Raw genomic sequence first — 67,661 nt, forward strand, 5'->3', positions numbered from 1 at the left:
AGACCAAAGTGGATTGCTGCCAACCTTAAACAAATCCAGTCTTAATGATTTCATGGTGGTTCACGCAAACATGAGTTTATAAAAACCTTTACACTCCCATCAGTTTTACATGGTTATTTACATAGATGTCTAAAGTTATTTACAAGCACTTATAGCAGCCAGCTGTGCGACACCTTTTGCAGGTTGAGACTCTTTGAGAAGGAATTTCATAAATCTTTGGCCACAATAACTGTGTAATGTAAAACTGACAGCAAAGTAAACTTTTTTTTATATAAAAAAACATTTGCATGAGCCACTGAAATTTTTAAGAAAATAGTTGATTTATGACACAATAATCCGCTTTAGTCTTGGCCCTATTTGAACCACCTGTTAGCTTTTTAATCCAGTCTATTTATCTTTTTCTTTCAACTGAGGCAATTCAAAGAGCTATCTACTGCAGGTAAGATAATAACTGTTCATAAACTTTCCACTTCAAAAGATCTGAACTATCCCCTAAATCATTTTGTTCTAAGATAAAGTTGGAATTTGTTTTAGTTAAAAACTAAGTAAAATAAATTCTATAGTTAGTAATTGTTAACTGTAAAGGATTGCAATAATACTCCAGCATGCTCAACTGTCTAATACCTTTGTTTTATCAAATGTTATTTACAATTAGGAGTGTATTCTGTTTTTTTGCTTTATGAATGAGGACTGTAAAATGTTTTTGTCCATATTTCAGAAGACTGTTTCCTCCATCTCTGCAACATCCCACACTGGCCATCATGGGTCTTTTTCAAGCAAAAGGACCAATTATGCCCACAGTGGAGATGCAGGCACGCTGGGCTGTTAGGGTTTTTACAGGTACATCTTCCACACACACACACACACATTTACACACATGCTGGTGAGTAAAACAGTAGTTTCAGCCAGAGTGTTGTACCTTTCAGGTTTGAGCCATCTTCCATCCAAGGAGAAAATGCTGGAAGTCGTTGAGTCTGAGAGGAGGTCAAACATCCAGAGGTAGATATTGTCCCCAAACTGAAGGCTGAGTTTCAAATCAGAACAATTACAGATCATATCTTTTTCACCATTTTTCAGATACCCCTGCCCGCGACAGGCTGCTCTTCAGGTGGATTACATCTCATATCTGGATTACATGGCAAAGGAGGTTAGTGCTCTGTCATGTAAAATTTTATAATTTGTTTGTATCCCAAAAATTAGATTTTTATGAGAAACTTTTAATCACAGGTGGGTGCTAAACCCAGTCTCCTGCGACTGCTCCTGAGAGATCCCGTGCTCTGGGTGAAGGTCTTCTTTGGTCCCTGCACGCCGTACCAGTATCGCCTCTCTGGACCCGGACAGTGGGCAGGAGCCAGGCATGCCATCCTCACCCAGTGGGACCGGGTTACTAAGCCTTTCAGAACCAGAGTAGTCCCAGAGCCAAAGGCCACGAAGTTTGTCCTGTGCTCACCTTGGTTAATTACATTTGGAGGGGCTATATTAATAGCCATGTTTTTGTCAAAAGATAAGTTCACACCAACCCTCCAACATTCATATCAGATTCTGGAGCACAGCAATGTTTTTCTGAGGGATCTGTGGTTCACTATAACCTCAAAGATTTAACGTATAGCTGCAATTTATTACAGAACAAGATGAAGAGTTACTGCCATCCAAAAATATTTAACTCAATAATTATGCTCACTGATGGCTTGAATGTTACAACTGGAAAGCTTTCTGGTCACCTCACTTTCATGAAGTCCTTATTAAGTTCACAAAACGTCCTTCCATTGTTCTGTTCCCACAAAAAACCCTGTAATTATTTCACTGGGGGCTCAATTCCAGGCTTAATTCCAGTCTATTTTCTCCTAGAAGTCAAAACCTTGTGCTGTCTTTATCAAGTCTGATTTTACCTTTTCAGTCATAAAAAAAAATGTTGCCAGAAAAATATTTGCTAGATTCTCCCCCTCCTCACCTTTTAGTTGGTTCAGTCTAGCTCAGTCCATACGCCACAGTCTGCTCTGGGTGTAAATTTGTTAGTTCACATAAATACCAGCTGTTTAAAAGAGGTAAACAGTGTCACTTAATTATACTATACTATACAGTATACTATATACTCACTGAATGAACACACATGCTGCAAATAACCTGACAAGTTTAAAAAAGAGCCAACCCTTCTGCTGTTTTTATTTCAACTTCACATGAAAAAAATTATTTACTTTTCTACGGTTCTTCACAGATTGCACTGAGAAATTTCAAATGTAATGTATCTATCACACTTTAAAACCAACTGAGGTTGTTTAAAGGAGAAATAAAATAAAATAAAATGAGTTTTTATGTTTTTCCTTTAGTTAAACACTACCATAAAAACACTACAGTGATTGTGTGGGCGGTATTACTTCCTTGGTTGGTGAGGCAGACCGCTGTAGGACACTGAGGAGGTTACTGTCAGTGTTAATCTGGGAACATGGAGGCAGAAGAAGAAGCAAGTTTTGTTAACAAGAGTACTGGTTTGAAAACCTTTTTTTTATTTTGGTCTGGAGGGATGCTATCAGGAACTCAAGCCCTACATTTCACAGGGGGAACCTGTGAGCTTTACAATGATGTCACACAGTCTTTGAGGAGTTTCCCATCCGGACAAAGAGAGGCTGTGGTTTGTATTTCAAGCGGTCCTCTTCAAAACTTTAACTGCACAGTCAGTCTCCAGACTTTGGGTTGTCATTTTCACCATCAAACTTTCTTGTCCTTTGGGAAGAATGACACAGCCGTTGTAGTTTTGGGTCAGTTTACACAATTAAATTCAGCACACTGAACCATTTCACCCCCACAATGTCTGTATTTGTTATTTACTGCCTTGTTTGAGTTCCTGTGTTTGGCTCTCGATATAATCTTGTCGCACTTCCAAGTGATCACGGAAAATGCAGAAGAGACTCTAATATTTTTTTACGTCATATATTATTAATGTGAAATTGGTATAAATTTTGTAAAATGCGAGACTCTGAAAACAAGCACCTTTTATGACTTTCTTTTGATTTATGTTAGCCTCAAAACATTTTTCATTTTACCTTTAAACATGCTGGAGATGTTGAAATGTTTGGCCAAGTGGTGGTGCTAGAGGACAAAGAATCATAATCCAAGGAGTCTAACTGTTGTTATTATTAGCAGAGATCATGAAACATAAAAGAACAAATAAACTCATATGCCACTTCCATTAGGCCTATGTGTTAAATTAATTAATTAACTTCAACCAAACCCACACTGACCCACAGTTGTAGACTTTATCCATAATTGCCAATAAACTGCAGCAGAGATACAGGCCAGCTGGACTAAAAGATGATTTGAAGATAAATACAACACAAAAAGCTATTTTAAACTCTATGGAGGCCTAGAGAAATAATCAGAAGATGTCAGGAAAGGCATATTTTTCATATTTAAAAGAAAGCTTTTTGTTATTTGCATTAATGGGTAGAGAACTGCAGCTTTTATAGCAATTCTCACATGAACATTTATGCTGTCGACAAGGCCAATTTACCAGAAACCTTTATTTTGCTGCCTCCTCCAGTCATAGAGAAAAATCCTAAAGTATCATCCGATATGATGGGCTGGATCCTGACAAGATGTTCTCACAAAGTCATTTAAGCTTTCAGGACAATACTGGTGTCAGAACAAGAGACTAGAACCTCTTGTAGGCAGAGGAGGTGTTTTCCTCCGGTCCTCTCGTGTTCCTCAGCTCTTTCTCGTGTGGTTTGAAAACAGCTTTAGCCACTGACTGTTTGCAGAATCTGCTAATGGCACGGTTTTGTGGCGTTTATAAGATGCATGATGTGTATAACGCTGCTGACCTTCATGACTGAAGATCTAACAAAGTAAGGTTGAGTTTTAGTTTTAGCAGGGTAACTTCAGGAAAATCTCAGCTGACGAGCTTTCCATCCAGCTGCCAGGTTCTTGAACTGTTTATGGCCAGCTTAAAGTTTATTGTTCTCCCTCACATTTAACAATTAAAAGGCACAAAGTCTCAAGAGATAAACTGGGTCTAGAGAAACAGTCAGTAAAGTCATCTTTGACACCTTTGCTGGCAAACGCACAGCGAGGAACTTGGATGTGTGGAGCAATGAGCTAAATAATGATTAATACCTCGTTAAAAGTCTTCAGATGGACTTCCTGTTTGACTGCAGCCCAAAGACAACAAACCTCGGGAATGTGCAAAGTGTGTGAGAGCTAATTATCAGACAAAACAAAAAGGTCCAACAAGCTCAAAGTTAAAGGACTGGCTCCTTTAAAGCAGTCAGCTGAAAATGAAATATTTTATGACCTATTCAACTGGGGTAATAAAGCTGATTAATTGCTAAACACAGCTTCATTTAAGAAGTGAACCAAAACACTACGAGCCACACAATATCTCACAAATAAAATATATTAAATCTAATGTCTCCTAAAAAATGTTCTATTTAGAAATGGGAAACTTGAGTAACTTTGAACAAGACGTGAGCAGCATTATGATTTATTTACTTAGATAAGTATTTTCTAAACTAGCTGTCTTTTTCAGGTCAAAGGTAAACTCCATCCATCCATCCATTTTCTTTACCCGCTTCTCCTTTCGGGTCGCGGGGAGCTGGTGCCTATCTCTAGCAGTCACTGTGTGAGAGACGGGGGACACCCTGGACAGGTCACAAGTCCATCACAGGACCATTACGTACCAATATGGAGAAATTATTTCAACAGTTAAGCTGCAGTGAACTTCTGCCTCAGCTGCAAAACAACCTCACATAAAACTCAAAACTTGGACTTAGCCACGTATGAGACCGGAATTAAACCTGCGTTTCTTACATGATCTCATATCCTGTTGAGCTAAACAGCCAAAGTACCCCAGCGGGCTCAGCAGCAGGTTTTCCTACTATTGTCTGTTAGTGTCCAAGTCAGGTCTGATCACATGATGTGAGTGAGCAAACTCTTTGCTTTGTCTGATTGCATAACCCCATTTCTGAAAATGTTGGGATGTTGTGTAAATCGTAAATAAAACCACAATGCAGTTATACGCGAATCTCATAAACTCACATTTTATTCACACTGAACACAGTAAACATATCAAATGCTTAAACTAAGAAATTCAGGTAATTTTTAATTTTTTGTCAGTAACACATCTTAAAAAAAAAAACTCAGGACAGAGCCACCAAAAGACTATAATAGTACACAGTACAAATGAGAAACAGCTGGAGAAGAGTTTTGAAACTAATTAGGTTAAAGAATTTGTAGAAATCTCTGAGCTCAAGAAACAAGGCTGAAAGTCAGTATTGGATGCTCGTGATCTTCAGGCCCTCAGGCAGAACTGTATTAAAAACAGCTCTGGTTCTGTTCTGGACATCCCTGCATGAACTCAGGAACACTTCCACAAATCATTGTCTGTAAACACAGCTCACTGTGCCATCCACAAATGCTGCTTAAAGCTCTGTCATGCAAAGAAGCCAGATGAGAACACCATCCAGAAATGTTGCTGTCTTCTCTGGACTAAAGCTCATTTAAAATGGACTGAGGCAGAGTGGAGAACTGTTCTGTGGTCAGGCAAATAGAAATTTGAAAACTTTTTGGGAAACCATGAACACCACATCCTCCGTACTAAAGAGTAGAGGAACCATCCAGCCTGTTATCAGCACACAGTTCAAAAGCCTGCCTCTCTGATGGTATAGGGTTGTATTAGTGCCTATGGCATGGCCAGCTTACACATCTGGAAAGGCACCATCAATGCAGAAAAGTGTATACAATTTTACTGAAATTTGCAAGGCCTCAGGGAAAGCCTTGCTAAATTCAGCAAGCCAATGCTAAACAGCATCCATTACAGCAGCGTGACTTCGAAGTATAGATATTTGCATAAATATTTGTGCACCAGGCATTCGTTTCCTACAAATTTTACAATTTGTTTTATATTTTCTGTGGGAAAAAAGCAACATATTGTTTAACATTTATTTTGGTAATAGTTATTTATTTTTTTTTAATTCTACAATGATAAAAGCTCTTGAATAATTGTAAAAAGCATAAAAGTGAAGAACTAGTGCTTGCATATATATATATATATATATATATATATATATATATATATATATATATATATATATATATATAGTCACCACTTCTACTTTAAAGTCGTACCCATTACACCTAGAAGCCCAATAATTAGTTAAATAAGATCCTCCTGTGCATAATTTAAGTGTAGACAGACAGAAAAGAGGCCTACCATGTTGGAGAAAATGTCCTGTCTGTCTGCTCCAAGCTACTGACTGATAATTTATGTTTTAAATTTAGTCTCACAAATGGATCTTTAAACAGAAAATCTCCACCTTTGGGCGCAGCAGGTTCGATGCTGAGGGTGGTCCTATAAATGAGCTAAAACCAGCAGAATGTGACAGTATGGGGGTTATTTTTGCCCCAGTGAGACCCTGTTGGAGCTGCCTGCAGTTCCGGTCTCCGCCGACAGGGCGACACATTACATCTACTGATTGATGCAGCTGTCCTGCCCCATCACTGCAATTAAGTAAAAAGCTGAGCGTGAATCACCCAAAACCCTTTTTATCTCCATTTAAAACTGTCCAAATAGTTGCAAAACACACCGAACAAAACAGGACACAACATTTTTTTATAAGGAACTACTTTTTGGGGCGAATGATTTTTTTTTTATTTGAGTGGGAGGGCTGTGCTCGACCTCAAGTAAACAGGATATTAAAGATATTGTAAACAAATCCCCTAAAATATACCACAAATATATCTTACCAATAACTGCCTCGGCTCGGAGATAAAATGTTTGACTTTTTTATGTATTGCTTGATAAGACAGGGTGACTAAAGGTCGGTGATATCGCCAGCTGGTAGTTAAATTATTGTTAAATGTAGCGAGCATTGTGACGTTTCTCAGCAGTCGGACTTTTGTTTACTCTCTCTTCTCTGCAGGAAAAAAAAGAGCGAGAGTCAGAGTTCAGCCGCTCTCCACCCACTGCCGAGCTCCAAACAACACCACAGAAAGCCCTTCTTCCAACCCCAAAAAGGTGAGGCATTTAAATGCGCTTTAGTGTGCGTTTAAAGTCGAAGAATGTTTATTTTTCCAGACTTTTAAAAAGTGTACTTAAACGCAACAGCAGCTTTGGGTGGCGCACGCGCCCCGCGTAGCGCTGTTTTCCTTCAGTTTGACAAATAATTTGACCTTTTTTGGAGGAGGAGGGGGGGGGGGGTAATATAAGTTTGTGGGGTTCGTATCAAAGTTAGTAAAGTCGTGGAGTGTCTATAAAAGAGGAAAACATCTGGGTTTAAAACTCATGAAATGAGAGCAAAGTCCTTTTTTCCCCGTGGCTAGCTTCCCGTTTCTCAGAGCCGAGCCGAAGGATGACTCGTCGTGTGGCCGTGATCGGAGGAGGGAGCTCGGGGCTGGCCTGCATTAAGTGCTGCCTGGATGAAGGGCTGGAGCCCGTCTGCTTCGAGAGCAGCGATGACATCGGGGGTCTCTGGAGGTTTAAGGTTTGTTGTCGCTTCTCGTCTCTGTGTCCCATGTTTCCGCTTGTTTCTGAGCCCCCCCTGGCGGTCACTTGCAGGAGAACCCAGAACCGGACCGGGCCAGCATCTACCACTCTGTCATCATCAACACGTCCAAGGAGATGATGTGCTTCAGTGACTACCCCATCCCCGCGCACTTCCCAAACTTCATGCACAACTCCTTCATCATGAACTACTTCAGGATGTACGCCGACCACTTCCAGCTCACCAAACACATCCGCCTCAATGTGAGGAGCTCCCGTCCCTTTATTTACTTCCCTCAGGCCATTCATGGTCAGATGAGGGGGGACGATGGTCAACGCTGCGCTGTTTCTGTCCTCAGACCAAAGTGTTGCAGATCAAGCAGAGGGCAGACTTTTCCCGCTCGGGCCAGTGGGATGTCGAGACGGAGAACAAGGATGGCAAAAGGGAGAAACACATTTTTGACGCGGTGATGATCTGCATCGGCCATCACTGCCAACCAAACCTGCCTCTCCACGACTTCCCAGGTAACGGGGCTATAAATACCCTTCTCTCTCCAAGGTCCAGGATGAGTGGGGGTTGTGTTAATGAGCAAACTAAGCTCACTTATAATTTACTATTTTAGCAAAACAATTAATTAGTTTGTCTTTTTAATTAAAAAAAATATGTCCGCCACTGCAGAGTTTCAGCACTGGTGCAATGAGTTCAGATGTACACAAAACCATAGTGTCGTCTTTTTTCCGTCAGGCATTGAGACGTTCAAGGGAAAGTATTTCCACAGCAGGGACTACAAGGTCCCTGAGGAGTGGAGGGACAAGAAGGCTGTGGTGGTCGGAATCGGCAACTCTGGAATCGACATCGCGGTGGAACTGAGCAGAGTCACCAAGCAGGTCCGTTTGGCCGGTCATCGTAAAATATAATCAAACATCCATGTCTTATTAGTTCGTTTTCTATCAGTCACTGCGTTCAAATATCAAAACTAACATTCCTTTTAGGAGAAGTTGTATTTATGGTCTTCACAACGGAGACTGCTGAAGAAAACATTTAGGATGCATAAAAATATGTTTTTGATGTTTCAAAAGGATTCGGAGATGTCTGAAATGGCTATAGTTTTTATTTTTATTAATCAAGAAATCTAAAAAAGGATTTTTAACATTGGAGAAAACAGACATTGAATGGGGACTGAATAAATGGCCGCCTTTATAGCTGAAATCTTTTTGACTTTTCCCAATTGAATTGTGGTTTTCAGCTTTGAAGTTTTCTATTATATGACTAGTTGGCCTGCCATAGTCTGAGGTAATTTCCTGTGTTTTTTCTCTTTTTTTTCTTTCTAAAATATTGTATAAACAATTACAGTGAGTGTAAAACCATTTTTAAAGATAGGCTTAATATGCAGACACAATATATCTTTTAAAAAGTCCTGAAAGACGTGACAGCTTTTGTCTTTCTTCTCTTTCTGAAGCTTTTCCTGAGCACTCGACGGGGAGCCTGGATCTTAAACAGAGTTGGGGAAAACGGGATGCCCCTCGACATGCTTTTCAACCGAGTGGTCAATTTGTTACGCAAAGTCCTCCCCTTTGGTTATTTCTGCTCAGTGGGAGAGAACCGGCTCAACCAAAGATTTGACCACGCTTTGTACAACCTGAAGCCAAAACACAGGTGCTTTGTTTTTATGGATGTTAATAAAATCAGCACTTTATGGTGGAATATAATCTGAAAGACTGCCCAAAGTAGACATTATATTATTTACCAGTATGGCTGCATGCAGCTGTTATCAGACATTTATATCAATTTTAATAATTTAATTGAACCATTCTTTTCCCATGGTGGAATGATTATACAGCACCCAATTGTATTGATTTTTAAAAATAAGGGTTTTGGGTGCACAAGTTTTAAATTTATCACTAATGAGAAGTTAATAGGCCTTAGCCTTGTCGAAGTATAAAGCTTTTTAGAATCCTCAGCACTACTTATGAAGAGATTTAGGTCAATGTTCGTATAATTTTAGAGAAAAATCACAACAAATTAGATCATTGAAGTGTTATGTTGTGTACTTGTTCCACCCTGGTAAACGAAGTGATTCAAATAAATCAATAAAAAATCCCAAAATGGTTATGACGTTCATGCCCGTGGTGAGTGTCTGCACTCGTCCGACCAGAACGGTAGCCTGTGTGCTCACTCGGTGCGTTGTGCTGCTGCATCTCAGGCTGTTCAGCCAGCATCCCACCGTGAACGATGACATTCCCAACCGCATCCTGTCCGGAACCGTCCAGGTGAAACCCAACATCCGCAGGTTTCACGGCTCCAGCGTTGAGTTTGAGGATGGAAGCGTAGTGGACGACATCGACCTGGTGGTGGGTTTAACATGTTTACCCTCAGCTTTGTTACGCTTTTTAAATTTTTTTTTATTTTACATGTTGATACAGTAACAGCAGAACTGGCTGATAGCTTAATGACTGAGATGAGACACTCTCTTTCTCTCTCTCTCTCCTTTTTTTTTTTTTCAAGGTGTTTGCCACGGGCTACAAGTTCTCTTACCCATTCCTGTCCTCCAGTGTGATCTCTGTGTCTGACAACAAAGCCTCTCTGTACAAGTATATGTTCCCCCCTGAGCTGGATCGCCCCACGCTGGCTGTCATTGGTCTGGTGCAGCCACTGGGGGCCATCATGCCCATCTCTGAGATGCAGGCCAGATGGGCCACACGAGTCTTCAAAGGTAATAATTTTAACGCCTCTTTTTTTTTTTCCTCATCACTTCTGTTGGAAAATTGAGCAATCATGAATCTCCTTTTCACCAGGCTGCCTGAAGCTTCCTTCAGGAGCGGCCATGCTTAAAGATATCAAGTGCAAGGAGGAGAGCATGGCTAAAAGGTACAAACTGACTCAATTTTGTAAAAAGCTGTTGTATTATTTTACATTTGACAATCTGCACATGTTTATCAGGTACGTCAGCAGTCAGAGGCACACCATCCAGGTGGACTACATCGACTACATGGATGAGATCTCAGAGATGGTGGGAGTTCGACCCAGGCTCTCACGCATACTGCTGACTGACCCCCAGCTGGGACTGAAGCTGCTGTTCGGCCCCTGCACCCCGTACCAGTACCGCCTCAGAGGGCCAGGGAAGTGGGCCGGGGCGCGCCAGGCCATCTTCACCCAGTGGGAGAGAGTCGCTCAGCCCATGCAGACCAGGCAGTGCGACGCGCCCAAACCCGCGAGGTCTCCCATGTGGCCTCTGGTTCTGTCCGCCGCCGCGGTGGGCGTGCTCACCTACCAGTACAGAAACAGCGTTTCGGCTTTTCTGCAGGATCCCAGCCCCTTCATGAGCAAGATTACCATCCACCTGTGATGCAGATTTCACAATTCATTTAGCCTGCTTTAACTAACACAAATGAAGGCTAATGTTACACTAAAGTACAGAAATGTTCAGAATGGGCTATAAACAAGGAAACATCAGTAACAGAAGTTTTATAAGTCTCATACAAAACTACAGTTATTCACTGTAGTAATTTAGCCATCATTTGTCCAGTTTACAGGTTTGCACTTATGGTTTTATAATTCTCTCCATATAACCTTGGATTGCATGATTTTTAAGGATTTGAAATAAAGTATCATGATCTCTGCATAAATGTGTTTCTCCTGCTTTGTATGTTTTCTAGAATAATAGATTGTCAGTAAGATTGAAAATCATGTATTTATCCATTTATGGCTGAAAGCAGATCTTGTGGGATTAAAAAAAACAACTTTTCAATTATTGCTCTTTTTAAGGGTCTTTTTCTTGAACAGAGATTAAGACTTGTCTGAGATTTAAATGGCAGCTTAATAATTAATTGAAATATACTGTCTTTGTCTAACTTTACAGGAAGTGGCTGTTAAGCATGAAACCTTTTTAGTTTTGTCTCCTTGACTTTCTCCTTGAAACAACAACAGTTCATATACATAATCAAAAACATGCACGTCGTAGGAGAAATGCAGACCTCAGGGACTAAAAACCTGCTTGTTAGGTTAATTGGAGACTTTAGACTGACCTCAGTGTCAGAACAATGCGGGTTCAGGACTTTGCACTTACTCTCACAGGTCTTAAACATCTCTGTTTGGATTTCTGCGACATTTCTCAGGTTTATTACATTCTTCAACGCACCCTGTGTTGAATAAAAACTATAATGTCGACCTCTCGACGTAAAACCAGCAGCACAGATAATAAACGTCACAAGGTGGCAGCTGAATTCTTACCTAAAGTTGTTGCTTTTTCTACTTTAAGATGTGTTTGTCCACTTGGACTGAATTTATTAGCTGTATTTCCATACAGCCGTCTTCTGATTCTTCTGCAGATGTGTGCTGCTTTTTTTTAAAGAGTCAGATGTCTTGACGTTGTTAATTTCTCTTCGTTGCTGCCACTGTTCTCCTTAGATTTCCGCCTCCAGCTTCGTGCATTTTACACTTTTCTAGATCTGTTTTATTGGCGCCCTCAGTGCAGCTGCTTCAGGTTGCTAGAGGTAGTTTAGATCAGGTCAAGACTCTCTTAGTCCAGGAGGTGGTCATCTCAAATGAATCTGTGTTTCGGAAAGGATTAATTATTCTTTTGTCCTGAATTAAACCCTCACTGGGAAACTGTCCTATTCTTTGTTCTCTGTTTTATGAAAAGGTTCATGTTTACTGACACTAACCAACATGTGCCTACTTCCATTGATTTTTTTTTTGTTAATAAATCAACATGGCACAGGAAACTTGTCTGAATTCAAGTTGAAGGACAAATATCAGTCAAACATTTTGTGCAGCTATAATCTCTGCACTCAGCAACAATAAAACTGTTTATTTCTCATCAGTAATAACTGTGCAGTTGTTGGGGCTGAATAAAACCTGTCCTGTGGTTAATTATAAGAATATGTTCAGTTTATACACAACATAAGCTAAAGTTCCTCCTCAGAGCCTAACATAAAGCTTCTGTTTCCAACTAAAGCCAGATATGCCTTCGCTGCAACGACAGCTTTTTCCTTTTAAAGGATCAAACTTCAGCCGTCTTTTTGGCACTTTTCCTCAAATCCTTTGAATTTCAGATTAAATAATAATTTTCAAACTATATATGTTTATATTTTACAACAGCTTTCTCTGCATCCTTCATAGAAGCAGCCGTGAATATGGTCTCCCTTGCATAATAGAGTACAAAACCCAGTTTTTCTGAAGCTTGTCTTTAGTAACGTTAACAAATTATTCTCTGGCTGATATGTAACGCCATGGAGCAATTGTTTACTTATTAAAAGAGAGGGACTTCTCCTCACGAGTGCAGACACTGTTATCTGTAACAACTCCCTCATATTAACATAGGGACACATCTTTGCATGTCACGTCGTTGCAATCATGAGATGCATTGAAAAGAAAAAAGCAACTAATTAAAAAGCTTCAAAAGCCCTGGCGTTCACATGAAGCAGCAGTGCGTGGGGGAGGTTATCAGTGAGTGCTGTTGACGCTGGGCTAAAGGTTGAGTCTTTTGTTCATTTACTCAGCAACGGTCTTTGCCGTGGAGGGCCAAAGAGCTGCTTCATTCGGCCGTTCACGCCCACAATAACAGTTTGACTCCCCAAAAAAGCTAAAGCCACTCTGAGCTTAAAGCATAAATCTTTACACCTTTGCATTTAGTCTCAGATGGTCAACAAAGTGGACCAAACGTCCAAACTGAGCTGAGACGGTGCAGCTGGACTCGTGTTTGATTAAAGCCAAAGACATCTCTGAGCTGAGCTCTGTTGCCAACAAAAAGATCCCAGCTTTACCGTGTCGTTAAAAGGAACAAATACAACACATTAATGGTACTTTGGACGTAACTCTGACTGCTTTGTTCATGGCGAACTTTGGTTACAGCATATGCAACATTATGATGCTTTCATGTAATGATAACAGTGGAAACAAGAGCAGAGCAATAGCTCCTTTATTCATGAGTGAAAAAGTATTCAAATTGACATATCTGAATTATATTGCTCACAAGTCAGAACTGGGCTGTTTTGTACACGTTCCTGTATTATATAATGTATATTCAGGCCTTGCACGAACTATTGTAATGAACGCAGGTCAATGGTGCCATCTGTTGGCAGCTTCAGAGTCCTCCTGATGTTTTGTTTCATACGAACATCATGGCTCAGCGTGTCATACTGGAAGCATGTGATTAAAAGTTTTCTTCTGGGAGCTGAGACTGTTAACGCCATCGTAAATGTCATTAATTATTCAAGGCAATTAAAACACAAAACAAAGGTGGAAAAATACAGATAAAAATGCAAACCTCGCAGGTGTTTCGGCATCATTTTCCTCTACCTCGGCTGGTTTCTCACCCCTTTAGAGCACAAAACCTCACCACAGAATGGTTAAAACTTTGTTTCTAGTGTTCAAGAAGCTGTGCTCTCAAATTTTAGCGAAGAGTAAAATAAATACATCTGTAAGTTGAGTTCATAAAATAAACAATACATATTTATTTAAAAGAGTGCAGAAGTAGAAAAGCACAAGCAAGTATTGCAAAACCGAAGTTTTAAAAATTACATTTATTCATACATAAGAGCACAATTATTCTCGATTTGTAGGTTTAAATGTTACCAAAATGAAAGTATTTGAAAGAAAGTTCTTAAGCTTTAAATTATTTTTGCTCACCCAAGAAATCAGACAAATACAACATTGCATTATAGCTATTTAAACATTGTGTTATACTGCACTTAACATAATTTCACAAAAAAATTAATGTTCTTACTGTGAGATAAATGCAAAGCTTCTTATTTGTTTGTTCTAAATTATATGCAATGCATTATATATAATTAAATGATAGATAGATAGATAGATAGATAGATAGATAGATAGATAGATAGATAGATAGATAGATAGATAGATAGATAGATAGATAGATAGATAGATAGATAGATAGATAGATAGATAGATAGATAGATAGATAGATAGACCATTTAAATTAATTTCAAACTTGGCGCGGCTCGTGACCCCCCCCGGTAGACCCCGGAACAAGATTTCGTCCACGCGTGATTTCTTAGCGTTTGGGTTGCCAGGTTTACAAAAAGTCTGCAAAAATGTCATTCTGGCGCTCTCGAAGTATTTGCACGTTTGTGGGCGTGTTTTGTTAATTTGGTATTGTTTGTTTCATCACCTGTATTATCGGATTGTTGGCCTCAGCTTTAAATGTAGGCCATCGATGTCATTTTTAGTCCTGAAATGAGCTCTAAAAAAAACAGAATTAATTGAGCACAAATGTTTTCACCAGTGGCCTCCTGACCCTTCAGGAATGACTATAGCTGCACTGACTCCAAAAATGAATAAAAAAGCAAGTCATAAACAATAATATTTAGGAAATTGGCTGTCAAATACGGTTTCTGACAGTACTAGTGTTTTTATAGATTCTTATATTTATGGAAAACAAAACAGACTGATCTATATTCTGATGCCTTGCACATGAATAGAAACACTCAAGAAAAACAAGAAGAATGATGAATTAATAATTCATACCAAGGTCTTCTTTACTATGACTTATTATCACATTCAAAAGTATTATTATGGTGATGATGACATTCCAGAAAGGAAAAGCAAGTAAAAAAAAAAAGCAAACAAACAAAATGGATGAGTGGATGTTTATTTTATCAAGTTGTAATAAACCACTTTTACAGATTAAAGGATGGAGACATAATAGGCTTACTTCTGAATAACTCAAAAGAAAAGTGGTGCAGTTTTAAATGTTCAACTTTAGTGTGAAAACACAAAGAGCTAAGCTCACTCCTGAAGATTATTTAAATATAATAGTTTTTTTTTTTTTTTTTTTTTTTTTTTACAAGCGTAGATCCATGTCATTTAAATATAAGGTTTAGGGCTGAACGCTGGTGTGGCGGTCAGTATAGTTCTCTCACAGAAAGAAAACCTCACGTTCAGAACTTGGTTGAAGTTAAAACTAAACTAAATTAATAATTGATCAATAACAATAAAATTTACGTTTAAAAACACCCAGCTGTCCTCAGGACTTCACGAAGGGCTTCAGTGCAGTTTAATCTTAATCAGTGGTATTTAGTCAAGGTTTTTCTTTCTTTTCTTTTCTTTTTTTGTTTATTTATATGCATGTTAATGTCTGATTTAATCATACAGGTTCATTTGTGCTCACTTAATAAACTACTTTAGCACATATATGAATTAAAACAAAAACATACAGACAGAAAGAAAGAAGCAAACAGCCAATAAAAGAATATGCAGATAAATAGATGAAGATAGGTTTGGTGCTCTTTCAAGATGAGCCTGATAAACCATCCTACTTCTAATATTTATAACTTTATATTTATCCAGCCCTCTGTTTCCTACCTCCTTCTGAGTCACAATAACATGTCTTTACTGTATCTTTTCCATCTAACATCATTTTTAGAGGGAGAATTTGCATTTTGTCAAACATCCTTCGTCTTGGGGTCACGTTAGAAAAGACGGAGGACGTTCAGAGCGCCCATTGGAAGCTGAGACGGGGGATGCGAGTAGATAAATCTGGCAACCAGAGCGTCTGCCATCTTTGATTGTGCGACAGGCCGCGGCGCGAGCGGGGGCCTCACTCAAGCAAAAAAACGGTCTGGCACGAGATAACGGAGCCACGGGACGACTGGCTCCCGCAGCGAGGGCCGAACAGACGAGGACCGACTGCCGGCGTGGGACAGCGGCGCGGACACGCGGCCTGACGGAAGCGGGCCCCGCGGACAGCGGTTTGTTGGCGGCCAGCGAGCACAGCTATCCATCGTTAGCCGAAGCGGGTTAGCGGGCTAGCCAGCTTTTGTAATCCGCCGGCCAGACGAGCACTCCTCCGCCTTCGTCCGGCCGAAACCGGACTTCTATTGAGGCCACGCGACCCCTCAAAGGACAAGGAAGGCACCGGCGCTGGCAGGTGGGTCTGCGCTCCTGTGCTGGCCCCCGTGGGGGGGTTTTGTTCGGAGGAGGTGGCACATTTATTGCTCGCACTGCGCTAGCTGGGTAGCACCAGTGTGTCCAGAGTGGATGCGATGGCGACTCGTGTGAAACGAAACTACGGCGAAACTACTGCAAAACCCGACGGCCTGCCGCCAGTGCAGCTGAGCACGACGCAGATGAAGCCGTGTTCGTGGGGTGGGGTGGGGGACACGACGGCCGCGGCTTCGCTTTGTGTCGTCTTTTGTTCAAACTGGGGTGTTACTTGAGCCCGCTCCGGTGGAGTTCCGGGCGCAGAGAGGAGGGCCTCTGCTGCCCCGCCGGGTGAGCCACCAGCCCCCCATCAGTGGTGCGGGCTCACGGAGGCTGGCCTGTAGGCTCGTCGGTGGCACTGATTTGTGACCAATTATCTCAGAAATTTCTGTCGGCTCGTTTCCTCTGAACGCAGCCGGATTAAAGGGGTCGCAGTTTGCTGCCGTGCGAGTGGCATGCTGGAGCTCAGTGGCTCCACGTGTGATCCGTACACATCTGCTTAATGTGGGGAGTTATTGTCTCCCCTTTTTTTCCGCTCACGCGTCGGGGTCCGTCTTCTGGGTGGGGGCGAGGCGGGGGCTGGTCGGTAATTGGTTGGAGCAGTTCTCATTGATCGGGCTGTCAGCGCTGATCCGGGGCGCGTCTTTTTGTGGAGCATTGATTTACAGAGCAAAGAGGCGCCAGTGATTTATAATTTCCCTCTTCCCTTGCAGAACCCGGACTAGCAGAGATGTGGTGTCTAGACTGAGCACATGCTGAATTGGTCTGTCCTCTTCAGTGCTTGTGTGTCTGTAATCAACCTCAACGCAGTCATATCCCACTTCTACTCCAGGTTATTAAAGCTGCATCCAACTCCCAGGACATACAGATTTATTGGCATTAATAGTCCGGGTTGAACCCACTGTAAAGAAAGAAATAAAACCAGAGGTTTGCCAAAATCTACTGCAGTTATTCTGACCTACTATCATAAACATGTTGGCTATTCTAAAGCTGGGAGGTGCCATCAAATAATTAACCCTGTACTCTGTTCAACATTATTATGGCAATGTTGAACCCAGTTTGGTGTATGTGCCGGTGCTCGAAATCCTTGAAACGGTGCTTGTAATTTATCGTCACTTGCAAGGTTTGAAGAGTGTTTGTTCGATTTATTAATCAAGTGTGTTAAATTGCTCAAGACCGTAATTGAATCACGGCTCTTTGGACTTCAAGTGGTTTAGCACAAAATCGTCTCAAATCGAAGTCTGATTTTTTTATTTTTTTAAGTGGGTGGGCGAGTAACCTAAAGCTCATCCTGCTGATTGGAGCCCCTAATCTTAGGAGGGTAAGAAGCACAAAGGCAAATTGGAAGCGTAAAAAGTCGCTCTGATTTGACTTTGAAAAGCGTGCAACTACATTCCACGATGTGTAGCAAATTTATCGTCAGTAAACGCCATATAAATATTGCTTCAACCGCAATAAAACACGGGCCTTGCAATTATCTTGTGCATGTGAGTAATGTATTTGGTTTTGATGTCCACACTAGATGATGGTGATGACAGGAGAGAAGAAAATGTGGGCTTATCACCCTTGATATCATCATCGTTGCAATATTAAACTATATCACACGTTCTGCAACCCTCCTAGGTATAACATCCACGTGGCTTGTTACTTTTGGGCCTACGAGCATAGGGAAATAACACTCAAACCTGTACGTCTCTTTGGCTAATTCGGACTTTGCACTAAAGGTAATAATTAGCAGCAGTAATGCAGGATGTTTGATTTCATGCTGCCTCAGTAAAATACAAAATGTGTTTTAATGACCGCAGTGTTCATTAAATGCTTGATGTAACCAGGCCTTTTGTCTTGTCTGTCAAACTCTCTTTTCTTAACAATGATGTAGTTCCTAGCTCGCAAACGTCCCAGAATTGATGTTTTGTTTTTTTTTTCCTTGGGATTTAAAAGCTTACTTTAGTTGATGGTGTAAGGAAGTCGTGGTTGCAGGGTCTTTGTCAGACGACCTGTTAAAGGTTAAAGATGATGCCATCGTGGACTCCTCAGGCACCAAAAGCACCACAGAGGGGTCCACATAAATAAGTAACCGGACGTTGTAGACGTTATGCATTTTTGTTATTTTCAAACACCAGCATTCTGTATCAATCTAGGACAGTTAGCATCCATATGGCTGACAGATGTAATACAAACACACGGTGTTTGGAAATATAGCAGCTTACTGATTATTGCAGCAAAAGTTGTCCTTTGATGCATATTGTGCATCATATTGGTATTGCAACAATGTTTTTATAAATTGTGCAGCCCTACAGAGCACAATGAACTTAATGAGCCCTTTGAAAATTGTTTAAATTTTCTAAATCTGATTAATTAGCAAATATCACTTAGTACAGTTTTCCAGCCTTAATCAGTAGTTTTGTTTTGTCCTGCATGCTGTAAATAAAGTGGACAAATTAAACGGCCCCTGGGTTTATGAAACCTATACAAGTTGTGTGTCCATTTTCAGTGTTTAGCACTGATTTAAAAACTGAAGAATAGGAACATTTTTTCTGTTTTGCAGTGATTTTTAAATGAACTGTGATCACTTGGAAATACTGAAGTGGTGAAATGTTTCTCGTCTTTTCTTTCCCATGGCTCAAAAAGCCTCTTGGGTAACACGGAGTGTGTGCACGCACCTCACAGGTGTTGCTGTGGCTCTGTTTTCACGCCAGCTAAAGAAAGCTATAGCCAAAGCTTTTTATTTAGCAGAAATGAGCCATAGTGAGGCTTTATTGGTTTGTTCCAATGGTAAATGGCAATAAACTGCAGCATAAAACTGCTTTTTATTTTACTGTCTGAAAAAATTCAATGCGGTGGTTTTGCATTTCTTTCATTTTACAATATTTGATTTAATGTAAAACCACCTTTTTAAGTCTGTTGGATTCAGACTGTGTTCATCAGAGCTGTCAGCGCCCTTCAACACACACACACTCACACTCACAGGACTGTCACACTGATCTACTGTTAATAATAAATGACCCCTGTGTGACTTGGACAAGACACTGCAGATCTATATGTGCTGTATCTCTGCCTTTGATGCTGCTCAGTTTATTTCACTTTCTGACCTTAACCTCCAGATACCATGCTCACCTCAGTGTCGTGTCACCACTTCTGTATTGTGACATAATACTGCAAATAAAATAGAAATTCACATTTTCTCTTGTACAGGTTCTCTTGGTTTGTAAGAAATGACAAATTAATGTCCACTCAATGTTTGTTTTAGGACATACTGGTCCTGAAAAGCCTCTGCACCATTTTAAATCTTGTTTTCCTTTTTTTTTTCTCTGCTCTCCCTCTTTGTCTTCGTCCAGGAGGCTGGTTCTTGGGGCGAGGCCAAAGGACCAGACTCAATGAGTTTCCAGCGAAATGTCAGAGAAGTCAGGGCAGAGCACCAAGGCAAAGGATGGCAAAACAAAGTATGCAACCCTTAGCCTTTTCAACACTTACAAAGGCAAATCTCTGGAAACCCAGAAAACTGCTGGTAAGAGTTTGATGTTATTACTTTGTCGTTTTGTCTACTGTCCAACAAGTTAAAATGTTTACTTTTTGTACCCTTTGTCACACTGGCAAAAATGTATTATTTAATGTTTGTATACAATGAGAAAGTAGTACAAATGAGATTTTAGTCCTTGGTCAAATGACTTTGCAGTTGTTGGAAGTATTTTTCTTGATCCTGAAGGGGCGTACGAGGAAATAAATGTTAATACTATTAAGGTCATGAAAAAAATTGCGTACACACTCTAAATATGTGCCTTTTTAAAAACAGTTTGTAGTGCTTCCACAAAAGCCCAGAGAGGGACTGTAAGCAGAAAGACACAACTTATCAAACAATTTTTTCTAAGAATAAAAGTTGGAATTTTATGGCAGTTTTTTGGTCCACTTAAATGGTGGCATTTCATCAGAAATGCAACAATATAATAAGTTATATCAACTTCTTGTATTAAACTTGCTTTATTTTGTACAAAAAAAACATTAAAAAGCTTTATTTCTTGAGCACTACTGTTAAAAACCATGTGAAACAAGACCCATGTTAAAAAGACCCATTTGTGTGTTTAATACTGTTCACAAGAAAACTCTGCCTGCTGCTGAGGAAAGATGTGAACTCTCATGGACATTTAATGTGCTGCCAGTCGCTTAGTAGTTTAAATAATAATTTAGTTGATGTAGAAATTTAAAAAGAGAACTTAGATATTTAAGAGTATCTCAGAACGCACTGTCAAATCAGAACAGTCGGTCAGTGACTTTCAGTCCACACCGTATTGAAGCCACAGGCTCTCAGGTTTTCCTTCAGGAATTTTAGTTGATTCACATGATCAGAGCAAAGGTAACCGTGCTGAGCTGTAACTGTGTCACTGGCAGTGCTAAACACTATTTCAGTGTTTGTTGTTGTTTATGCTGGCGCTACTGCAGCTCTCCTGAATTTTAGGCATTTCTGGTGTGAAATTAAAACTGCTACTCAGCAGAAGAAGAGTGATACAGAAAGTCTGTTCTCCTTACACAAATGTAATTTCACATTTTTAGCACTTTTACTTTTTAAAAAGATGTCAGTAGAAACGAGCTTACTTGCCAGTTTCAATAGAACAAGTTTTATCACAGCAGAAATGTAAAAACAAATGCATCTTCATTTCATTTGCATTGTGCTTGCCTATGTATCAGAACAAATTACAAATTATCTCAAGTTTACCAGCATTGTGTTGCTGCATTGCTGATTGTATTCTTGTTTCAGCTGCGAGCTGTGTCATTAATGGGTCAACCAAGCTGTAGAGTTGATGTGATGCATGTCTCTGCTTTATGAGAGGTAAATTAAAAGCACTAATATTACTGTTTTATCGTGCGACTGTTCATTCCAGTGGCTGCCAGACATGGACTCCAGAGTTTGGGCAAAGTTGCAGCCAGCCGGCGGATGCCCCCTCCGGCCAACCTGCCCAGCCTGAAGGCAGAGAACAAGGGAAACGACCCAAATGTCAACATTGTCCCCAAAGATGGTAGTGGCTGGGCATCTCGAGCTGAAGCAGGGGATGAGAGGTAAATAATAACTTAAACGCATGACTTGTCTTGCTGCCATGCTTCTTTATCCTTCAGCCTTTTTTATTTTTGTTGTTTACCACTAAACTTGTAATTGAGTTGAATGTTAGTTGCATTGTTTAAAACTATCCTGTTACGTGTCGCAGGCAACAGGAAACTCCCCCGCCCCAAAACAAACCAGCTGTGCAGTCGCAAGAGCTTTCTACTGGGGGCAGCCGCTCCTGGGCAAACAGCAAGCAGACACAACTAGATGGTAAGTACGTTCCCAGAGTCCTGCGTCTACTAATCAAACATGGATTACCGATGGCAAAATATCCAGACGTTACTCTTGGAGGTTTTTAGGAATATCTGGTGCATTTCCCACTTGGAGTAAAATGTTCGAAATCATCATGTAGTTCGACGGACCTTTGTGACATCTCCCATTGGTGTGTGGTTGCTGCCATCTTGGTTTTTATGGTATATGTTGACTAGAATGTGTCTCTAAAACCAAACTGAACTGGACAAAAAAGCCTTTATTTGAGATCTATAGTTTTCATTCTAGTTTTATTACTTAAGCACTATCAAGAAGTTGTTAAAAAAGATTGAATTGGGCTATTAACAGCATGACTTGTGAACAAAACTTATAGAAGGTATGCATCATGATTCAATAACTTGTCTATATTCATTTTGTGGTTCCTTGGTCCTCCACTCGTGCACAGAATGCAGACATTTTGAACTCTTCTAACGTCGGGGCATATCCATTCAGGATCAGCCTCTTTATTACCTCTTTCTTAGTCACTGTATGATAGTTAACCTCTAATTATTTATAACGATGCACTTGTTTGTCCAGGTGCTCCTCGTGTGAGCAGCCATTTTCACCAGGAGTTTCCCAGCTTGCAAGCAGCCGGTGAGGCGGAGAAAGGAGATGGTCAAGATGAAGAGCCTTATGGACCAGGGCCGAGCCTCAGACCTCAAAGTAAGGCCACACTCGTGCACAAACACAAGGTGTTATTGGACTAAACAGTCTAAGGGGGTAGCCGAGGAAATTCATACTAGGTGGCTTCCTAGAGCTGCTCACTTTTTTCAAGGTTTTTTGTATTTGCGCTGCAGATGGAGACTGTGAACGAATGTTTGAGCCAGCTGACAGAATGAAGAATGAGTCAAATCTACATTGTTATTCTTCTGTTGCATACAGAAAATCCTGGCATGTACTGCAAATAAACAATACCCCATTACCACAGTTGTCTCACTGCAGCATGACTGTAGTAGTGTCCTCAACACTTCACCTCAGGGGCAGACCAGTGATTTGTTTTTGCTCTTTTTTTTTTTTTTAAAGCATTTTGTAGAATGCTATTTTTCAGTGTCTTAGTATTCATAAGGTTTGGGCAGCTTAATGGGTTGTATTTAATGTTGCTCAGTTCTCATGTGTCAGTGTCAGGTTTGAAGTTAAAATTGCTGGGCTAATGGTTGTAATGAATCAGTTTCATCATTCAGTCTGTGTCAGACATAACTTGTGCAGTGATGTCTGGTCATCTTAGACTAGCAAGAGAGAACTTTTGCAAAGAAAATATGTATTTATTTACTGTTTTGTATTAATAACTTGAGGACCACTACCTGAGGTTGGTAATCCAGCTAACCTGTAACTGACTCACCATCGCAGTAATGACCACACTGTAAGATGACGTAACACACAAACTAGTCACCTGATATAGGTAGATTATGGAAACTGTTTCATGGTCAGTCTTATTTTGATTAAACTAAGTTTTATGAAAGTAAACTGCTCCTTTAAATGACTGTCTTATTGCATTTAAAGTTTCACAGATTGCCTAATTATTGCCTGTTTGTGAGAACTAGTAGGTTCTCTGGTCGAGCACTCGGTCATTCTATCAATACCTTCTTTCTGTCGGCCTTTTTAGATGTTGGCAGTTGGCGTGAGGGTGGAGGCAGGAATTTGAACACTGCGTCCAGCACCCCTGAGATGGATGCCAAGGCTCAGGAGGAGGGCAGTGCAGTCCTCGGAACTTCCACACCGCCAGGGGAAGCTGATGAACCTGGCCGAAACGCAACAACTGAGGGTCAAAGAGAGAAGAAGGAGAACAGGGAGAGGCCTCCCCCCTCCGCCCATCCTCAGCCTAAACTTAATGGTGGGCAGCAGCCCCCTTCAGGGGTTCCAACTCACTTTGACCCTGCTTTCAGGAGCATGATGCCACCTTATGTAAGTTACATTTTGACACTCCAGCCTGAAGACAAAGATGTCATACGTAGCTAAATCTATTGGTTGTGCTTTGTCTTTGCTGCACCCTGCATAATGATCCTTGCTTTTGTTCTAGATGTTCCATGCCTATCCCCAAATGCCATTTGGCCAAGGACAGGGGAACTTCAGATACCCAGTACCACAAGATGGGGCGAAGTAAGTTTTAATATTAAGGCTTTCAAACTTGAATTTAGAAATTAAAATTAAAAAATACAGGGGTGTCATTTTTCTCACCACACAAGGATACATACTATACACCAATCAGCTAGGGCTGCAACGATTAGTCGACGTAATCGACGACACTGACAACAACAAAAAATTGCAAAATTATTATTACCAAATCTAAGTCCATCAGTAGGCTGGCTTGAGTCATAAAGATTTGCATAATTCTTTTTGTAACTGCAACATAACTCTATCTGGGGGAGGCAAACTTGATTCAAAGAGACCTCGTCCCAACATCTCAAGAACCCAGGATCAGACACCCCAGAACGCCTTCCACATGTGTTATGTGCATAGTCATAACGTCATAATGAAAGATCTTTATTTGTTGTAGATGTAAAGATTCACATTAAAAGCCTATATATGCGAGCTCCTGTTTATTTGCCGTAATTTCTCATGTATTTGTTTGACATTAAGCTCGAGATTTTGACTCATACAGATGGACATTGTTGGCAACGCTTAGTGTGTTTTTTTGTTTTTTTTTAATATTTGGCACAAATCTGTAATGCATCATACTGCCTCTAAATGTTAAAGCAATCTGTTCTTAAGGCCTGAACTTGTTTGTTCTGTTGTCTGCTGGGTACTCAGGGGTCCTCGTTCTACACGACCCCAGCAGCCCCCTCCTCAGTCCTGGCTCCAGGACCCTGACAGACCCTCCATCATCAGTGCAACAGAGCTGAAGGAGCTGGACAACTTGGACACTGATGCTGATGAGGGCTGGGCAGGTCGGTACTTTCGCATTTAGAAATATACATTTGCCAACTTCAGGGGGGTTAAAGTTCATTTCAAAGTTCAGATTTTGTTTATTAATCACGCCTCATGTGCAATTCAGGAGCTCAGATGGAGGTGGATTACACTGAAAAACTAAACTTCAGTGATGATGAAGAGAACCAAGCTGCTAAAGATAAAGGAGAAAACTGGTGAGTATATGAATCTTTTTAACGTTTACGGTATCCTCTTTTTTTTTTTACCACCTATTGTTCATTCGGACCACTCCAAGATTTTAATAATTGGTCAATAGAGACCAATTTATGTATAACCTCAGCTGTGAATGCCAGCTCCCTTACAGAGTGCTTTAGTATTCTGCTTTTGGAGTTTTAAAGTCATCTGTATCATTGAAAATGAATGAAGCTGTGTCTCAGCCAGTGTTGTTGGGATCTTCTCAACACTGAAAGAAATATAAATGCAGGAAAGTACTGTCAGACTTTGGTCTCCTAGTTGATGCCATCTAAAAAAAGTGATTTCTTTCAAAATAAAAATGTGCACATTACTGATTATTTCTTGGCCGCATTAGCAGCTGAAGGCTAGTTACTGGACAGCAGTTGGAGGGATCAGTTTATTTATTTATTATTTTACTTAATTAAATCCTATTAGGGAATGGATGGGTAAAGTGGAGCGCATGAGGTCTCGGACATCAGATGGTCAGGAGGGCTGGAAGGAGGGGTCTGAAGAGCATGGAGGCGGTAAAACCTCCTGGGCCGACAGCGTTGATCCCAGAGCACCGTCACCTGGCAGCGGAGGGCAGTATAATAAATCAGCTGTTTCACAGGAATACCAGGTAAAAGGTGTTCGAATGACACAAGTCCTTATTGGATGTTTTAATACCATGTTGTACAGTTAATTTATAATTACTACTTTTTCCAGGGTGGCAGTCGTTCTGCTGGGAGCAGTGCACCACGTGGTATCAAACCACAGGCTATGGTGGCACCTGCTGCGGATGAGGACTCTGAGGCCTGGCGACAGAAGCGGAAAAAGCAGTCTGAAGTTTCTGAAGCTGTCGAGCGAGCAAGACGCAGGAGAGAAGAAGAGGAGAGGCGGATGGAAGAACAGAGACTTGCTGCGTGTGCTGAAAAACTCAAACGTCTCAATGAAAAACATCGACAAGCAAATGAGGGCAAACCTGCCAATTCTCAGACCACTAGTGAGGAAGCAGGAGCTGCGGCGGAGGAGGCCTTATCAGCACCAGTTCCTGCGTCCAGTCCTGTTCCTTCAGTCCCAGTTTCACAATCGCAGGCCCTAATCACGCAGAGCCCTTTATCAGAGCGAGAGGATCGAGACAAGGACAGGATAGAGCAGGAACGAGAGAGGGCCGAACCAAGCGCTGAGGATGAGGTCCAGTTGCCTCCTCAGCCCAGCCCCCCACCCCAAAGACCTGCAAGTGTAGCTCCAGAGCCACAGAGCGAAGGAGAAACCTCCTTAGCAGAAGTGGGTCCTCTGGTGGAGGAGAACCAGACTGACAGGACAGCATCAGTACCCATCTGTGACTATTTTAACATCGAGGACAATAGAGGTAAGCAAACTTGCTTCTTTTTTTTTTTTTACAATTTGAAGGTGAATTATTGAACTTCCTTTGAGTAGTTGATGCTAATAAATTTTTCCTGCAGTGGATGAGCCCCACCTGCCCCTGTCTCACATGGAAGCTCCCGCAGGGGAGGAAGTCCCCATTGCACCCCTGCAACTGGAAGGAGAGGCTGCAGCAGCCATGCGTCCCTCTCTAATCTCAGGCTATTCCAAACAGTTTCAAAAGTCGTTGCCGCCACGTTTCCTCAGACAGCAGGTAAACCTGTTTATCTCTCTGGCCTCATATGTTCTTTTAGGAAACTTGCTGTGATTAAGTCTAAGGCTGTTTGGCTGACAATACTGAAAGTGCCTAATCTTTAGAATAGCTTATTTATAGTTTTGGAACTTTTTATTTTTAATCATAATATCAGAAATGTTGCTGAGGCAAGTACAGAATAGTGAAAAATCTAACTTGCATTTGGTGTTGGTATTCCCACCACTAAAATATTCAAGCACCTGATTAATTTATTACATATAAGTTGAAACAAGTTGTGTGTTCTCTTTTAGGGTCACTTAGTTGTCAATAAACCAGTATATAGAGTAATAACTGATAAAGAAGGCACTTAATTTTTATTAGTATAAATGTTAGTTTATTGAGCTTAAATTTTGTTGCTTTGTTGGCTTTACAGGAGCAGATGAAGCAGCAACAATGGCAACAACAGCAAAGTGGGGGATCTGTGTCCCCATCAGGTGGTGGTAATGTTCCAGCTACCCAACAGCAGCAACACCGCTCTATGTATCAACCCATGGGCCCCCACCACCAGCACTTGGCCTCCATGGGGTTTGACCCCCGCTGGCTTATGATGCAATCCTACATGGACCCCCGCATGATATCTGGTCGCCCCCCGATGGAGATGCCCGCTAATATTCACCCTGGTGTGTAGATCTATGATTTAGACTGTGATTTATGTCATGGCGGCAGTCGGATAACTTGTTTAAATTTATTCTGTTTTAACCTTTAAAGGGAGAATGCCTCAAAAACAGATTGTGCGCAGAGAACCAGGTGACAACTCCAGCTCTAGCTCCGATTCATTTGATCACTTGCCCCGACCGGTTCGAGACCATGGCCTGCCCTCGGACTCACGGATGGTATGGGGATCAGACCCATACCCACAGTCAGAACCGTTACCCTCTGTAACTCCACCTAAAGGACGAGATAACAACCAGGAGCAAAGGTAAAAATTACAATACTTTACAGGAGAATTGGAAATGATGTCTACTTTTTTTATACTTTCAAAAAACTTACTTTCTCCTTCTATCCCCAGGATGGACTCTGGTTTGGATCTGGACAGGGGTCTCCCAGCTATTTATGCTCAAGACCACAGTGCAGTGGACTCACGTAAAAATAACGTTTTTCGGGAGTCAGAATCTCTGTCAGCATTTACTCAGGTCCCAGAAGATGTGCCAGGTCCTCTTGATAGGGTCCCTGTAAGCTCAGCCTTTGATCCTGATGAGCGAGGCTTACCAAGTGGGGAAGAAAGGGAGGCTGTCGGTCAAGCTATGCTCCAGAGAAGTGTCTCGCAGGGTTCCAGTCACTCCCTTAAAATGGATGAGCCGAGGTTTGAAGGCATACCGGTGGCAACTAAATCACTAGAGCTGCAGGACACAGGGGAACGAGTTTCTGATAAGCACCAGAATGAAGTCTACTCCCAGGCTGCCGTGACCAGCAACAGGGCTGCTTCTCCTGCAGATGGATTACACAAACCAGAGAAGCTGCCTCTGCCAGGTCCCAGCAAGCAGAAAACTGAACTACGTTGGGGTGGGAGGTCAGGGGCTGGACGCCGCGATGGACCAGGGGGAGAGAGACTGATTCGCAGATCGGGACTAATAAAGAAGCCTGTTCTGAGGGACATGAAAGAAGAGAGGGAGCAAAGAGAAGAGAGAGAAAAACGTCATGAGAAAGGAGAACGAGGTGACCGGTCCAAAAAGGATCCGTCATCCAAAGCTCCTTCTGCAGCTGCGGCTGTGGCTGAAAGCTCCAGACCTCAGGGTGAGAGCAAGAGGGAAAGTGCTGAGGCCGAGGACACACCAGTTGCCCATCACAGGGCAAGAGACTCTCAGCCTTCCTCAGGAGTACCCACCTCTTCCTCTCAAGAGGAGAAAGCAGACAGAATGCCCAGTAATGACAAGCATCCAGAACCAAAACTGCCCTCGCGGAAAGACTCCAATTTTCCTCCCCGCGCCCACAGACGAGAGGAGCGAGAAAGGGAGCGTGATAAGGAGAAGGAAACCGACAAGGACAGGGAGAGAGAATGGCCTACAGACTCAAATTTCAAAGGACGAGGTCGAGGGGAGTACTACTCCAGAGGACGAAGCTACCGCGGATCTTACAGTGGCCGAGGCAGGGGAAGTCGTGGTCGCAGCCGGGCGGAGTACCCTTATCGAGAGCCCCGATTACGCTCTGACTTACCTTCGGCTGGAGGTGCTGCTGCCTTTCGCAACAGGGAAGAAAGTGAGACACGCAGTGAGAGCTCGGACTTTGAGGTCATTCCAAAACGCAGACGTCGTCGTGGTTCAGACACAGACTCTGAAAGTGAAGGTGGTAGGGAGTCTGCCAGTGATACTGGACCCTCTGACCGTGAGCCTAGCACCAAACCAAACCATCCACTAAGAAGAGAGCTCCCTGGTGAAGGCCGTTCTGGGCCCCACAAGCTGAGCTTTGAGCCGCCTCACGGGGGAGAACGAGTCGGGTTAAGAGGGGATGAAGAAAGCCGGCCTAAGCCAGGTTTTCTTCCTAAGGGGGAGCCTTCTCGACGAGGAAGAGGAGGTTTGTTTAGTAGACGAGGTGGAGCAAGAGACCGTGGAGGACCTCGCTCAGCCCCACACAGAAGGCCACCTGCCAGAGATTCTTCCTCTCAGTGGCCCTCCAAACCTATGGAGACATTTAGGCCTGAAGATGCAGAGTCTTCAACAAGATATGACAATCCTTCCACTGACAGACGACCCCCTAAATTAGAGGGCAAGAAATTTGGAGACGGAGGTCCTCAGAGCAGCAGAGAAAGGCCTCGTCGATCTCGACCAGCACGGCCCCCGAGGCAGGATAAACCTCCCCGCTTTAGGCGCTTGAAAGAGCGTGAGGCTGCAGTGTTAGGTAGTGGCGACACAGCCGCAAGTCCCCCTGTTTCTTTACCTTCTGTGCCTGCTGCAGCTGTCTCTAGTTCAGCAACTCCCCAAGTATCCCTTTCTCCAACCATCTCTAGAGCTCCGGGAACTCCCCTATCTGTGCCTGCAGAAGTGGCAGCTGCTCTACCTGCACCTGACCAACATTCTCCCTTAGAAGTGTCCTTGCCTGAGACCAGTAGTCCCACCATTACAGCAGTGGGTACCAAATCCCCTGACTTGTCAAACCAGAACTCTTCAGACCAAGCCAATGAGGAATGGGAAACTGCTTCTGAAAGCAGCGATTTCAATGAAAGGAGGGAACGGGAGGAGAGGAAAGGAGCACTGGGTGCTGCTGCTGAAGTATCCACAGTCTCTGCTCCAGCACCTGCACCTCCTCAGGGCACTTCAACCCCTAATAAAAGTCCACCTGATGGAGGTGTGACTCCAAAACGGGAGGCATCTCAAGGAGCCAAGAGGAGTTTTTCGAGTCAAAGGCCTATAGAGCGGCCGAATCGTAGAGGCAACAGTGGAGCCAAAGCAGGCCGCAGCTACACAGGAGGCAAGGGAGAGAGGAGAGGAGGGGGTAAAGCTGGCCGCAAAGGGTGAGTGGGAAACAATGAGCTTTTGTCTATTGTTAGTCATTGTGTGCATTCATAAACACTTACACAAAGAAGTTTACTCACTGAACAGACTGCATTAAAACAACATTGCAGGTTTATTCTCACAATAAACCTTTTGTCCAGTTAATTAAGTTGAACTAAATAACACAAACAGGGTCTAAATATTTTTGCAGGGTTGGTATGGCTAGTTTAAATGAACATTCAGTAGATTAAGGACTGTTTTCTTCCTTTTTATTCGTAAATGGCTATCAAAACATATAGGTAAAAAAAACTTAGAATGGCATCAGACTTGTTTTTGTTTTGAGATGTTTTTAGCCGTGGCTTTCCAAAGATAAACATGTTGCTTGTAGGGTTTTCTTTTAATCTTTTATGTTAAAGTTGCTTGCTTCCAACTGCTTACATATGCCATATTAATTAGTAGAACCTTTTTTTTTTTTCTTTAGGTTCCCTTCATTGCAGCATATGTTGCTCTCACAAACGTTAAAGTGTGTCAGTATTAAACTGCATGTTTTTTTTTCTGTCTTCTGATTATCAGCCCTGCAGCCCAGCAGAACTCTGAGGCATCAGCACCAGCAGCTGGAGGAGCAGCCCAAAGACAAACAAAAGAGCAGCCTGCTCGACGCAAAGACGAAGCCAAACAGGCCACCAAAAAGCCCAAGGAGAACGCTCTTTCTCAGTTTGACCTCAACAATTATGCCAGTAAGTAGACGCATTTATATAACCATCACTTACTGATAATTAAAGAAACTATACCATACGTAAGCGTTTTCTTAACACATCATATACATTTCTTGTTACTGTAGGTGTTGTGATTATTGATGACCATCCAGAGGTAACCACCACTGAAGACCCGCAGTCCAGTGCCAACGACGATGGTTTCACCGAGGTCGTTTCTCGCAAGCAACAGAAACGTCTGCAGGATGAAGAGAAACGGAAAAAGGAAGAGCAGACTTCTCAGGTAGAACAAGGAAAAATTTACACCTCGTCATTTAAAAAAAAAAACAATGTGCGCCTGAGTGAGAAAATATCAATGTTGCTTTTCTAGAACTGGGGTAAGAAAGGTTCGGGTGAGAAGAGCAGAGGGAGTGGAGGGAAGCTGCCACCAAGATTTGCCAAAAAACAGTCATCACAGCCACAGCAGCAGCAACAACAACAGCAACAACAACAACCGTCCTCACAGTCTCAGGCACCTGTAGCTTCTGCCCCCAGTGCCCAGCAGCAGCCTCCCATTTCAGCTGCGCAGCATCCTCACCTTGCCCCCTCCCAGCCTGCTGCATCTCCTCAAACTCTGGAAGGAGCCGTGGCTCCCCTCGCCTCTATTCCCTCTTCTACCGTGGATTTCACCTCAAAGAGCCTACCCCCTGCTGCTGCGCAGACACACAGCGCTCTGGGTACAGAACTGTGGGAGAACAAGGTAGCAGCGTCCGCCGTGCTTCCCGACGTAAAGAAGCGTGAGTGGCAAAAGTTTATTGTTGCTTCCAAATTGTCACAACTTTATCAAGATTGATGGAAAGTAATTAGAAAATGTTGTTTAAATTGTGTAATTTTTATATTCCAGTCGGTCCCATTAGCCCCCCTCAGCCACCATCTGTGAGTGCTTGGAACAAACCTCTAACCTCCTTTACTGGCACAGTCTCTTCAGAGGTGGGGGGAATGAGCTTGTTGTGTCTTTTGTTGCAGTTTTATCCATTTTCCTCTTGATAAACTACAACAACAACAAAATTCTTTGTTTGTTTAAGGGTGTGAAGCCTGGAGGGGATGGCAGTGTTGAATTGGGAATAGACAGTATTCAGTTTGGAGCGCCGTCATCTGCAGGCAGCACCGACAGCGATGGAGGTCCTGCGTTGTTAGAAACTGGCCCTGAAAACAAACTACCTGCTCCCAAAGAACAAAGACAGAACAAACCTCGAACTGGTCCAATAAAGACTCAGAAGGTAACAGTACAGTCGAAGCAGCACACGTTTTATGCCACTTACCGTGTCTGTAAATTATTTGTACTCCAGGGTCAACATTTCCTGTCTCCTCCTCAGCTCCCAGAGATGGAACCAGTTGAAACCAAGGAGTACAAACCAGGTCCTATTGGCAAAGAGCGCTCTCTAAAAAACCGCAAAGCCAAAGATGCTCGTGGAACAGAGGCTGAGGGAATGGAGGGAGGAGTCACCGGTGGAAACGTTAGCAGGGCCAACGACCCCAGTCCTCCAACTAGTGACACCATGGTACCAGAGCTGGGAGGGGACATAGAGGGCATGATTACAGCCCCGTCAGCAGAGTACAACAGCAACTCAAAAGTATACCATGCCTCATTCCTCTAATTTCTCATCCAAAATGTACATTTTCTCTATCATGCTTGGCATACTAACCTTTCCTTGAAAATGTCTAAAAACGCAATTCTTTTTGCGGCTTCCTCTCAGGAGTCTGTCACTGACTACACCACTCCCTCGTCCTCTCTGGCTGACAGTGTTCCTACTGGTGGGAACAAAATGGAAGAGAGTTTAGTGGCCAATGTGAGCACACATTCCTCCAGTGACACAAAATGTCCTGCACACATTTTAATTAAGAGTAATTGATGGGTTTCGTTCCATTGATCTGGGAAAGACTGTAAAAACTGTGCTTTGGGGTGTTTTCCAGGTGGCACTACCCCACTCCCTGCCCCTTCCTCACAGAGAGACCCTGCAGCAGAGCTCCAGCCTCAGCACCGTCTCTCCGGCTACCGTTGATCTAACACTAAAGGTAAATAGTTGTGCTGGCCACTCAGCAAAACTATTCCTTTCCAATAAAATGTCATCCAACGCTCTTTTTCTTTTTAACCTTCTCAGATGGAGTCAGCTCGTAAAGCTTGGGAAAACTCCCCGAGTTTGGAGAAGAACTCGCCAGTCACCACCTCTTCCTCCCCCATCACCTCCTGTGCTTCCTCCTACTCCTCGTTCTCCTCCGCCTCCATGCCACAGATCCCTGTAGCATCTGTAACCCCCAGCACCTCTCTGTCAGGTGATGTATCTCTTACTGGATCGTTTGGTTCCTTTTTGTCTGCCACTGTCTCAATTATAGTGTGTGACAATAAACCATTATTTCTCCCCCGCAGGTTCGGGTACCTATACAACATCGTCCCTCAGCACGAAGACCACCTCAGCCTCTGACCCCCCCAACATCTGCAAAGTGAAGCCACAGCAGCTACAAGGTGGAAGCCTGTCCTCATCCAACAACAACAGCAGTAGCAGCAGCTTCTCTCAGCTCGGCTGTGTGCCACCTCTCCTACCCCAGCAGCAGCAGACCCCACAGGTGTACGTCTCCCAGTCTGCAGCAGGTAACGACACGTGGGACCCTTGTGAAATACGAAGCAAATTGTTTACGGTGAAACTAAAGCAGAACTTTAGACATCAGTATTTAGGCTGTTAAGGAAAATGCGCCTTTTATTAATTGATATTTCACCAATTGTTTGTTCAGGTTCTGCAGCTCAGATTCCAGCCTTCTACATGGACACTAGCCACATCTTCAGTACCCCCCACCCTCGTTTGGCTCCCCCTTCCATTGCACAGCAGCAGGGCTTCCAGCCTGGACTTTCGCAGGTGGGATATTCTTGGTTAAGAACCATTATTGCATACATTATTAATGCTGGAATCCTAACCATCTGCCTTCCTGTGCCTCACAGCCGACAGCAGTGCAACAGATTCCCATTCCCATCTATGCTCCACTTCAAGGCCAGCCTCAGCACCAACACACACACCAGGCTCAGCTGGGACTCAGCACTGGTCCACCAGTTTCACAGCCACAGGACCTGTTCAGCTCCTCTCTTCAGCCTTACAGGTAACGGTCTCACAGGTGTTCAGTTTTCTGCTGTAAAACCGCTATTTTTGAAACGATGTCACATTTGTGTTGTTGTTTTTTATCTGATCCTCCACATCGGCCCTCCCTCAGGTCTCAGCAGGCGTTCATGCAAAGCAGCTTGTCCCAGCCGTCTATGATGCTGTCCGGACCGTCCATGCACAGCTACCCTGGCGTGCAAGCCCCTGAGCTGGGAAAGCCCCAGTCCAATCTGGCTTATCAGCAACCCTCCTCCACCCAGCACATTCCCATTCTGTTTGAGCCGCAGCTCAACCAGCCCTCAGGCATGGGAGGGTCCCAGCTCATCGATACACACCTGCTGCAGGTAACCAGACTACACACTGCACCTACCTTACATCATTTTAAGATATTCAGTGACATTTTGTCACACTTTAAGTTTGGTTTTACCTGTTATTCACGACCATGTTACAGCTGACATGTTTGTCTTTTGCACAGGCTCGACAGGGGATGAATCAGCATTCAAACATGTACTCAGGGCAGGTACAACAACATGGTCAGAGTAGTTACTATAGCAACACTCAGTCTCCCAGTTCGGCACTGCAGCAGGTAACTTTAATGTAGTTTCAATAAATGTTTTATCCATTCAAAACGCAAACGTCACCATTTCCTGTAAGTTGAAGAATTGTCCTAATTTTTTTTTTTTAGGTGACTGTCCCTCTGCCGGGTTCCCAGTTGTCCCTGCCAAACTTTGGTTCAGGTAGAGGCCAGCCCCTCCTGGCGCTCCCTCCCACTCCTCCCCAGGCCCAGCCTCCCAACATCAACCGCCAGCCCCCGGTCTCTCAGCCCTACAGAGGCATCATGGGCCCCAACCACAGCATGATGCAGCCTCCAAACAGCAAGGTACTGGATTGTATCTTTGTCTTTGTCTGCTTTCATTTTAAAGCATCTTCATCAACTTTTTATTTTATGACTGGTTTTAGATGGACATGGATCTCAAACTCTTTGGTAGTGGGATGGATGTGAAGCCTGGAACTCCTCCTGTCAGTGCAAGGAGCACAACACCCACCTCCAGCCCTTACAGGTAAAATATTTATATTTGTTGATTACCAGTACTACACAAGGAATCTGTGCTAATATCTTTAATTCTCTGTCGATAGGTTTAATAGTTTGTCCTCTTCACGCAGGGCCAGCTCCACTTCTCCCAGCAGCCAGTCCAGTAAGATGAACAGCATGCTCTACCAGAAGCAGTTTCAGCCCAGCTCTGCTGGCATGAGAATGACACAGCACTTCCCTGGCCAGTTCAACCCTCAGGTTAAACACGACACAGCGTTCTCTCAATACGTATAAGCTCCAACACACGGCTCGAGTCACTTATTTTCCTTTCTGTTCCTCTTCGTTCAGATTCTGTCTCAGCCCAACATCGTGTCTCCTCTGGTTCGTCCTCCTCACGCCAATTCTTTTGCTGGAGGAGTTCAGCGGTCTCCTATGGGCCCTCCTATTTCACCAAATGTGAGCGGCGGCCTCATGCCTCACCCACGACAACAGCATCTGCAGCACCCTCCCAGAGGGCCCTCTGGTCCCCCGCTTGCACCCCGAGGCTCACAGGCGGCCCTGAAGGCTGAGCAGGACCTGAAGGTTAGTTGTGCATCTGCTGGTAACTCCCACGTTGTTTCAATAATCTGGTCAGTTTAATTTATTCATCGTCTTTGTTTCTTTTCCAGGCTAAGCAGCGGGCTGAGGTGCTTCAGTCCACTCATAAGTTCTTCTCAGAGCAGCAACAGCAGCAACTGAAGGCTCCTCAAGTCAGCAAAGCTTCCCGACTCGATCAGGGAGGAAAACCTCCACTCGACACGTCAGCCTCAAATCACCAGGCTGGAGGCGAACGTCCAGATTCTGACAAACCCCCCATATCGACGGCCAAGCCCATTCGAACTGGCCCCATAAAACCACAGGCCATCAAACCAGAAGAGGGCAAGTAAAGAGCCTGCAGCCCTGATCAGGTGACTAAGTCTTTGGATGGAAGAGAGAATCTACCCCCATTCACCCAACCAGAGCCTCATATCATCCCTGGAGGACCATGTGCGGGAGGAGGATGAATACGGTGGTGTAACAAAGGCACTGTCGAGTACAAGTGCAGTCCTCTTCCTCGTTTTATCTAGTCTCGCCCCACTGCAGGTGGGGGTATCCAAGTTGGATTCTTTCATCACATTTAAATGCTGATTTAAAAAAAAAAAAAAATGCTGCTCAAATTGTTCCATAGAGTTCTACTCCAACAGTAGAAACCGAATATTGGAGAGAAAATTTGAGATGCGCTGCTGAGTTAGCTGTTTTTATAGGTTTTCTGAGTTGTTTTTTTCTTTTCTTTTTTTAATTCCCCAATAGCATCCAATATATTATAGAAGAAACATGTTTTTGTTAACAAATGAATGAATCAGATTTGTTTTCTTAAGGAGATATCATTTATCGAAGCACACTTTTTGTTGCCCAGTCTCCCATCAGAACTAATCCAGAGATTTGTGGGCACGCACTTGCTCAACGGTTTGATCCACACGGAGACATGAAATCAGAAATTGTCATTTTGTTTTCGTTTTATCAGAATGAAAATGTGAAAACTGCAGGATTTGATTGACGTTGATTTCTCGGTTCGTCTGCCTGTGAGCCTTTGCTCCTGCCTTTTGCTCTCATCTCCTTGCCTGAAAATAACTTGTGTTGAGGTGTGCGTGCGTGTGTGTGTGTGTTGGGGAGTAAAGCTTGCAGCTAGACTCCCCCGTATTTTTAGCCAAAGGTTAAAACGGCGCAGACGACGACATCAAAACCTCGGATTGCTGTTGCCTCGGCAGCGGAGTTTTGAGAGGCTTTCAGGATCGCATGGATGTAGGATCGACTGATCAGCTGCTCCGGCGTCTGAGCGGCTGTCACACACACTTTCACTGCTTTTACACTCGTTTTTGTGTGCTCGCACAAATACACATATACACACTTCACTGTATAAAAGCATCCAGATCTGCTGCTATTGACTGATTTCAGTGCCCTTAGGTAGTGTATAGCATGGCAGGGCTGTTTAAAGGAAAAGATGCAGTGAGCTGATTAGTGAAACAACTTTCTGTGTGCGTGTGTGTGTGTACGCTGACCTTCATGGCGAGGAGGAACTGGATCGGGATGAGAACAAAGAGAAAAAGGAAAAAAAAAAAACTAAAGTAAAATGAAACTAGTACTGAAGCGTTTGGGCAAAAGGACACTTACTGTTTTGTTTGTCTTTGAGAGCAATCAGTGCTGTTTTCTGTCTCTGCCTCACCTCTGTTGGCTGTCCCTCCCACGGCGCTCTCATCTGCGGGTTGCGATGACGGTCCTCTAGAAATGTACAGTAGTTTGCACCCTAAGGTGGTGAGGGACTCCCCTCAGATCTGCCCCAGCTGGGGAAGACTCCTTTATTCGGAGGATGGAATAGGGAGGGAGGGTAATGACTTTTTATTTTGTTTTTGTTGTACTTGTACAGGGGTTTCATCACTGTATTAAGATATGTACGGTCTTATTTACATTCTCTTGGTTTGGTTACAGAAACTAATAAAAATAATATACTGTTCAGATTTGTATTTTTACTTTCATTTAATCATTCTTTGCCACATTAAGCTTCCCCCCCTACAGTATGTTCATTTTAAGCTACGAATGGCATCTGACCACTAGGTGTCGCCAAAATGCCACCAAAAAAAAAAAGAAACAAGTCAATTTTATATATTTGTTTCCAGGAATGCATTGTTCCCATCAGGCTTTGTTGGTCAAGCTTTGCAAAGCGCCCCGTCGAGTCTCGCCTTCAAATGTGAAGTCAAGGAAAAAGAAAATTTGACACTTGTGGACAACCATCTCCTGCACAGGTTGTGCAAGCCCAATCAAAGCGTGATTCGCAACCTTCCGATTGGAGAAATCTTTAAGTTGAATGAGAAGTTTTCCAAAACAAATTTACCACTTAAAGGGAGGAGGGACCAAAAACTATTTAAACCTAAAGATAAACAATAAACAGGGTTTGGAAAAAGAAGAGTCTTTTCCAAAAGATGGAATATAAAAACAATTACTGCTCAAACAAGCGGAGTTCCTTCCGGTGACTTTGCATCACCACCATGAGATGTGAAGCACAGACCCTGTCAAACACTTTGTGTCCAGGTCCACTTTAAAAGTTGCTTTTTAAATGCAAGGATTTGTCCCCAGTGTTTACAACCAGGCGCTCAAAGGTTAGTCCACATCCTTAAACCTTAATAGGGTTTATTTATTTTAATCTAAACTGTAACACATTTATTTATTTTACAGAACAAACTTCATGCTTTACTCAAGAAGACACGAACCTCGTGTTTTGTTTTTTCCCTAAATTTCAGCCCAAAAGTACCGTAGTGTTTTCTGTTTTCCATCTTCATAACAGATAGGTTGCTTTTTTTTTTTTGCCTTTTGGAGCATTCACTTTTAAAGTACAACCATTGTTCAAACATTTATAGTAAATGTTTGTACTTAAACAAAAAAAAATGGTCTGAAAATTCACATAATTTGTCTGGAGAGAGGATAGAAGTTCTCATTTGAATTTGGGTAGGATCCAAGTTTTTGACAGTTCTGTTTCTAGTTTACTTCTTACAATAATTTTCTTTAAAAAATAAAATAAAATAACCACACAAACTCTTTAAAATCTTAAGATAAAGGTTTATTTCATGATGACCTTTGGACACTTTGCTAATATTTAACTACACTGTACAAATACATGCGGTATTCAGTAAATGCTATGTAAAAGAGCAGTCTATTTATTCAAAGGTGTTGACTAATAAATCACTGCGAGGCTTGTAGAACCACAGGAGTTTGCGATGAAAAAGGGTCCAGAAGGATCTTCCCTCTTAAAGGGATAGTTCAGGTCTTTTGAAATGGGGTTCTGAGGAATGACTGCGGACATTTAATATCTTACTTGTTGCAGATAGCGCCATAAACAAACGTCTGTTTGAAGAAATAAAGTTGTTAGTTTTGCATTACACCGTTATTCCAACAGAAATTGGGAAGTTTCCCAGGCATTGCTTTATATGAGTTGATATTTGTGCAAATAACCATATAATTCTATGAAAATAACAGTGCAATGTTAAATGTTGATGTGATGGTATATAAAATAGTGTTTGGTATAAAATCTTTAAGGTCGGAGCTGTTTGAAGGCAGCAGCAATCCACTCTGGTCTTAGCCCCGCTCAGAAAAGCCATTATCTTGTCCGTCTGGTAATAATTAAATTCTGTTTCTCCACACTGAGGCCTCTCAAAGAGCTATCTGCAACAGGTGAGATAGTAATAGTTCATAATCTTTCCCACAGAACCCTACTTCAAAAGATCTGAACTATCCCTTTAAGGTCAAACCACGGTTCGGCGTTTAGATTCCAATATATTTGGCTTGAACGTGAAAAACAAGAAAAATACATACATCTGCATTAAAGGCGGTACAAAAATAATTCATCTGAGAACGAGGTTTGTGGGCCGTGCCACGGTAAGACAAAGAGAGAGAGAGAGGAGAGCGGACCTGCTGGGGGCGCTGTTCCTCAGGTGAGTCACTTCAGCTCTCCTATTTCTGAATACTGGTGGTGTCGGCTTTCTAACTACTGCTGCCGCTCATGCTCTGCTCTAAAACTGTGAGTCTCTGGAGCAGGAACAGGTGAGCAAATGTCACTTTTTCTTTTCTTTTTTTTTTTTAATAGTCCCCGGTGCTGGCCTCAGTTGGCCTGCTGCCCCAACCTGATGTCATAGGACACTAAGTGGAAGTTGTCCCAGGCAAACAGCTTCCTCTGAGCCAGGCTGTAGTCAATCATGCTGTTGTAGCCGTACTTATTCTTGAAGGGGATGGACGTGGCCCTCCCCTGGCTGGTCTCGGTGTCGTACAGGTAGTTGACGAGGGTGTTGTGAGCTGCGTAGCTGGCCACGGTGTACAGCTTCCCGCAGACGATGAAGGAGTTGGCCACGGACGCCTTCCTGATGTTGGTCTCCCAGCTCTTCTTCACCTCCAGGGTGTGGGGATCCAGCTGCGAAATCACAATCGCTCCCTGGGCCTTGTTGGTGGAGTAGACGGCCCACAGGCCCTTCTCGTCCACGGACAGGTCGATGTCCGTGTAGCCCCCCCAAGAGTAAGGGAACTGGCCGTGGAAGCCCGCGTGGGGAAGCTCCCGACGGGCCGCGATGCTCTCGGAAGCCAGATCGTAGCGGATCAGAGTACGACTGAGGCGTCTCTGGTAGTACAGGGAGCCCCGATAGAGAGTGGCCCCGGTGCTTTCTAAGGGGTCAGGCAGCAGCAGGACCTGCCACAAGAAGAAAATATGGGGCCAGTTACCGGAAAAGGTCGAAGATCTTTACTGCCTCAGCGAATACCACCCATGTGACTCCCCCTACCTTGGATGGGAAGCCTTTAGAGAGCTGCTCCATGTCATCGTATCCAAACAGCTGCCTGACCTCAGTGCCGATCGTGTCGATGCGCCAGATCATGTTGGGTCCGTACGGGGAAACGGCCTCGGGATCCTGCATCCAGACACCGTATTTGCCTGCTATGTTGTCGGCCTTCTTGTGAGTGATCGGCTCGCCAACCGAAACCAGAGCCCCGCAACCTGCGGGCGGGAACAAACGGCACATGAGAGGCAACGACGGAGAGGTTTCTGACATGTTTAGTCATGTTTGGCTCAGAAGAGGTCAACAGTTTTAGAATGATACGCGCGTTGCGCTCGAAGGCTTGCTGTTTTACATTTTCAATCATCATGACGAAGTTTGGAATCCGTTCCTCTACAAAGAGAGTTTAGGTGACCCGGGTGGTAAAAATGGTTCGCCCCCATCGTGGCCCAGGTTCATCTGGTCAGAGGGAATAATTTGCCCCAGGTGCTGTAAAAATGATCCGCCACCGTCAGAGCCGCAGCGGGTTTGCGGGCACCTCATCCTGGGTTACAGTGAAAATGATCGGGCTGACCCTTCCTAAAATACAACCCTGCTCCCAGGTGCTGCGAGCATCACCGGGTTTAAAGTTAGACTGGGATATGTCTTCTAAATACACTCATTACTGTGCTGCATCATCTGAGACTGGTTGGTAATCTGTGTTGACCACAGCTGTATTTTCATCGTTAAACCTGCTGTTGCACGAGCTGCTTTTAGGGAAACCCGTTCCATTAGCAGCGAAGGTAAACGACAGCCTTATGAAACGTGCTTTCCCTCTACGCTCAAACGTGAACCTCAGAGGGGCCCTCATACCAGCAGTTTGGTATGACAGCGGTATTCTCGCCTCAGATGCTTCAGTATTAATAGCAGTATTTGCTTTAAGGCTGTCAGCAAGTGGGTGAGCGTCGTGTTTGAGAGGTCACATAAAGGGATGGGGGAGAGTCATACAGTATGATACAATATACTTTATTGTGTTTTGGGGGATTCTGTTTTTTTCTGTAATTTTTAGCTCTTTCTACCTTTGAGGGAGCTTTGTTTTCCTTTTTTTTTTTTTTTTGCATGCTAGATCAGTCAGGTTTGAATCAAAGATCTCAAACAAAACATGCATGCCTTCAGCTGAATGTTTCTCTGTCCCTGTACTGTGTGTGACCTCTTCGGAGGGAGCAAGCCCTCTCAGGTTGAAGACAGACCTGTGCCGTCCTGGCTGCCGTCGGGAGCGGGCACCTCGGTCACCTCGGCCTTCAGCTCCTGGAAGCCCGACGTCCCGTACTGCCACGCCGAGTCTGAACAGAGACGGAGAGTTCTGAGCGGTCTGCAAACATCGCATGGAGTGAAACACCCCCCACGGCAGGAAGACCCGGCTCACCTCTCAGGTTGCTGCTGTCCCCCTGCCTGTTGGGCCTCGTTATCAGGTGAGACATCTGACTGGAGCCTAAACACACACACACACACACACACACAAACATCACAGCTGAGTGATTTCTGTTGCAGGTTTTCAGGTTGTGTACAATAGCTCAGGGTGAGTTTGTTTGACAGCAGGGAATGTGACCGCAGGGATCAAACACTCCTAAAGGGATTCCCAGCTGCTCTGGAGTCAGACAGTCTGAAGATTGACTGACCATAACACACACACACACTCACCACCATCATACGCCAGCAGTCAACTTCAAAACTCCAAACAAGCTGCCTAAATCCCCATCATTCATCTCTCTTTTCTTCTGTTATCGGTTTCCTCTATTGTTTGGTCGACCAATGAAACGAAACCCTGACAAACAGCATCTGGCAAACTGTGAACTGACAGGTCGGGCTTGAAGCTGTAAACACTGCGATGTTTACGCAGGGCCAAAACAGATGAGCTGCCTGTTTACGTTTCCGTGAAAGCTGACCCGTGAAGTGGGACTGTTAATCTGTGCCCATGCGTGACAACGTCTTCATGCTGCGTGCAGCGTCCGGCAGGCAAACTCAGCTTTGACGATGCCGAGAACGCTAATCGTCCACATCTGGGAGCTGACGTTGATCCGCAGTGGTAAGGAAGACCGGAGGGGGGCTAAACGAGGCAGATGATGAACAACAGGTGCAACAGAATAATGTGTTTGCGAAGGCTCACGTCTTGAGCAGAGCAAAGGTTTCTGAAGTGTTGGAAGGAGCGCAGCTGTACCAAAAGGCAGCAAAAGGCTGTAAAGCTTACTAATATTCCCACCGGTGGTTCTGTGTAAGGAGCCTGAACACAATCTAAACATATCGTTGTCCCACGCAGCACTGAAACTCTCCATCCTCCTGTTTTACCTCGGATTTCAGAGATGCTGATGCCATCTGTAGTGTGCCCTGCTGCTCTGTGCTGTCAGTTATGCATAAAGTTTATGTGGACGTCTGTTTTAAAGGTCAACAATTGACATCAGCTCATATAGTTTTAATGGCAAGCATCCCTGAAGCTCATAACGACTGCCGGGGCTGTAAGCAATAAAAAAATAAAAAAAGAAGCATCCTGTCAGAGTTGTTTTACTAACAAAGTCGCGGTTTGATTTATGTCTCCTCTTCCTCTCCTCTCTCCTTGCAATGTCGCAATGTCTTCCTCTGAGTCTGATCTATTCGGCATCTGCGGGTCACCCTCGGGGAGAGGGGGGGCCTGTCTGTGTATTTCAGTCCGCAGGTGAAAACACGAGGCAGAGAGGATGCAGGAGTACATAATCCCCCTGAAGCAGGGAGAGTGGGAGATTTACAGCTCCTGGAAGTCCGAGTTCCAGGTGGGGGTAGACGGAGAGACGCTTCACCGAGAACTGAGAGAGGGGTGGAGAACAGGGAGCGAGAGGGACTGGGAGGAACACCGGGTCTTAACAGAGCCGCCGCCTTCATGTCAGAGCTGCTGCATCACATTACAGCTCCCCGCTCCCCCTGCCTGTCCGAACGCTGAGGGAAAGACAGACAGCAGGTTCTGCCCATCACTGGCCTGCCTCCAGAGTTTCTAAAAGCAAGGCAAGGGCGCCAGGGAGCCAGGACACCAGATCATCCGAGTGTCACTGCAGGCTAATGGGCCAACCAAAACATTACAGTGCAAAAAAAACACACACACGCACAAAAAGACACGTTTTTCGTGAAAATGTTAACGTCATTCCTCTTTGGTGTGTTAACATTATAACAGGGTGTCAAAAGGAATCTGACGTTTCCATTTCAGTTCGAGTTAGACACAAACAGAGGACGGTTAAGCACTTTTTTTAATGGCTTTTATACATTTTAAAAAACCTCCCACATAGAAATACTCTGTAAGCAGGCAAGAATTGCAAAGTAAAAATAAAATGCATGTGAATATTTGCCTAAACAGCTTAAAATTCTAATTAGTAGGTAGAAATATTGGTTTATATTTGTGTTCTTTTAGTTGTTTTTTTTTTTGTGGGGGTGTATGTTTCTCACCAGCAGCAGGTCTGATTGGGTTTCTGTCCTGCTGAGAGGAGCTGCTTTGGACCACAGGGATCTGAGGGGGACACGGTCTGTTCCTCAGCCTCTCTGTCTCCCTCCTCATCTCCTCCACCCTGCGCTGAAGCCCCTGCAGCTCCCTCTCCAGACGCTCCTTCTCCCCCTGCAGCAGGTTCCTCTCGCCCAGGGCTCGGTTCAGGGCCTCCTGAAGCTCGGCGTGACCCCTGACCCCGGTGCTTCCGTGGCCTCCTGGTGACTGGTCGTCCCTGCCGCTGAGCTGGGCCACCAGCGCTTCCAGCACGCCGAGCCTGGCCTTCAGGCCCTCCACCTCCGGGGGGCCGACCTGCGGGCAGCTGGCCTCAGCGGGGCTGGGCACGGTGAAGGTGTACTGGCACCGCCCGCTCCGGTCGTTTCCCCTCCACAGAGAGGCTCGGTCCTGGGCATCGCCTCGCAGCAGAAGACCAAACACACACAGGGACACGAGGAAGAACATGTTTAGGACGGTCTACAGTTATTCTAAAACGATCCTTCAATTCCCAATTTCTAGTAAGGTTCTGTTTTTGCTCCGTCTTCAGTCAGTTCTCTCTTGTTTCGCCGCCGCTGTGACCTGTGCTTTCCTCCTCTTCCTCCTCTTCCTGTCTCGTTCTAAGTGAAGGGCTTTGCCACACTGAGCTCTCCCCAACAGCTCCCAGATATTTATACAATCTGGAAGGGGACGCAAGGAGGGAAGCTGGAAAACAGGGCGAAGTAAAAGGCAGGAGGGAGGGAGGGAGGAAAGGTGAAAGGGAGGGAGAGGGAAGGAAGAATTTTAAGGGGGGAAAAAAAAGTAAGCAAAGGAATGCCAGCTATTTTAGAGACAAAAACATCTCATTTTGGATCATTCTCACCTTTTTTGTGCCACTGTGAATATATATATATTTAAATTCAAGAATGTGCTCACTGTTTTGTGAAGATTCGTGCCCTTTTTTTTTGATTTTGCACATCTCACCTGAAAAGACTTCCCTTCAGATGCAGGTCTTGCGAGCTGAAGGGGATTAAAGGTTTGGGTCCAGCGTGGCGGGGAGAGCAGATCCCTGCTGGGATACGGTTTCCTCCTGAGGAGCCGGTGTCTCCTTACATTTGGCACCCCGAATGTAAGGAGACACATCTGACGTGGACACAAACTGGAGCCTGGGTTAGATGTGAACCATACCCCACCGTGTTTGCATGACTCCACAACATGAAAGAACTTCCTGTCCCTCACCGTTCAAGTCGTTAGCACGCCGAACCGAGGGCCCCATTTCCAAAGTGCAATCCAAAGAAGGTGCAAAGGCATAGACATCTGTCAGTCTCTCATTTTACTTTCATATATTTACAGCGGCTTTGTTTGTGTCCACCGTACGGCCCCTGGGTTTCCCTCCCCCACCTCACATCTTCACCTCCACCCGTGTTTCAGACGTGTCATCCATCCCTGACCTCTGAACCATCTCCCCGGACGCAAAGTGACAGAAAGCTGCAAGGACTGAAAACGTATTCAGACCCTTGAAAACACACACACACACACTTCTCCTTGTCGGTCGGTGTCACCCTCTGCTGTTTCTGTCAGCGCTTGTTTAACACATCACAGGCCTAATGTAGAAAACAGAGACCTGCCGTGTTCACAACCTGGGCACGACTTCAAAACCAAAATCTGAATCTGGAGATCATTTTTGCATATTTTTACATACTAGGATGTGTAAATAATAGTGTTGCATTTGCGATTAGATAAACTTCCACTTGGAAAAGAAAGTGTACAAGTAAAGTAGATAAGAAAACTGGTGAGAGGTAAGCAGAACTAAAAGGAACATTTCAAAATAAAAGAGGAAGCAGGCTACCAAATCAGCAAAATATAACAAACCTATAAATAAATGTTTGGCTGGTTACTTTTACATTTGACCTATTTTCAGAAAATTAGTAGCAGGATTGTTTCGTGGGATTTCTCCAGCCGCTGACAAATCCACAGTGTCCAGAGGACAAAGTGTGTGTCACCCACTCGCCTACTTGGGATTTTGACTCTGTTTTATGTCACTCATACAGCTGTCACTATGCCCGGAACGTGAAGTCATCCAGTATGAGGATCATAACATCCTCTGCTGCCAGTATGAAACGGCCCGGCCCGGCAGAGAGGACAAACAGTACTCGGCGACGTCATGTACAGTGGATGTAAAAATTCCTCACGCCCCCGTGAAAAACACCGGGTTTTTGTGATTTTTGTGAACGAAACCCCAATCGGTCACTTGAAAATTTTTTCTTCTTTAATGGGACACATATCCTACACAACTCAGCTGAAAACAAAACAAAAAAATATATGAAAAAAATAAGAAAAAGATGCAATAAGATGGCTGATAAAGTGCGCACACCCTTAAACTTTGTGTTGAAGCACCTTCTGATTAAATTACACAGATCCATGACTGTGGATCACCAGAACACCCTCCCCAGAGTGGAACATGGGGGTGGCCGCATCATGCTGTGGGGCTGCATTTCTTCAGCTGGAAGTGGGGGTTTTAGGCAAGGTGGCGGGAATGATGAAAAGCTTCAAATACCTGTTTATCGGAGCTCTTATAGAAGGAATTATGGGCAAATATTACAAAGTCAAGGTGTAGCCCGCCTCCTATGAAGACTGAAAGGTGTTATACGGGATATAGTGTCACATTAAGGATGAGAAATGATTGGGCTGATGTTTTACATCACAAATTATCAGCTTTTTAACAGGACTGTGTGGACTTTACATCAACTTCAGCACAACACAGTACAAGTCATTTGATCTCCTATGTGTAGATGTCCAGACCCCAGGAAAACTCAATTTAGTTAAGGTAGAAAAAAACAAAGTATATCTTCTTTTAATGTTAAAATTGTTTATATATGAACTATTATGAGACTCATAAAGAACATCATCAAGTACAGATGAATGGCCACGATATATAGTTGTTAGGCAAAACAAAAAAAAAAAACAATTGCTGAGGTAGAAGGTTGATTGTTATCACTGAATCAACCATTACCTCCTCTGGATACCAGCATGCTTTAGAGTCAAACGGCAGCTGAAGCTGAGCTGAAACAGGATCATTTAAAAGGGAAATGGAGAGAATCTACAGCAGGACGACTGAAAACGACTCCAGGTGTTGCAAGGGCGCGAAGTTCAGATGACTTGATGAGAGCCTGTGAACCAAAACCCTGAACCATGAAATGAAAGAGAAGGAAGGAAAAGACTGATGCGCTTATCTACAACGTGATTACTTCAAGTCGGCGCTATAAGCTACTGAATCAAAGGTTGGCTCAGTTTCTTTGCTCTTGCTTAGTTTTTGTTAAATAGCGTTCAAACAGCGTGTGTGAGCCTAAACTCGCTCCGGGGCCGAAACCGAGCCCAGCCCCCCCTCCCCTCCCGTGCCCCGCTGTGTGCATCAGCAACAGATGGGAGGCGAAGAAGCCATCTGCCATACATCAACAAAACAAAGTGTCCCGGCGGGCCAGTTTCGTCCCTCCTCCCTCAGAAGGTGCGTATCTGAGCCGAGGGTCTGTCAGAGCAATAACACGTCATGGGGTTCCAGAGCCTCCAGCTTTAGGGCCACCTCGGGACTCCGCAGTGCCAGTAAAGTCGCGAACCAATAAAAAAGGAGTCGGGTAATGAGAGCAGATAAAAGCCCTGGAGTTTGCTCGCACTGGAAGCAGGAGGATACTTAGATGTGTTCAGAACTGAAGGGAGGATGATCAGTTTTTTTCCCCCCCTTTTATTCACTTCTTTTCCATCCCCCCCACTCCCAAGACGATCAACCAGTTCAAACCAGAAAATACCAGACCAGTGCCCTTTAAAACCCCCTTTATTTCAGAGCAAAGAGCGTCACAGTCTTCCAATGAGTACTGTACATTGTCCTTACAGAGTCGGTATTTACAGCGAAAATAAATTACACAAAAATAATCAAGTTACCATTTAGAGTTAATAAAGTCAAAACAACACCTATGTTTGTTTCAGGGCACAGCGATTTACTCGTATCACATGAGATCCAAATCTTCTAACGTGACCGCACGGTGACAAACTGTCCCTTCAGTAGCAAATGCCGGCAGTCATACGAAGCGTCACATAAAGCAGAAATAATGCCTTCAAATTTAAAGTTTAAAAAAAGACAGAACCAGCTTTTCATTTCAATAAAAACCTTTCGGCGGAGCTGTGACCGATGTGGCTCCGAGCTCCGCCCGACCGAGGAGGAGGTGAGAGGTTTGGAGCACAGAGCGGCGATTAGACATTCAGAACCTGGATGATTTGGTTTGACGGGGTGCTTCTGTACAATGAAGGAAGCGATGGCGCTTAATGCTACGAAGCAGACTGCTGTACGAGCACATGAAAAAAATCATTCTCGCTGAGGAGGAAAGCTGTCGAAACGGTGACGTTTTCTGACAAAAAAAGCCTCATATATGAGGATGACCCTTCACCCCGTTCTGAGTAGAAATTTAAAAAAAAGTGCTGTCGTTCAAAAACCGTTCCCTTTCAACCTTTTCACCCTCCGTGTTTCAGATTTTAAGCAGCAGAGTCGACATCAGAGGTTCATCTGCTTGGTGCAGATACACAGTAGCTCCTGAAAACAAACTGCTGGACTTAACGGGCTTTACCGTATCTATCTATGTGACGTAACACGCCGGACCTCTTGCCAAGGCAAAGCCGAGGCCCTGCGCATGATATGTCTCACGGAATGGAGCCTTTGAACTGATCTCACGTCAGATTTGTGTGGGAATTTGACGGTAAGATCAGTAATAAGGTGAGGATTTAAGGCCAGGTCCTTGAGCGTAAACAGGCTGAGGCTGAATCGGGTTTCAAGCAGCAGGATGATGCCTCCGAGCTGGAGTGGACTGTGTGCAGGTGAGCAGGATGCAGGGAAAAAGAGGAGGAAGGCTCTACTTCATCCTCATCATCAGTTACGATATCGAAGGATCACTGGGACTGGGGGAAAAAAAAGAAAAAACAGTAACGCAAGAGTCCTTCACCTTTTGTTTATTTAAATCTTTCTTGTGTAATGTGTCTAATACTCACTGATGATAATCAGCAGAACAACGACGACGACCAGAGCGATAACCATCTTCATCTGTTGATGGTATAACGCGTTAAAAACGTGTCTCTCAATGCAGGGAATGATCAAAACAACGCTGCTATGAGATGTTCAGAAGGTGTCTCGTGAATGGATGTGCAGACGGTCATAAAACAGTCGGACACCCACCTTCACGTCTCTCCACCACATCCTCCTGTGCAGCTGTTTGGCTCGGCTGCTGAACGCAGACGCGTTGTCTGACAGGCTCTCTGCATCGTCGCGTGACCGCGGGGCAGGGCAGGACACACGAGGACGAAAACAAATCAGAGAACAATAAGACATCTGTTACTGTTAGGCACAAAAAAAAAGAAGAAAGAAAATCAATAAAGTGACTGATCGTTTTCACTCAGATGTTGGATACTGTGACTCAAGCTGTCTGCCTGTGTGTTGTGTAAGACTTGGCGTTTCCACAGTCAGCTCTGTTAGCATAAAATGTCATGAAGGTTTCCAAAATTAAAACACAACAGAGCACAGAACACATTTCCTCCTGTCGTTCCGTGTTGTAACACCACTCTGCTGCGGGCTCGCCCCCACACTGCAGTCTGGTTCTCCGGTACTGTTGTTAACTCGGGTGTCTCTGAACACTGACAGGAAGCTTACGGCTCCCTAGCGTGCCGTTCTGTGCTTCTCCCAGTCTCTGTTTAAACTCCTCGCGTCTGCTGTTTCCATCTCCGTGTGCCTGTTTACAACCTGTCACCGCTACAAAGCGCAGCGGCCCGGTGAGAATACGCTCGTTAATCCTGGGGAATTTAACAACAGGTTACCTGAACGGACCTCCGTGTCACTTACAGCGTACCGCGGTGTTCGCAACAGAGACGGCTCCTAAAGCAGCGGCACGCAATCAGCCACACCAGCACAGCCCCATGTAAACAGCCCAAACGAGGCCGAAAAATGTGCTCCAGATGTGCACCGCTGTTTTGGCAGGTTGTTTATCGGTCATTATCACGCGTCACGGGCGCGCACGATGTATGATAATCACAGAGCTTCGTCGGCGGAGGGGGGGGCAGCTCAGGGCCGAGCGTTTTGCTGAAACTATTCCGTGTGTGTCTGTGTGAGGACGTGTAAGACGAGCGCCCCGCGGGAGAGTCAGAGACTTGTTCAAAGCTTTCTAATGCGTACCTGGCAAATCACCGGACCCGGTCAGATCTCCGGCGCTCAGCGAACACAGTGTGTTTACGTGCAAAAATGCGTTTGACCAACCCTGAACAACGTTTCACTGCTTCACAAGAAGGTGAAACTGTATTGTTTTCTGTGTTAGATGCAATGGTAACATTTCTAATCTGTGACTTTAACGCCCTGACCAAAGTGGGACTTCCTCAGGACGGAGCAACACCTGTTTTGAAGAATGATATCTCAGATGATATCAGATGATATCTCGTGAACAACTGGCTGGATTTTAATGAAACTTTCAGGAAATAGTCATTTGCTGAACATCTGCAACTGATTAACTTTTGGGCCCAATCCATTTCAAAATGACTGTCACAACCAACCTTAAAAAGCCAAAAAATGGCTACAACTGAGTTCATTTTATAGCTACTGAGGTAAAATTTGACGTGGTGGTAGCTGAGAGTTGTTCACAACACATGCTGTGAGCGTGAGATCTTCAAGGAATGTTTTTTTTTGTTTGATTAAAGTAGCTAAAATCTTCACAGATTTTTTTCTTTTTTTTAAAGTGCAGCAGCCCTTCTGAGTTTCAGCTCTTATCGCTTTAATCAGCAGCTTGATTTGACTTTGCCCTCCTCAGATCAGTTCTGCAGAACCGTGAGCAAAATCGGGCTCCTTCGTCCAGCGTGATTCACGAACTTGGAAGAACAACTTCCAGGAAATTACAGAACTACAAATTACCCGTACGAAATACCTACGAAATTGATGTTTTTGTCTTGGTTGGGCCAAACATTAAAGCATTAGTGACGTCACATTTTTACTACTTTCCTGGCCCGCTCTGTTAAAAGTAGTTTATTTTGTCGAAGAACAAAAACTGCCTTTGGTGTAAACCTTTTACCCTTTTTATTGCCTCTGTTCATCTACAAAGAGTTATAAATTCCAGTAACTTTGGTTTGGCTGTAAATGCAGCACAGGCTGGGTTGTACATTAAAGAACAGAAACAACAACTATACTGTAATGTTTTTATATCAAACCGTCTTTAGTCTTTGCAGAGACCGCTTCAAATAGGAAAAAAAAAAAAAAACTCCAAGCAGGTTCTTTGTACGAAACGGCTCTGCAAATGTCAGAACAGCTACGATGGAGGAAGCTGATAAAAAACAGAGCCTCCTAATTGTTCCAGCTACAGAACTAAACTTTACTTACAGCCGTCACACCAACAGCGACGTAGTTTTCCTGCAATCAGAACCTTTCACAAACAGCAGAGATCATTTCTAATCCTTCGCTGCCGAACAGTTTAAGGACACCGCCACTAAATCCACTAAATGAGCCTCGTCTGCAAACGTTTATCTTTTAAACTCGACGCAGCACACTGCTGGAGGTTTTCCCAGACGTTGTTAGTCAAATCCTCAGATGATCTCCGAGGCTAAAAGGATCTGAAAGCTTTTAGTGGAAAGTAAATGTGAAAACAAAGACGAATACGCTCCCGAGGGCGCCGACTTTGTTTGGGTTCTGCGTGCTGAGACGCCAAAACAAGCGCTGTGCCGGTGCGACTCACCTGACTTGTCCTGCAGGTCGTCGAGACGCTCGCCCCTCTCTATCACCTTGGAGATGTTCTCCTGCATCACATCGATCACCTCATCCACCTGCGACTGCACCCTGAGGAGACACGTTTGTGTGAGAGGACGGATTTTATTCTTCGCAAGCATTTCTGCACCCATCTTTAGCCAACCAGCATGAAATCATTTTAAATAGTCTCAGTTTGACCGGGACACATCTGTTAAATAGCTGCTGCGTTATGATTAAACCCTTACTTTATTCGTGCTACCTCTGCTTGAGGTTGGAAACTTCTCAAAATGAGAGAAAATATCATGTGAAACCGAGAAATAACTTTCTCTGGCGAACGTCTGCGGTCTTCGCTTCCAGCTCGGCCGCACGGTAAAGATTGTGTAGGTGCAGAAACAGCCGAGGAGGCACGCGTTCGAAGTTTGGAGGAGACGTGAAAGAGCCTGAGACATTCCTGGACTCTGATGACAGCGTCTAGTTTCACGTGGCCACGACAGGGACAAACGAAGAAACGACTCCGCGTGCCAGATCGCCTCAACAAAGCCCTCCTCTGTTCTTTGTCTGCCTTTGACCGGAGGTTAGGGTGGAAACCGAGCCACCGAGACGTCCTACGAAAATTACATAATAAACCTGCACGTGATAGGCCGACTTGCACAATATCCCAACGACCAGCATCTTCTGGTAAACATGTCGAGCCACTGTTACATAACGACAGCAGCAAAATCTGCTCTGACCTCTGGTTTTTAGCTGCAGTGAGGAGTGTGATAGTACTTACTGCTTCATTTTGTCATTCTGAGCTCCAAATCTGGGTCCTGTGGGCCCCCTCCTGGAAAACATTGATAATGATGTTATGGTTACCAATGTCGAGTTTGAACTCTGCTGCTGTTTTGGCGAAAAACAAACCAAATTTACACTCTAATTCCATCTAGTCTGTACCTAATGATTGTTTTTACAAACTAAAAATCTTGTTAATACTTTCTAAAATAGCTAGACCAGGGGTGTCCAATCCTGGTCCTCGAGGGCCACCATCCTGCATGTTTTACTTGTTTCTCTGCTCCAACACAGCTGATTTAAATCAATGGGTGATTATCAGGCTTCTGCAGAACATGAAGAGGTGATTTAACCACTGAATCAGGTGTGTTGGAGCAGGGAAACAAGGAAAACATGCAGGATGGTGGCCCTCGAGGACCAGGATTGGAGACCCCTGAGCTAGACAGATGTTTTGTCAGTAAAATAAGTTAAAAAAAAAAAAAGGGAATATACACAAAACAGCATCCTCCAGCACAACACAGAACACACATTTGAAACGTTTTTCATTTTTACAACACGTAGAACTATTATTAATACAATTACCTGCTGCAGCTTAACTTTCATTTTCCACATAGATTACGACTGTTCTCAGATTAGAAAAACAACTTATTTTGCGAATATTCTCACACGAACTCACAGAAAAAAGTCTTCTTCTTCATCAGAGTCCTCCTCCAGAAGGTTCCGCTGTTAAAAGAAAGGATAAAATAAAGATTGTGAGTCAGAGAAAATCAAGTTGAGTCCTATAAAACGGGGTTATAAAAATAATTTACGTACTTTGATTCTGAAAGCATATATCTCCTGAGCCACTGGACAGATAGTTTTAATTAAACTCGACTACTGATTAACTTTTGGAGTCAGTCCAATTCAAGATGGTCGCCGTAGTTAATCAGTTTTAGCTAACACTAAACTGGCTACAACTTAGTTAAATGTAACCAATACTGAGCTAAAGTTTGATGTGGTAGTAGCGTCATCCTCAACACATCCTCTCAGCGCTAACAGACCATGTGAGGTCTCAGAATATTGCATGAGATTGGTTCAAGACATCAGTTCATTATCAACACGTTTCTCTTCACATACTTATAGCTCGTACGCAGATCAATGAAAGCCTTTCCTGCCTTCAGGAGGCAATCACAACATATCAGTCTGGTACACTTAAGATAGTGGATGGCAGTAAAGGTCCTTCTGTGGTGTCCAAACTCAGACCCCTGCTCTGTAAAACTCCTGAACGTCCTGCAAAAATGACCTGGATAATCAGGATAATCACGCTGACGGCCAATAAAACCTCTGAACAGATTCAAATGTAAGAACAGAACATCATCCCTGGGATCCTGAAGTTGATTGTCCCACTTTAATCCAAGCAGAATGTTGTTGCTGGTTTTCCTTTCGGCTGCTTCCTGCTGCAGCGGTTGCCACAGCGAGCGAACTCGAACGAAAGATTCGGCAACTGTTTTACACCGGATGCCCTTTTTGACTCAACCTGAGCTCGAACCTGCAGCCTCAGGAGTACAGGACCACAGCCTACCCCCCCCCAGCCCCTTTAATCCAAGCAAAGTGTTAGTCGTGGAAAAACAGCTGCAATAAATTCTAATAAGAGAAAGAAAACTGTTGGAAAATCCCTCTTTTTTTTTTTTTTTTATTTTACGAGTAGGGTGAATAACAACATTTAACTTTCAGTAGTTGCAGTCATCATTATCATCGTGTTAACGCCAACTCCAGCCGCAACAACAAGAAATCTGAGGATGCTTTGTGACAGCTGCCAGACAACGCACGCTACACAGGGCGCACATACACCGTAAACGCAACGTCACCTCAGAAGAATCCTAAAGGATGGCGGCCACATGAAGCTCTTTATAAGTCGGGGGGGAGGGAACTGACGCTTTCCTTATGTGCAACTCGTCTGTCTTTCCATCAAGACAGGAGACGCGAGGAGAACTGTTAGCGATTATCAGAAGGTGAAAAACTACCGTCACATACGGAAGTTGGAGGAGATGCTTTGTTATGCAAGTCGTCCCGTAAGCCTAGCTTTGATCCCAGTTAAAAACAACAGAGAGCAGGATGGCAACAAAGGAAACGGGGGCCGAATGAAGTGAGGAATGAGGGAGGAGGGGGGAGGGGGGTAAAGGTGGGTGGGACGGGAGGATCAGTTTTGATGAGGACCAGATATTTGGCCACAGGACGTTCTAAAGTCTCAGCCACTGAGTCACCTCATTTAAACCTTTAGTCTCTTTTGTTTCCCCCATCTCAGTTTTCTGGTTCTTCCTTTGTTTTTCCTCTGATGTAAAAAGTCATTCATGGCAAAAAGAAACAAAACAACCACCCATCAATTTAAACCATCATCTGTGTTCAATTATAGTTAAAGGCCTAGCGTTCCTTGAAGAAAAGCATATCGCCCGCTGCCGTTCATCCCAGAGTTATAGTTTAAGCTCATTGTTCTGATGAGAAGGGACAGAAATGAAGCTGTTTCGGGGAAACCTTGAAAATGACGATTGGCGCGATCTCGTGCGATATTTGAAAAATGTCACAATCAGAGTATGTTGTGAATGACTCAGCCACTACCACACCAACCTTTAGCTGTAAAACTGAATGATTTTATTAGCCTTTTTATGTTTGGGCTAAAGTCAATTACCTGTGGCGGCCAACTTAAATTAATTTGACTGTAAATCAGTTTCTGCAAGTTTCATTAAAATCCAACCAGTGGCTCAAGGGATGTTTGTCAATGTCAATGTCAAATTTATTTATATAGCACTTTAAAAGCAGGTATAAAACTGCACCAAAGTGCTGTACAAGAACGATAACACAAATAATAAAACTAAGCAGAAACAATACATCAATTAAATGTCAAAGAGTAAAAAATGTGTTTTAAGAAGCGATTTAAAATGATCCAAGCTGTGGGCAGATCTAATCTGGAAAGGTAAGTTATTCCATAAAACAGGAGCAGCAACTGAAAAAGCTCAATCTGTTTTACTAACAGACAAGGGTTTAAAGCAAATAGTTAATGACAAGATTTTAATCAAAGATCTTATCCAATTTGTTAGCGCTTAGCTACTAACATGCTAAATCTTAGGTCGATATCTGAAAAATTGACTGAGTTTCAGCCATTTTTGTGTTTTTAATGTCAATCTGCAGTAGATAGAAATGTTATTGATTTCGTCTCCCTTCTATCATGTTTGTTTTTACTCTCCGGTTCTTGATTGTGGCTCCAAGCCCGACCCCCAGCTCTCTGTCTACGTCTCACCCTCTCGCTGCGGACGGATCCGGTGACCTCGTCGTCGTTGAGGTGCCGTTTAAACTTGGGGGGCATGTTGTCTTCAGGCTGCTCCTCCTGGTCTGGCTCCCTCTGCAGGACAGGAGGGAAAGATCGTCAGCGAAGGTTCTGAGACGCAGAGGTTCGGATTCGCAGCGCAGTCAGACACGAGCAGACACGAGGCGCAGTGATGCCGCGGTTATCGTTCCTCTGCAGAGGCGGCGAAGGTCTGTTTTCCACGTCGGTCGGTCTGTGTGGTTGACAATACGTCTACAACACTGTGCTGAAGCTATCAAACAAAATTCTTTACTCTTTTTTTTTTTTTTTTAATTTGGTGAAGCTGACTGGTGTAGGCAAAACACGATCCCGTGAATTTCTGCTGCAGAAGTGGATGACTTTAAGATAAAACTTAGGAATTTACCGACTGCTCTGCAGGTTTTCTACTTGCTCTGCTTGACCAGTGACCAGCAGATTCACCTCTCAAAATAAAAGAAGTATATTCAGTGAGGAAGTACCAAAGTTAGCTTTCATTTTTTTTTAAACATCCCATCATGGTTTTGCTGCTCAGTAAAATCTGAAGTTTTTCCTTGATAGCACCAGGTGTCACTTAAATAATATAAGACCAGTTTACTTTGCAAAACCTATGGGCAAATGTAACTAGATACGACTGCCAAGCCGTACATGCATAGAATCGCAATAAAACAAATCATTTAGCAGATAACAGATCTAGGAGGTCTCAAATATTACCTTGGACACGACTAGAACTGCTTGAAGAAAACGTTCCTGTCCTGTATCTGGTGATGCTTTTGTGTTTTGAAGTGTCGGGGGGGAAAAAACCTGACTGTAACTCTTTTTGAGTTGGGTTTCACTTGTACAAATACTTCTGTCCTAAGAACCTGGAGCACTATAGTTTCAGATTTTCTGTGGCAAATAAAGTGACTTCATGTAATGTCTGAGAAGAAATCAGAATTCACCAAGGAAACTGTTGCATATCTAGTTAATCTAAACTTGGTAATGCGTTTTGTTTTACAGTGACAGAACAATCGCAGAGGTTTAGGTGGTACAAAAGGAAACGTCTTCACATCGGGCAGAGCGAATCTGGAAAACAAGCTGTTCTTCCAAAAACACATCCTTGAGTCTGTGTTTGAGCGCCTTGTGTTCCAGCCAAACACACAATCACACACATACAACTAAAAAAATGCATCTGGGACACTGAGCTAAAAAATATGCAACCTTAGCAGAGCTGTAATAATCTGGGAGACGCACATGTACTCATGCACATCACCCTTATCTCTCATTTCATCAAGACGGCCGATACCATTGAATCCGGTTAAGTCTGACACTGTGGCTTTCCCAGCGTCCTTTCCTGGCACCGCGTTTGGAGTTAAAACAAAAACAAAAACACCTGGAGGGGGCCCTTTTCACCAGCCAAGAGAGGAGAGGAGAGGCAGCGAACAGATCTGAAGCAGTGAAAGGACAGAAAGAGAATGAGGAAAACCCAGTCTGACCTGTTAAGAGCTGGAGAAATTTATAAAAAGAACTTCTATTTTAAGACAAGGATTTTAAAGATACAATCCATCAAATCAGAACTGAACTTATATCTAAGCTGGGATTTATTACATGGGAAAAAGTCACACATTATGACACCAAATGGCTTAATGGAGATGACAGAAAAAACCTGCTGAATATTAAAGATTTAATGGATTGTAACTTGAAATAAACAGAACAAAGAAAGCAGAACATCTATATATTGAAACAGAAAGTCCAGATGTTGTATTCATTGGCTTAACAGGACTCATCAGATTAAAATAATAAAATGTAATAGCTTAAAATGTCTGAAAGAGAACTATATAAAGAAGCTGGAATGGCGACTGACATTTTAACAAAGCAGCTAAAAATAATAATGAACAGACATTACAGCTGTGGCTTATCAAGCTATTTGCTATCTAAATGTATGAATGTCGCTGTCTGTTGTCATAAAAGTGCAACACATTAAAACAGAGTAACACCAAGAAGCAATGCAGACGCTTAAATGTCATTACTAAATAATTACATCAAATAAAAGCAGGGCCCTCATTTACCCAGCTAGGCTAAGCTGTGCTAAGCTAACGAGGCTAACGCGACTAGCTACCTGCTGTTTGTCGGAATGTCAGGAGCTCAACGCTGATAAACTCCTCCACGCAGAGCGTCGGCAATCGGTCCGGGGATTTCTGGGTTTATGGTGCTTTTACAGACTCGTCCAGTTCATGTTAAAAGCTGTCTCGGACGCCGAGTCGTTCCAGTCATTGTGGATGCTAGCGGCGGTCCCTCGGAGTCAGCTGACCAGGAAGTGATGACGCAAACAGCTGGAGGAGCAGCTGCAGATGTTCCACAGCGTGACAACACCACCCGTTCCTTGCTCGTTTTGGGGGTGCTTCGTTGTCATTTAAGTGTGTGCAGTACCTTCAAAATCGAGATTAATTGTTGCCACTGCACTGAGTAATATTCTGCGAGAGCAGCCATTTAATAAAACTGCTTTAAAATGAAGTTTTAAAGTAAATAGGAATGTTATATAACAGAGCTACCTGTTCTATTTAACACAAATATCAAGAAAGTTATGATTTTAAAAAGGCATTTTGGACTATGTTGCACATGTAAAACAGATTAGACATTATTTACATTATTTGGCCTGCTTGGGAATCTTATCGTTAACTAACCATAACTTTCTTGTTTTAGCCCAGTTTTCAAAATCTATCTATTTATTTATCTATCTATGCAGAGAATGCAAACAAACAAACAAATATGGGGTCTCATGGAGAGTAACGCAATAATATGATTTTATTATTGTTACTCCTTGACTCCTTTTCCCCTCTCTGTGGGTAGGTCTATAAGAGGCTGTTCAGAACTGTCATTTAAAACAGATCTTAGCTGTAAGATCACATCAAAACTTTTATCTATCTGTCTAAAATAATGCACTCAGTCCTTGCAAATTGGAGATTTGTTTCATGTGTGGACTTTGAGGTGTGTGCCTTTTGCTTAAATCTTTATCCGCAAAAATCACTGATGGTTTTGTTCCTGTGTGGAGTCTCAGGTGTTTGTCTGATCTTGGCCTTTTTGTGAAATCTTTGCCCTCAAACCTGTAATAGAGGAGTTTATTATAAGGTAACACCTGTTGTTGATAAGTCATGACAATTTTATGTTTTCTTTTCCAAGTTCCATGAGTTCTCACTCATCTTCCGATGATTATTTCTGAAAGTAGATCATGAGATATTTTGCTTACAGTCAAACAGGGTTGACTCCAACAGTTTATGCTAAGATCTCACACAATGTGTAGCACTTGGAGTGTGTGTTGTGAATTACTCTCGGCTACAACCAAGCCAAATTTTAGCCCAATATCTTTCAAATCGACTGAATTATAGGATTTTTTGTGTTTTGTAAGGTCAGTTGGCTTTGAATTTGGTTATATATGTAAAATCTTGAATTGTGCTGACTCCAAAAGTTAAGCAACTGTAGTTGTACATCCAATAATTACTTTCTGAAAGTTTAAATACAATTTCTCTTGTGGTTCATGAGATATTTTGGTAAAAGACTTACAAACAAACCCACACAGGGACACCTATTTTAAACCATTAAACTGCAATGCTTCTGCTCACCGTAGGGGGCAGAAGAGAGCTGATTGCGGCTGTTGTGGGAAAAGAAGAAGAAGAAAAACAAGGAAGTTTCACTGCACACGAGAACTTGGTGAGCTAGGATAGCATTTTCAGCATTTCTAATAATGAAACATGTGTTGTTTTCTTTGAGCGGGCAGTCACTAGCAGTCGTTGTGTTTGTTGGTGTTTCCAGGCTTCGCATAGACATGCAGAGTGTCGGGGGAGGAGGAGGAGGAGGAGGAGGAGGAGGCAGCGCTCCGAAGCCTCGCGCTCTGTTTGGAGGCGCGCTGTCAGCGGCCGTGCCCCTCGGCGCCACGGACATCAGCGAGCTGAGGGAGATCCCGGACAACCAGGAGGTGTTCGCCCACCCCCACACCGACCAGAGCCTGATCGTGGAGCTCCTGGAGTACCAGGCTCAGGTGGCCGACGAGGACGCGGCCAGGTACCACTTTGAGGACCTCGCGGGCGGCAACGAGGCTCTGGAGCCCGGCGCCTTCGAGGTCTCCGGTGTGGCGGCGCTGCCCAGAGCCGATCTGTCCCTGGCGGAGTGCGGCTGCGCCTGGACGCTGACGGGAACGCAGCGCGTGTCCAAGTTCAACGAGGAGGCGAGGAACACGGTGGCCGTCCACCTGGGTCTGCTCCGCCTGCCGCAGTTCTCCACGGATGTCCTGGTGACGTTCAACGACCCGCAGAGCATCAGCCCCGACAGCAGCAGCGCCTCCGCCCTGGAGACGCACCGAGAGCCGTGGACCCCGCAGGACTTCCAGCGCCTGCTGCGCACCCTGACTCTGCACGATCCCGGCCTGTTCGGGTAGAACTGGAACTTCCACAGTGTCACCTTTGACACGAAATATGGAAGATACAAAAACAGCAATTATATATATTTGAGGCAGGACAGAGGAGTGTGGTCCTACTAATGCTTTAAAACACATGTTCTCATTTGTTGTGGCTGTTAAAATGAACTGCAGTCAAATGTGTTCATGTTGTTGTAGTTTTGTAAACAAACGTAAGGTATATTTATCTTCCAAGTGAGGGTATCTCCTTAATGTATATTTTGATTAAAAAATATAGTATTATGCAAAGTCCTGAGGACTGCTTTTGTTTTGTTTCCAAGGGTCCAACTTTTTTTTTTTTGTCTGTGTTTGTTTTTAAACTTGTTTCTTGTTCAGTTCTTGTACCAAACCACTTTTGAAGGAGCAACTTATGAAAAAAAAAAAATCATTTAAATGATATAATTAAGCCTTTTGTTAGTGGCAGCATGCCACAAAAAGCACATAAGTTAGCTTTGTCTCCCAAAAAAATACACATTTTTACACCAGCGAAGTGCCTTCTGAAACACTATTGTGAATATTTCTACCTGGTGTGCGGTGTGTCCTTGAATATTTGGAAAAACAGGGGAAAGTTATTAATAAAAAACAGTGGCAGGCCTTAATAAAAGCCTATAGCTACAGCTGATGAACTTTATCCAAATGGAATATTCTGAAGAAATTTATGCTAACTTATGTTTTATTTGGCTCATCTGGAAACTTTTAGCTCAAAGCTCCTTGGGAACCACCTTCATGAAGCTGAATAACATTGCCTGGCAAACTGTGTTATTTTTGTCTCTAAAAATAAAGAAATATAGGCAAAATTCTAAAAACCCAATTTCTTCCTTTTTGTACACATTGGTTTACCCCTCAGGCTGGTTGGGTGCTTGAATGGTTCAGTTTGGTTGGAATGATTCGGACGGGATTCCTGGTTGGATTTTTAGAAAAGTCCACCCAATACAAAATTTAAAAAAGTGCTTCAGAAAGCCTGAAGAGCAGTGGATCAAGATCGCTACAAAGTCTTGAAGTAAAAGACAAACGAGGTGTGGCTCAAAACCTCTGCACAGTATCACACCTCCACTTTCTCGCTGGTGTTGTTCTGTATTTATTTGTATATTAACATGCTTTTCTGATTTTGGTAAATCTATATAAATCTAGCTTTACAATTCACTTTCACGCCAAACCTGCAGGATCCAAGAGGAGCTAATGCCTGTTACCAAAGCCAAAAATGTTCCCACCTTTGAAAACAAAACAAGACGATGCTTGTTATGTTTTGTTTTAGGACATCGTCCATAAAAGTCTGGGGCGCTTTTGCGTTTATTTGTCAAAGCAGTGCTCCATCTGTGGCGTTCTTTCAGGAGGAGGGCTGCTGGAGCTCCTATATCCTGCTGCAACTGTATCTGTGGTCACATGTTTGTTGCACTGAGTTCCGACTTTCCTGACAGTGTTTTCATTGACCTCTTTATTCAGAATTACTTCAAAAACTCCGTCAAGTTATAAATAATGCAAACCATCCAATTCAAAACATAATGAACTGAGAATTATTGTGAAGGGATGTACTTCTGTTGTATCCCGAGTCACTGTTTTCTTCGGCTCTCCAAATTAGTTTCCTTCTTGTCACCCAATGTGTCTGTCAGCAAAATATCTCATCAACCACAGCACCGATTTGATTGAAACTTGGAAAATAATCATTAGATGCATATTTACAGTCGATTAACTGGTGGAGTCAACCAAATTCAAAAAAAGCCGCCACAGTTCATCGTCCTCAGCCAACACAAAAGTGGCTACAACTCAGTCAATATTACAGATGTTGAGCTAAAGTTCAATGTGGTAGTAGCTGAGAGTCCTTCCCAACATCTATTCTGATGGCAAACACATCGGGCAAGATCTGCTTTCAAGATTTGACCGAATCAGCTATAATGCAGTCCCTTTATAAGATGATCTCAGTTTAAAATGGCCACAAAAGGCAGCAGGCGATATGCATTCCTTCAAAGAATGCTGGGTCTTTAATTTAATGTAGATTACAGACTGCTCGCAAACAGTGGTTCTTTAAAAGTGGCTTTAAATCCCACCTTTCCCCCTTACAGACTGTTAAAAGTCGGTTTAGTGACAGCAGAGTTCCAATCACCATATTTCTAACAGTATGATGGTAATAAAAACCAGGTAAAGGTCAGTGGAGGGGTCACAGACAAGAAAGAGTGAAAGCTGATCCACGCACTCGGCGTCTTTTGGGGAAAGTTAAAATAAAAGGTTCTATTCACTGAGCTCCGAGTGCTTTCGGTGCCGCTTGGATTTGGTCGTAAACAGAATGAATCCCAGCAGGAATATGTATCAGGTCGACTGTTTCCATCATTAATGGCAACAGCCTCATGGTAGAAGGAGCCGTCCCTCCGAACGTTTGAAAAACCTTGGACGGTCTTCATTCGAGGGTGAGCTCAGTGAAGCGCAAAATTTATGGAATGGAAAAATGTTCACTTTGAAAGCGAATCCAGCTTTTCCAGATCTGAAAGCGGAGCAGTGTGTAAGCTGAGCTGTTTTCGCGTACATGGCATGTTTTCAGCTGAAGCCTGCTTAATAAAAGTCGCCACAGCTGGGGAAGTCAGGTGAAGCTTACAAAACAATTCAAAAACGAAGGCCATCTCGTCTCCCCAAAGCCACATCAAAAACTCCTTTTCCTGTGGTACAATCTCAGTGGATTAAAAATCTCATAAATTCAGGCGCCCTTTACCCTCAGAGATCCGGAGGAGCACATTCCATCCTCAACCACAGCTTTAAAACAGCACAAACTCCTCCTGACATCAGATAAACATGTTGTTACGGGTTGTGTTTGTCATAAAGCTGAAGATGTGATGTCTTCCAGGACTGGTGGAGCTGCAGGAAGAAGCATGGATCATGTATCAAGTTGTTATTTTTTTCCCTCCTGGGCTTAAAAATAATGAATGTTTCCAACATCCAACAATTTTCTATGCCTCCACAACAAATTTGTGTCTGCAAAAATAATACAGTGAGCTGTGATGATGATGCAGTATCACATTTATTTATAATACTTAGATTTTTCTACTTTTTTAAAAAATTTGTATTTCAAATGTGTAATTCTATCGGAGGCAGACCTCTTATGTATGTAAAAGAACAAAACGTTCCACAGAAACAAGAATTGTTGCCATTTGTTCAATGGATCAAATGGTAAAATTAAACTGCAAAAATGAAGATTTGAAAGACTAATTTAATTAAAAGCTGAACTAGTTTAGTTTATATTGGTACTATTACGCATAACTAAGCGTAAAAGTCTTATTTTGAAGGAAATAAAGTTTCTTTTTGTAGATATAGGTGCACCATAAAAGCAAAAGCAGCAGTACCTGTTGATACATTTGATAATCTGAATATGAGGTGGTCTTAAAGTAGACACGTTTATGTGCATTTGTCCCATCCTGTCTACATCTGGGAAGCATTTAGTCACAGTCGTATGCACAGTTCCTGCTCAGAGACGTGAAGCTCCGGGGTCATTTATTAGCCAAACCTCCCTGTTATCGCTGTGATACGTTTACTGGTCATCCCACTCTCCCCTTCAGAGACCCGCTCCTCTTAAACCCCTCCTTTTTGGACTCCCAACCTGAACGACTTTCGGCTTCTTTTGCCAAATTCTGGGGCCAGTCGTAGCAACAGACAGGTCTGGTGCTCTCATCAGGACCCTGGAGCTGTTCACTTCATAAATTATGGTCTTCTCAAAGTCTATTTTTGTCAACCCAGGAAGCTAAAACTCAAAAGGCTATTTAAGAGTATTTGGAAGCAGTCTCCACTAACCTTACATATTATCTCAGATTTATTGACCACTCCTAAAGCAATGGCCAAAAGCCCAAGGAAACTGCTAAGAATAAGAATGACTTGTTTTTTTCTAATTAAAGCATTAGGTTTATTAAAAAAAAATAAACAAAACAAATGTAATGCAGAACATGCTCAAATGGCTTTAAAATTATGTGTTGTGACAAAAAACTGAAACCGTTAACTTTACTTTAGACACATTTTGCTGCAGATTTGCCCAAAAGGAACCTTTAATTGTCCTGCTTTTGCTTCTTGCTTTGCGGGGAGGTGTTGTTGCTCTGCATGAAGTGCTCAGACATGGCAGCGAGCGCTCGGTAGCGGTGAGAGATTGAATTCTTCACTTCTTTGGGGAGTTCAGCATAGCTACAAATAAGAAGGAGAAGATACGAGTGAGCAGAAATGTTGTATTTTGCCCAACAACTGTGATACCTAATCAGAACTGCAGCAGTAAGAGCTAAAGAATGGTTTTTGTTGGTATGCTCTGACTCTGTGTTACTCTCTGGCTCCCCCTTGTGGTGAAAGCCACACAGTTGCTTACGTTTTCTCAAATCCATTTGGCTGGAAACAGGGATCCCATCCAAAGTCCCGAGGTCCTCTGGGTTCCACAATTTGCCCCTAAAATATCACAAGGAAACATTCAGTGAAAAACATGCAACATATAAACACAGAAGGAGTCTTACTGAGACGGATTCTGACCTCCGTTTTCCCTCTGAAGAGCTGCACAGGTTCATCTTTACCAGCACAGAACGCAAAAGTGCAGAGAGCCCACGCTGACTTATCTTCAAACCCAGCTAGGAGCTTGTACAAGCCTAACAAAAAACATAAGAAACACAGCACAACCTGAACTACAATTTTCCTACACAGTAAACGTAACTTTGTCCAAAAGTCAAATCACACAAAACGTTTATCTGATCACTTACCCTCTGGCTTGAGTTTATCAAGAAACCATTTACTATAAAAAGAGACACATTTTTTTATTTGAATACTGCTCGTTGCTATTCACTTATTAAGGATGGGAAACATACTTACATGTAAGGACCAGGCAGTCCTCCCAGAGCCCTGAAACACAGGCAGGTGTCCTCTACTATCACTGGTCCATCAATCTTTTGAGCAAAAACAAAACAAAAGTTTTACTTTACAAGTTTTCCTCACTGAGTTTCGGATTCTTTTAACTAGTGTCAACTTGTGTCGACAACACGACGATGTACCTGCCGTGCAGCCTCCTTGCATTTCTGTACGGAAATCTCATCTGGCTCTCCCTGATACTCAGGCACTGGGTAGAAAAAAGATAAGTTATGATTATATTGAAACTGTTACTATAATTGTGATGACTCTTTTAATACTTACAATCAATCTTTTTTGACACTAGTTTGTAGGGAAACTTGTCTCCGAGTATCTGAATGACCTGACAGGTGTCACCACAAAGAAAGCAAAGCAAACATTTACTACAAATAATCCAGCATGTCTCATTCATTAATCCAGCATGTCTCATTCATTGTGTCACAGGACATCACAGAAAGGCGAAAAGGCGGTAAGAGTTGTGGGGTGAAACGCTTCAAACTGTATAAAACAGACAGTAAGCAAAACATATATTCAATACATAACACGTCTAATTAATTCTTACTCACTTCTTCGAGTTTCTTTGCGTTTCCAGTCACAAACACCACAGATCTTCCAGCAGGAACAGCCATGATGGAAAAATCACCCGGAGGACTAACAAAACCGGACCGTACAGTTTCTTTTCCAATCATTGTTCTTTTCGCGATGACCAATCAGCTCTGAGCGTCTCAGCGAATCAGCAAGCAGCGCGTAGCCCCGCCTACTGGAGATTCACCAATCACCGAGCGGTACCGGCAGAAATTGGGTCCGGGTGGAAAAGTGAGTACGAAGTGACATGTGGCGTGAAAACAGTGCAGGAAAGTAGAAATAAAACCAACGCAGCCTAAAAATGAGCCTTCTACCTCGCACCGCCGAGGAGTTCAGCTCTGCGGAGTACTGGGAGAGATTCTTTAAGAAACGCGGAGAGAGGGCTTTTGAGTGGTATGGAGACTACAACAAACTGTGCGGGGTGCTGCATAAATACATAAAAGTGACAGATAAGGTAAAGTGGAAAAAGTGTCAGCACATATTTCAGTACATCATTATTTTTTACTCTTTCACGTACTGGTAATATGTGCATTAATTGCTAACCTTGCATAGTGCCTCATTTATTAGATACACAGCATTCAAAAGTTACCATTTTTTTGTTTTTAGGTGCTGGTGGTTGGTTGCGGTAACTCTGAGCTGAGCGAACAGCTATACGATGTTGGATACAAACATCTGACAAATATAGACATTAGTGAGACGGTGGTGACCCACATGAACCAAAAAAACGCTGAGCGCAGACCTGGCCTGACCTTCCATCAGGTGGATGCCACTCAAACTCCATATGAGGATGCCAGCTACCAGGCTGCTCTGGACAAGGGCACCCTGGATGCTATGGCATCAGAAGAGGAAGGAGCATTGGCCAAGAACATGCTTAGTGAAGTGAGGAACCAGCTTAAGTGACTAACATTAGATCAGTGGTACACATGTTTGTATTATTCTCACTGCACCGCTTGTGTTTGCAGGTGGGCCGTGTGCTCAGCATTGGCGGGAGGTATGTCTGTGTGACTCTGGCTCAGGAGAGTGTGATTAAGTCAGCTGTGGAGCACTTTGTTCAACTCGGGTGGGCGGTGAGGGTCCACTGCCTGCAGGAGGAGAGAGGTGCTGAAGAAGAAGACTCCTTTGCGCTGCCCGTCTTTGTCCTGGTCTGCACCAAGTTCCGTCAACCGATGCCCACGCCAATTCTTGAGCTGTGTATCGGAGACGATGGAGCACCAGTTCGCCACGCACAAGTCTGCCAGCTGCTGTCGTCTGTGAGGGAGTGCCAGGCTTATTCTGTATTGAGGAAGAGGCTCCGCACAAGCACTGACCCCGACTCGAACCTTTCACTAACTCTCTGTCATGCCAAGACAGGACTTCCCAGATACACTCTTACAGTGCAAGATAGTCCACCTGGAGCTAAAGTGCCAAGACCCAATCAGTTTGCTATATTTATTGGTGAGCTCTTTAGTCTTGTCAGTCATGTAAGTTGTGTTTTGTTATTATTTTGTTGCCTGATTCTCTCTGCTTGTTTTGTCAGTGCCTCGAGGGAGTGAAACAGCCTGGCTCTACAGCTCCAGTGAGGGCAGGAAGCAGGTGGCAGCCAGTGCAAACTTTCGTCGCCTGGTTATTGCTTCAATGCACAGGAACCAAGAGTACACAGACATGCAAGCAGTCCAATCCGAACTCTCACCTGTAGTGATGGACTTGGCTCCACCGGGTATGCCAACCAACCAGCAGGTAAACGCACATATTGTATATGTATCTTATTTGGGATTGCTTTTTAAAATGATAAAACACATCATTGCACCAAAATCTGCACATTGGTGGATCAATTTGAGCTCTGATTTCTTGTTCAGGTGCCGTTTCTGTCAGTGGGAGGGGATCTTGGCTGGCGGGAGGAGGTCAGCAGAGGTGTGAGTCAGCTCAGCGGGGAGTACTGTGTGGAGAACGTCCGAGGAGAAGATGGAGAACTCTATCGCAGACTTGTGTTTCTGTCTAACATCGCCCTCGTTCAGTCAGAGAGCCGGCTCGTCTTATCAAACATTGGTAATTTCTTTTTCCTTACTCTTCTTTTTCCTATTTTATAATACGTTTATCTTCACGATGCTGCTAAAATCATTTTATTAATCACCCAAACAAACAACAAAACATATACAGCACATTTATAGACATTTGTTATTACATTGTTTAAAGAAGGAAATAATAATTTTATGTAATTTTGTGACAAAGTTGCAAATTATAACCAACTTAAAACTTAAAAAAATCTGTTGTAGCTGCTGAAACAGAAAGAAAAGTACCACTTTAGGGCAATTGTTTGGTTTGTCTGCTCCAGTCTACTACAGAAACCTGGGGATGCAATGAAATCTC

At 43.5% G+C, this 67,661-nt stretch overlaps 8 protein-coding genes across 10 annotated transcripts in view; 5 read left to right on the forward strand and 3 right to left on the reverse strand.

Moving 5' to 3' along the window:
* The window catches only part of LOC108243374 (dimethylaniline monooxygenase [N-oxide-forming] 2), a 5,729-nt gene extending 2,975 nt beyond the window's left edge, over window positions 1-2,754 (forward strand). The window contains exons 8-11 of the mRNA XM_017428750.3: window positions 719-840; window positions 927-999; window positions 1,078-1,147; window positions 1,228-2,754. Of these exons, the coding sequence (XP_017284239.1) occupies window positions 719-840; window positions 927-999; window positions 1,078-1,147; window positions 1,228-1,602 (640 nt within the window). The 3' untranslated portion in view covers window positions 1,603-2,754. The remainder of the gene's footprint in view (window positions 1-718; window positions 841-926; window positions 1,000-1,077; window positions 1,148-1,227) is intronic.
* A 3,935-nt stretch (window positions 2,755-6,689) lies between these two features.
* LOC108243358 (flavin-containing monooxygenase 5) lies at window positions 6,690-11,097 on the forward strand. Its single transcript, XM_017428727.3, has 11 exons — window positions 6,690-6,812; window positions 6,915-7,009; window positions 7,315-7,475; window positions 7,550-7,738; window positions 7,834-7,999; window positions 8,220-8,362; window positions 8,935-9,131; window positions 9,679-9,826; window positions 9,981-10,188; window positions 10,271-10,343; window positions 10,416-11,097. Exons 3-11 carry the CDS (start codon window positions 7,344-7,346, stop codon window positions 10,819-10,821), a joined length of 1,662 nt encoding a protein of 553 aa, XP_017284216.1. The 5' UTR covers window positions 6,690-6,812; window positions 6,915-7,009; window positions 7,315-7,343; the 3' UTR covers window positions 10,822-11,097.
* A 4,899-nt stretch (window positions 11,098-15,996) lies between these two features.
* On the forward strand, window positions 15,997-37,350 carry prrc2c (proline-rich coiled-coil 2C). Of its 2 annotated transcripts, none has more exons than XM_017428785.3 (34): window positions 15,997-16,365; window positions 19,757-19,926; window positions 21,296-21,470; window positions 21,617-21,723; window positions 22,300-22,425; window positions 23,366-23,664; window positions 23,780-23,859; window positions 24,511-24,647; window positions 24,755-24,842; window positions 25,297-25,480; window positions 25,567-26,212; window positions 26,307-26,479; window positions 26,892-27,138; window positions 27,227-27,437; window positions 27,528-29,966; window positions 30,520-30,683; window positions 30,788-30,942; window positions 31,030-31,435; window positions 31,543-31,628; window positions 31,724-31,918; window positions 32,015-32,272; window positions 32,396-32,488; window positions 32,613-32,714; window positions 32,801-32,972; window positions 33,067-33,288; window positions 33,429-33,550; window positions 33,634-33,788; window positions 33,900-34,131; window positions 34,263-34,373; window positions 34,473-34,667; window positions 34,748-34,848; window positions 34,925-35,078; window positions 35,169-35,402; window positions 35,489-37,350. In XM_017428785.3, the coding sequence occupies exons 2-34, from the start codon at window positions 19,812-19,814 to the stop codon at window positions 35,744-35,746; spliced, it is 8,442 nt and encodes a 2,813-aa protein (XP_017284274.1). In that variant the 5' UTR covers window positions 15,997-16,365; window positions 19,757-19,811; the 3' UTR covers window positions 35,747-37,350. The 2 variants fall into 2 exon arrangements, with proteins under 2 accessions (XP_017284274.1, XP_017284276.1); XM_017428787.3 differs by having other exon boundaries at window positions 34,952-35,078.
* Window positions 37,351-38,436: 1,086 nt separating this feature from the next.
* Window positions 38,437-44,290, reverse strand: myoc (myocilin). The gene is made up of 5 exons (XM_017428851.3): window positions 43,598-44,290; window positions 41,556-41,621; window positions 41,380-41,472; window positions 40,160-40,371; window positions 38,437-40,068 (listed from the first exon to the last, which is right to left on the reverse strand). Exons 1-5 carry the CDS (start codon window positions 44,091-44,093, stop codon window positions 39,490-39,492), a joined length of 1,446 nt encoding a protein of 481 aa, XP_017284340.1. The 5' UTR covers window positions 44,094-44,290; the 3' UTR covers window positions 38,437-39,489.
* A 3,114-nt stretch (window positions 44,291-47,404) lies between these two features.
* On the reverse strand, window positions 47,405-57,751 carry vamp4 (vesicle-associated membrane protein 4). 2 transcript variants are annotated; one of them, XM_017428858.3, is made up of 9 exons: window positions 57,546-57,751; window positions 56,733-56,874; window positions 55,406-55,507; window positions 52,808-52,854; window positions 52,136-52,186; window positions 51,353-51,453; window positions 48,823-48,902; window positions 48,639-48,690; window positions 47,405-48,548 (listed from the first exon to the last, which is right to left on the reverse strand). In XM_017428858.3, exons 2-9 carry the CDS (start codon window positions 56,733-56,735, stop codon window positions 48,520-48,522), a joined length of 465 nt encoding a protein of 154 aa, XP_017284347.1. In that variant the 5' UTR covers window positions 56,736-56,874; window positions 57,546-57,751; the 3' UTR covers window positions 47,405-48,519. The 2 variants fall into 2 exon arrangements, with proteins under 2 accessions (XP_017284347.1, XP_017284348.1); XM_017428859.3 differs by lacking the exon at window positions 56,733-56,874.
* A 1,303-nt stretch (window positions 57,752-59,054) lies between these two features.
* rangrf (RAN guanine nucleotide release factor) lies at window positions 59,055-60,682 on the forward strand. Its single transcript, XM_017428762.3, has 2 exons — window positions 59,055-59,134; window positions 59,237-60,682. The coding sequence occupies exon 2, from the start codon at window positions 59,250-59,252 to the stop codon at window positions 59,856-59,858; it is 609 nt and encodes a 202-aa protein (XP_017284251.1). The 5' UTR covers window positions 59,055-59,134; window positions 59,237-59,249; the 3' UTR covers window positions 59,859-60,682.
* Window positions 60,683-63,734: 3,052 nt separating this feature from the next.
* Window positions 63,735-65,405, reverse strand: itpa (inosine triphosphatase (nucleoside triphosphate pyrophosphatase)). The gene is made up of 8 exons (XM_017428763.3): window positions 65,297-65,405; window positions 65,016-65,073; window positions 64,877-64,941; window positions 64,698-64,771; window positions 64,589-64,620; window positions 64,365-64,477; window positions 64,207-64,283; window positions 63,735-64,031 (listed from the first exon to the last, which is right to left on the reverse strand). The coding sequence occupies exons 1-8, from the start codon at window positions 65,357-65,359 to the stop codon at window positions 63,899-63,901; spliced, it is 615 nt and encodes a 204-aa protein (XP_017284252.1). The 5' UTR covers window positions 65,360-65,405; the 3' UTR covers window positions 63,735-63,898.
* Window positions 65,406-65,540: 135 nt separating this feature from the next.
* Window positions 65,541-67,661, forward strand: part of mettl13 (methyltransferase like 13) — a 6,241-nt gene continuing 4,120 nt past the window's right edge. The window contains exons 1-5 of the mRNA XM_017428755.3: window positions 65,541-65,769; window positions 65,922-66,194; window positions 66,278-66,749; window positions 66,832-67,031; window positions 67,151-67,340. Of these exons, the coding sequence (XP_017284244.1) occupies window positions 65,617-65,769; window positions 65,922-66,194; window positions 66,278-66,749; window positions 66,832-67,031; window positions 67,151-67,340 (1,288 nt within the window). The 5' untranslated portion in view covers window positions 65,541-65,616. The remainder of the gene's footprint in view (window positions 65,770-65,921; window positions 66,195-66,277; window positions 66,750-66,831; window positions 67,032-67,150; window positions 67,341-67,661) is intronic.

The sequence above is a fragment of the Kryptolebias marmoratus genome, linkage group LG24 (genome assembly GCF_001649575.2).
Source record: "Kryptolebias marmoratus isolate JLee-2015 linkage group LG24, ASM164957v2, whole genome shotgun sequence".
Classification (NCBI taxonomy): domain Eukaryota; kingdom Metazoa; phylum Chordata; class Actinopteri; order Cyprinodontiformes; family Rivulidae; genus Kryptolebias; species Kryptolebias marmoratus.

Coding starts and splice junctions, on each gene's coding strand:
- LOC108243358 (XM_017428727.3), top strand. CDS start 7,344: ATGACTCGTCGTGTGGCCGTGATCGGAGGAGGGAGCTCGGGGCTGGCC. Junction 9,827..9,980: donor TGGACGACATCGACCTGGTG/GTGGGTTTAACA, acceptor TTTTTTTTCAAG/GTGTTTGCCACGGGCTACAA. Junction 10,344..10,415: donor GAGGAGAGCATGGCTAAAAG/GTACAAACTGAC, acceptor CATGTTTATCAG/GTACGTCAGCAGTCAGAGGC.
- prrc2c (XM_017428785.3), top strand. CDS start 19,812: ATGTCAGAGAAGTCAGGGCAGAGCACCAAGGCAAAGGATGGCAAAACA. Junction 21,724..22,299: donor CAAGCAGACACAACTAGATG/GTAAGTACGTTC, acceptor TTGTTTGTCCAG/GTGCTCCTCGTGTGAGCAGC. Junction 27,438..27,527: donor GATAACAACCAGGAGCAAAG/GTAAAAATTACA, acceptor TTCTATCCCCAG/GATGGACTCTGGTTTGGATC.
- myoc (XM_017428851.3), bottom strand. CDS start 44,093: ATGTTCTTCCTCGTGTCCCTGTGTGTGTTTGGTCTTCTGCTGCGAGGC. Junction 40,372..41,379: donor CGGCAGCCAGGACGGCACAG/GTCTGTCTTCAA, acceptor TCCCGCCCGCAG/GTTGCGGGGCTCTGGTTTCG. Junction 40,069..40,159: donor CTAAAGGCTTCCCATCCAAG/GTAGGGGGAGTC, acceptor TTCTTGTGGCAG/GTCCTGCTGCTGCCTGACCC.
- vamp4 (XM_017428858.3), bottom strand. Junction 52,855..55,405: donor GATCCGTCCGCAGCGAGAGG/GTGAGACGTAGA, acceptor TTCTTTTAACAG/CGGAACCTTCTGGAGGAGGA. Junction 51,454..52,135: donor CAGAATGACAAAATGAAGCA/GTAAGTACTATC, acceptor GTGTCTCCTCAG/GGTGCAGTCGCAGGTGGATG.
- rangrf (XM_017428762.3), top strand. CDS start 59,250: ATGCAGAGTGTCGGGGGAGGAGGAGGAGGAGGAGGAGGAGGAGGCAGC.
- itpa (XM_017428763.3), bottom strand. CDS start 65,359: ATGGCTGTTCCTGCTGGAAGATCTGTGGTGTTTGTGACTGGAAACGCA. Junction 64,942..65,015: donor AGTGTCAAAAAAGATTGATT/GTAAGTATTAAA, acceptor TTTTCTACCCAG/TGCCTGAGTATCAGGGAGAG. Junction 64,478..64,588: donor TGATAAACTCAAGCCAGAGG/GTAAGTGATCAG, acceptor GTTTTTTGTTAG/GCTTGTACAAGCTCCTAGCT.